Genomic DNA, 72,089 nt, shown 5'->3' with positions numbered 1-72,089 from the left:
GCATAACACAATCCTTTGTATAATCTTCACAGTCAGTCTCAAACTCAGTATCATGTATCAGTATCCTGCATCTTGTATCATAGTAGCTTAGGTTTACTTTTATTGCACTTTATTTTATTATCGCAACTTTATTTTATTGCACAATTTTACTTTATCGCAATTTAAATTCATGTACCAACCACACTCTCTTATTAATTGTAAAATCGGTCACATATATCATGAACGTAACGCATTAACTAAGCAATCCCTGTGTTCGACCGGATCATTCTGAGAAACCTGCATTAGAATTATACTTGGTTTGAATGCAAGGAAACTTGTGACAACGCGTAGCATACTACAAGCATTTCAATAACACATACATCTAGAAGTAGTATCGCATAAAGTATGAATAAGCATAACACAACATCCACATTCCATTTCCATCCCACGTCAACAAGTTTATGGCAACATGAGCTTATATGATCCATCATTCATCACTATCCATAGGCTTATTTAGAACATCAATACGTAGTGTGACATAATAAGAAGATAAATTTTATGTTTACAGTGCCCGCATTCAATTTACGGTAGTCCATATAGATGCGCCATCCAGTGATGGTCCTCTGCAGTATTAATTCATTGTTTTCACTAGGAACTACCGTCATTTCGCCCTTCTTCAGCACACATTGCACGGGGCTGAACCACGTGCTATTTACAATGGGATAGATAATGCCCGCATCCAGCCACTTGATAATCTCCTTCTTGACGACCTCCTTCATCGTAGGGTTAAGTTTGTGTTTATTTTCAATGGTTGCTTTGTGGTTGTCTTCAAGACAAATGTGGTGCATGCAGTACGCGGGGCTAATTCCTCTGACGTCACTGAGCGTCAAGCCGATTTTTTGCACATGCTTCTTGAGAATGCTTACAATGCATTCTTTTGTTCTGCGTTGAGCGCAGAGGAAATTATCACTGGCAACTTCTCATTTTGCCCCAGGAATATGTACTTCAAATGTGTTGGTAAGGTTTTTAATTCAAGGGTTTGTGGCTCCACGAGAGAAGGTTGCGTTATTTTTCTTTCTTCCTTCGGCTCTTCTTCTTGCATTGCGATCGATCCTTCTTCCTTGTTTGTTTTTGCCACGATCTCATTGCAGGCAACTACGGATGTGTTGGCATCTTCTTCTTCATACTCTTCATCAGACTTTTCTTCTTCAATCAAATTTAATTCATCTTCCGAATTTGGCAGGTCTTCCTCATCAGGAAATTTCATGTCACGAATTATGTTAAATCTGAGCTTCTGTCCGTTTATGCTCAAAGTGATCTCTCCCTTGTGCACATCAATTTGAGCACGACCTGTTGATAGGAAAGGTCGCCCCAAAATGATGGGCACATCTTTATCGGCCTCATAATCTAGGATGATGAAGTCAGCTGGCAAAATAAATTTATCAATTGTGATCAGCACGACCTTCACCTTACCCTCTGGGTGAACTAGAGATCTGTTAGCCAACTGAAGAGTCACGGATGTAGGTACAAGTTGCCCACATTTAATTGTCGAAAGATTAACAACAACATCAAATTTATGCTGGCCCCCAACTCACACAGGGCTTTCCCAATATAGAGTCCTCCTATGGAGCAAGGAATAATGAAGCTCCCAGGATCGCTCATCTTTGGTGGGATAATAGATTTGGAACTTTGCGTTAGTGCCACCGTGGCAAATTTTCCAGTGCCTCTTTTCTTGGTTACCATGTCCTTCAGAAACTTGGCATAGGCAGGCATTTCCTCAATCGCTTCACTGAAAGGGATATTAACATGTAATTGTTTCAGCATCGACATGAAGCGTTGGTACTGTACCTCTTCGTTTTTCTTCTTCTTTAGCCTCTAAGGGAAATGTGGTAACTTGACTTTCACGGTTCCCGTTTCATTTGACTTTGAGGTTGACGCAACCTCAAGTTCTACTGCTTCATTTTATTTTTCTCCTTCTTGCGTTGCCGCAATCTCAAGTTCAGCTAGGACGGAGGTTGATTTTTTCTGTTCCTTCTTTTCTCCTTCCACAGTCTTTCCACTGCGCAATGTCACAACCTAACATTTCTCCTTACCTGAACCTCCTGGGTTGCGTGGAAGCTCGGTTGAACTTGGCAGCGCCCCTTGCGGTCTACTTTTGAGCTCATTTGTAATCTTGCCCATTTGCAAATTAAGATTGCAGATGGGCGTAGCCTGACTTTGAAGCACTGTCTCACTTTTCTCTATATATTGCTTCAATAGGCTTTCTAGGGAAGAAGATTGCGGTTGTTGTTGTGAGCTACTTGCTTGGTTGCTCTGTTGACCGTTGCTACGTTGAAAGAACCCTGGTGGCCCTTCTTTTTGTGCCACAGATTGAAAATTTTGTTGTTGATTCTTCCAAGCAAAATTTGGGTGGTTTTTCTACCTGGGGTTGTAGGTGTTGGAAAAGGGGTTGTTCTTTACAAAATATATAGACTGTGGGTTTTTGGGCAATGCCCATCACCACAAGTCGCATACCTTGCGATGTTTTGACTTATTGCGTTGATTTGCCCACCTTGCGATGTTGGGCTGTTGATCGTCATTCCTTGAATCAAATTCATCATTGCGATCATTTGGTTTTGAAATGAAACAATAGCACCGTTATTTACGTCAGAATCTTTGAGTCTTAATCCTGGTCATTCTTCCTCTAGTCTTCATGATTCTTGGAGATGCGGTCCAGGATATTTTTTACCTCATCATAAGTCTTGTCATGCAGACCACCAGCTGCTACCGCATTGAGTGATCTGCGAAGTAGGTTCAAACCGTGGTAGAAAATTTCCATTTGAAGGCAGTCTCGTAGCCCATTATGCGGACAATCTCGAACCAACTTTTTAAACCTCACCCAAGCATTGTTGAGCGATTCGTCCATATCTTGTTCAAAATTAGTGATAAGCTTTCTTCATCTGGCATTCTCTTTAGGTGAGAAATACTTCTCCATAAATTTCTTCACCACCTGCTCCCAAGAAGTGATCTCTCCTGGTTCGAGTGAATAAGCCCATTTCCTCACCTGATCACTGAGACAAAATGGAAACAACATTAGTCGAACCTCCTCAGCAGAGATATCCGGGAACACAAAAGTATTGCAGACTTCAATGAAACTTCGGACGTGAGCGTGCAGATCTTCGCCACGCCTTCCTCCGAATTGTCCTGCAGCCTGGATCATCTGCAGCAACACTGGTTTCATTTCAAATCTACTTCCGTCTAAGGCAGACCTCATGATTCCCGGAGAGAAATCATAGAGGTTTGGCGATGCATAATCCCTAATGGGCCTATTGCGATCGTTTGCCAACAGAATGGGATTTGCCATGATATTGTTGTTGTTTGGTGCTTCATTCCTAGGATGCTCTGTCATTTCTTCTTTATCGGATTGTGGTTGCTATTGGCGTTCTCTCAGTCTCCTTTGAAATGTTCTCTCAATCTTCAGGTCGTAGTTCGCCAGAGGTTGAGAGTTCTGCAAAGAATTCACAAAAATTACCGTTAACAACTATTTTGCCGAAGTCCCAGCCAACGACGCCAAAAACTTGATGCTTGGTTTTATGAAGTGTGGAATTATAGATGATATATGTTGATGGATAACGTTGTGCACTCAAGTTTCCCCAGCGGAATCCAATATGGATAACGTTGTGCACTCAAGTTTCCCCAGCGGAATCCAAGTGTAAATTCCTCTAAGTTTCCTGGTAAGTCCAGGGTCGAACACAGGGACTTGTGAAAATAGTTGCGTTGGAGATTTTTATGAAAACTTGTGATAACCAGTTAAATCAATAAGTGTTGGGTTGTTGTTGCGTTAATGATAATAATAACGAATGCGGCAAAGTTCGAAAATAGTTGGTAAATGGGAAATATGATGAATATGCGATGAACGGGTTGAGAAGGGTTTCAGCTAACACTCCCTAAGATGCGTTCATGCTTTGCGATCATGCAACATACATACAATAGTAAACCACCTCTCGGTGTGAATGCCACGGCTTCTAAGGCTAGAACGCATGCAATAAATATGCGATAAGTCTACAGGGTTACACATAACCTCTATCTCTATTTATGTGATGACAACATGACATTCACACAAATATGCGACCACATAATATCATTCCTATTTCTAGGATGCACACGATGCAAGTTGACAAACAAAGCTTATCTCTAAGTCCCTATCTCTTGTTTATACAAGCCTAATCTTGCTCTTTCAAGCCATATTCTAACCTAGCTCTCTCGAGACATTAGGTTCTTTCTTTAGATTCTCTCTCGAGTAACTCTAAAGGGATGTTTCACACAGTATAAAACAAGACAATCGCAAGCAATGAACCTCCTAGATCATGTTAGCTTAGTTCTTCTCAACCTATTCAACTAGTTTAACTACTCATTGAATAGAACTTCCATTGAATAGATATAAGATGAAGTACAAAATAATAATGCAAGTATAGTAAAAAGTCTAGAGCAATTTCTTGCCACCAGGTGTTACACTGTTCTACTCGTGCTCTAAAGATATTCTTGCTTTCGCGAGAGTCAACCCGTTCTCTACTTTTACTCCCCCAAGGTTCTCTCTCGGGTCACCTTGGACGATCTTCGACGTCAGCACTCTTCTCTAGCTTCGCTATAAAATGAAAAAGAAAACTATGCACAGAGACGTGAACTTGTAAGTGATGAAGTAATCCACTGCTTAACCCCTTCTCTGAAGAATGCACTTGGTATTTATAAGGCATCAAAGGTGAAAGGCGGCTTCTTTCTCCTTGTTTTACAGATGGGATAGCTTTAATTCCTGACTGATGTGCCGGATAATTGTCACTGATAAAGCTGGATGTACTTTGTGACCATTATCGGCTGTCAACTTAATTTGGATTTGACTGTTGTCAGCTTTCTGTCCCATTGATCTTAATTGTCCTTTCGTCAGGATGCGCTCGCCACGTTGCGGTGATTCTTCTTGGGTGAATGTTTGCGAGCACAATCAACGCAAAGTCTTGCAATAAAGTTGTGCTCGACCAGTGTACTCCTATGATCACATTATTTTCATTGCGTTAACGCATTATTCTACGCAAAAATATAAAGATCAACTTTTCTAATGCATTAGACGCATGCGACCTCAATATTATAAAATTTATGCTTAATGGACACAATTTAACACATTCTATCAATGCATTCCAATATTGTTTAAGAACTTAGCACTATGATAGCGCGCATTTCTACCCGTTGTCACTCACCAAGTGGGTTTAATTCTCCTAACCTTGACAGCTGGCCAACTTAAGTCGGTGGTGCTGTGATCATCCCTTAAATTAACATATGGCTCATCATCATCATACCATCACATGGCACATTCGAAAGCACACCCTCTTGTCCAATGCATGCCTCGCGCCTCTTGTGCCAACGCCTTGTCCTTTAGTCACCGCATGGGTCCCTTGCATGCAATCTCACCTAGCCAACGTGCATTGCAACCCCATCACCTAAACATCCTTGCCATGTCGTGCACGTCCTTGCTTCTCTAACCTCAAAATGGGTTTGGTTGGCGTATTGCTCATGCCAATGTATGGCATCACTTCGACCAACACTTAGCCTTATGGCCAATGCCTTTCTTGTGCCTAAATAACATTAATGGACATGGTTGTCGCACAGTAGGCAACATCCTTCAATGCATGGGCAACATTTAGCTTCCACACTTAGCCAAATTTTTTCCTTACTAAAAGCCTACATACTTTGCTACCCGAGGGCATCATCCACAACACTTAGAAAATTTTCTTCTTCGTAATCATCCTCAAGCTTTTCCTACAAACATAACATTAACTTATACTTAAACATAATTAACATACTTAAGTAGGGAAAGTAGGATTAGGGTTTACAGTTTTCTTGTGTTACTACTACTTTGGATGTTAAGGAAATAAAACTTACATCAATTCAATTTTGAGGTGAAATGATGTGAAAATTCAATGAAAAAGGTTTGAATGAAGTTTAAATAAATATATATTATTTTTCTTTTAATTTTGTTTTCTTGAAAAATGAAACCTTTGGATGGTAAAGTATAAAAGAAACAAAACTCACATCAATTCGATTTTGAGGTGGAATGGTGTAAAAATTCAATGAAAAAAGTTTGAATGAAGTTAAAAATAAATATGTGGAAAACATTTTATGGTAAAAGGGAAAAAACTTCTATTGAGCTAGCAAAACTAAAAATAAATATAAATAAAAATAATCGATGGAAATTTTGAGCCGGGCGAAATCTCGAAATTTTGAGATGTCATCTGAAAATTTTCACTATGGTTTTAGTCCGTAGCTTAACTGAAGTGAATAGTTTTATTTATTTAATTTTTTTAGTTAAACAAATGCCAAACAATTAACAAGGGGAGTAAGAGGGTAATAAGGAAGAGAAGTGGAAAAAAAAGGAGAAATTAAGAAGATGACATCAATGGTTTTTGTTCATATACTAACCGAAAGGTTATTTTTAACTTTGTTTTTCAAGTTTAAGTATACTTTTGAAAGTTCAGAGATACTTTTGACAAATACACTAAGAGTTCTATGCAAAATTAATGGTAAAGGTATTTTTGAACTCATTTTGGAGTTTAAAAATATTTTCGAAACTTTTAAAATTTCAAAGGTATTTTTTACACAAAATCCAAAGTATAAAAGGGAAAAAAGGGAAAAGATACAATCTGTATTGTGAAATGTAATCAATGGATATTGTACTATTGTAGCGCTTCTTTTGCTGCTTTTAATATTAAATATTTATTTTAAAAAAATGTATTTATATATTTAAATATTTGTAACCCAAATCAATAAGATTTTATTCAAAGTTGCAGCAGAATATCTTATCGAGATTGACACATGTCCCAAGATCCACTAGAGGTGCATTCAATCAACCCAAAAAAGAAGTAAATAGAGTATAGCTCCATTAACAAAAGTAAGCAAGAAGTTGGAGAAAAGCTTTCTAATTCTAAGCAATAGTAAATGCATCAGAGTTAAGGAAAGAGAGGATGTAGTACTCCGAACGGCTGACACTTGACAGTGAGACGATCTCATCCCACAATATAATGATGAGATGGGCTGGTTTATGTTATGAAATGTACGTTTATTATGCTCAAGCTAAAGGCACCACAGGGAAGGCCACCATAAGATTACTCCAGAGAATTTTGAATTTTGTGCTGGGTGGAGATTCACCAGAGAGTTGATGAGGGAGTTCAACGAGGGTCGAAGGTCCTCAGAGGAAGCATCGAATAATTGACTAAAAAATGTTATGGCGAATGGGCAGGCAATAAATAGATGCTCCACCGTCTCAGATTGATTCCTGCATAGAACATACTAATTGGGATTAATATAAAGAGAGGGATTATGCACTTAGCATTTGTCCATAGTGCTTAAACCATTGTGTAAGATGGTCCATATATGAAGAATTTACACTTTTTAGGCATAGAAGAACACCATATATAGATAGACAATATTGATATTAATATCTTGAATTTTGGTGCTTGATAGGTGGATTTTGAGTGATTTGACACTAAACAAACCGTTATTAGCAAGTGACCACCTAACTGATTCATCAACCTGTTAAAATATAAACTTGATTTTGGGTTAAAAGTATTTGGACCTAGTCCAAAACAAATGTCCAATTTCTAGAAAGTCTAAGTATTAAAATATTCTAGAGATATTAATTGTAGGAGATACTTAGAGCAGATTGAAGAATTATCTAGAAAATATGAGAAAAAAGTGTAATTGTAAATAGTACTCTATAGACATATTTGTAACCATTAGATCATAATGTGTGACAAGATCCTAGCCATAGATTTAGGGTGCCAATTAATATAATAGGAGGGATGTCTTACCACTTGTACCAAGCTAAAAAATTAGAAGTGCTCAATAACATAAGGGCCCGTTTAATAATATTTTCATTTCATGTTTTCTATTTCTGTTTCAGTTTGTCATTTTTTAAGAAACTGATTTGTTTGATAACTATTCACATTTATAGTTTCTAGATTTTAAGAAGCATTTTTAAAAATGTGGTCAATTTTGATAAACAACCAAAAGTAGTTTTTCCCTGTTCCGTAGACTCTTTCTCAATTCTCTCTTCCAAATTTTCTCCAACCTCCAAAAGTTTCTTTCCAACACATCCAATAAGTTATCCGGGGAGAACAAAGCAGACATGTGAGCCCATGTCTCAACGTCAGAATTTAAAAAAAGTTTAAGAAATATGAATGTATTATAAATATTATAGAAAATAAATGTTCATTAGATGCTCATGCTTAGTATCCATTGACTATGTGTCATGCCCCCATTTTCCAAAGTATTATCCATGTGTCTTGTAAATACTCATTCTTAGTGTCTATGTAATCCACCTTTTACTTGTCAAATTTCCTATAAATAATGGCCATTGGTGGGTTTTGAAAGATACATATTGGGCAAATTCCATACAAATTGGATAAAGTGGAGAAATTTGAGAATTTTCTCATTTCTCATTTTGTTAATTTATTTTTATTTTATTTTATTTATATATTATGTTTTATTTATTTTATTATTATATTATATTTATTTTAATATTATATTTTATTACCACTCGTGTTCCTCTTGTGCTCCTCAAATTCACAACATGTTATCGGCACAAGCTCCTATTGTTTTTCTTGCTAAAGGTAGGTTCTAAAGGTATGTCGGTTTTTCCCTCTTCGTTATATTAACAAATTTAATGTTATTTTGCATATTTAATATCTATTAAATTTCCAACATAAGTACAATATTTTATGATAGTGCTGCATGACAAATCTCACAAAATTAGAATGTTTTGTCCTTAATATTAACAACAATAATTATTTTTCATGGGTACTTGATGCCGAAATCTACGTACATGCTATGAATCTTGGGGACACTATTATAGAAGAAAATACGATATCTAGTCAGGACAAAGCAAAAGCTATGATTTTCGTTTGTCATCATCTCCATGAGGGATTGAAAATGGAGTATCTTACTATAAAAGATCCCTGTATCTTGTGAAAAATTTTGAAAGAGAGATATAATCATAAAAAAAACAGTTATTTTTCCTAAAGCTCATTATGAGTAGATGCACTTGAGGCTACAAGATTTCAAATCAGTAAGTGATTACAACATCACATTATTTAAAATTAGTTTGAAATTTTTGTTATATGGAGAGAAAATTACTAATGTCGATATGTTAGAGAAGACATTTTCTACATTTCATGTCTCGAATATGCTCCTGTATGAGCAATATCGAGAGAGAGATTTTAAACAGTATTTTAAATTAATTTCATGTCTTCTCATGGCCAAACAAAATAACGAGTTATTGATGAAAAATCGTGAATCTCGACCAACTGCAATGACAACATTCCCTGAAGTGAATGCTTGAATGTTAATAATCATAGTCAAGTTCGTGGTCATGGTCATGGTTAAGGTATGACCATGGTAGAGGAAGAAATTATTATTATTTTCGTGGTGGTCGCTCTAATTATTCAAGTTTCAAAAGAACCATGCAAAATGATGATCACAAAGAAAAAACTCCACAAGATAAGAGTTCAAAGAGTGTTGAAATAAATGCTTCTGATGCGGAATGGCTGGCCATTGGTCACATACAAATTGTACATCAAAACACTTAGTTGACCTCTATCAAGCCTTCTTGGAGGAAAAAGGGAAAAATGTGGAAGAAAATTTTGTATACTAGGATAATAATATATTTGCCCATCCAGTATGAAAAATTTGGATGTGGCAGACTTCTTTGAATCTTCTCAAGAGAAGATTGGCATAGTTAATGGAATATCAAGCGTTTCTTTTGATCTTGAGAATATTTAGACTTATTGTTGTTTTTTTTTTTCTTTTTTTTTTATCTATCTTCATATTTTCTTAAGTAACTTTTGTATATTTTAAGTGTTGTTTTTCTTGTTATAATTATTTTCTTTTAATGAAGAAACCTGGATCATTTTCATATATTGGGTGACTAAAAAACGAGTAAAGAAGATTTGTGTCTAGTAGACAGTGCAACTACACATACAATATTTACAAGTGAAAAACATTCTTCTAAACTGACAATGTTGGAAGCAAAAGTCAATACGATATCAGGATCTGCAAACTTGACCGAAGATTTTGGAAAAGAAAATATTATTTTGCCTAGAGGAACAAAATTTACAATTGACAATGCATTGTTCTCTAGTCAATCAAAGAGAAATCTTCTAAGTTTTAAAGATATACTTTGCAATGGTTATCATATTGGGACTAATAGTAAGAATAATATGGAATATCTATATATCATATCCATTTTCTTAAATGAAAAACATATATTAGAAGAGTTTCCTTCTTTATTTTTTGGATTATATTATACTCATATACGAGTAATTGAAACATATGCAACAATTGACATAAAGTTCATGAATCCAGACATATTTATAATTTGGCATGACAATAGGTCATCCATGGTCTATAATGATGAGGAGAATTATTGAGAATTCAAATGAACATACATTGAAGAGCTAGAAGATTCTTCAATCTAATGAATTACCATGTGATGCTTGCTCTCAAAGAAAATTGATAATTAGACCATCACCATCTAAAGTTGGGATTGAATCACCTACGTTTTTAGAACAAATTCATGGTGATATATGTGGACCCATTTGAAGGATCCCTTTGAAGGGTCCTTAAGCGAAAATGGATCATCCCAAATCTCATTTTTACAAAAGAAAAGTTTACACAAAATCATAAACATATCATGCATTTAATACATAATTTTCAGCATGCTTGAGGAATTAGAAGAGGAAAAAGAAAAGACTTGCCCTTGAAGAATCCAAATCTTCACGTTTCCTCTTCTCTGTGAAAATCACGAATAGATTGAAATGCCAAATGGGCACCACAACTTGGAAACCTCAGTATTCTCAGGTGAGAACTGAAGAGTTTGTAGGGCTCTGACTATTTTGGTGAGAGAAGGGAGATTGAGAGGAGAGGAAAAAGACTTTGGAATTCCACAAAGCTGAGGGAAATCGGACACAAGGATTTCCATGAGCAGTGGAAGAATCTTTCCAAATTTCAATCGTAAATGAACCACAACAATTACAGTCACAAACAGAAACATATGGTTATGCATAAAATAGAAATTACAACATGTTTTACTACATGATCAAGGGAAGGAATTGACAAAACTTTGAAGACTCATCTTCAAGTTCCTTGATCACGAACGCTCGATCACAGCAACACAACAACACATGAATGTTTGTCCAACACGACTGCTGATAACTTATAGAAATACAAGTTATTTATGTTGCTTTATTTAGATATTGTGGGTAAAAGAGAGGAAATATGCGTCGATTGTATGGAAATTGGTTAAGAAATGCAACAATTATAAATTATCGCCAATACACATACTGACACCATCACGATGGTAGGAAAGGATATTTCAAGTCTGTTTTGCAGGAAATCAAGTCACTGCTTGTGATCAAGGCTCAAAGAGAAACTGAACAACGCATCACCGTCGCATTGCGCCCGTCAAACAATATTGAAGATACGATCAACGCAATGACGGCACATGCGACAATCGATCCAGAACTTAACTTCAACTGCATGCGGTAATAAAAGCAACATCGCATGCGAGCATACGATCGAGAGATGCAAATGAGCAACGCAATTGCGGAGGATTCAGACATGTGTACAGCTAATCGTTGTGCATTTTTTACGGTTTGATTGTATAATAGAATGAATATTTATTCCACCATTTCCGGAGCTGCCATAACAATAAAGTGGGGTCCACACTGCAAAGAGTCAAAGCTTTCATCTATAAATACCCTAAAAGAATTCACTGAAAAGATATACTTGATACGAGGCTATTTTGATATTTGTATATTGAGAGAGAGGCTGGTCTGAGTGCTGATCAGAGAAGATCCAGGAAGAGAAGAGACAAGGCCGAGAGGTGAGTCTCAGGGTAAATCATTTCAAATCCCCCCCGTGAAGCTCTGTACCTAGATCAATTCTATCGGACGAGCAAGCTTGAGAGGGAAGCTCTTCCTTCCATTCAAATCATATGCCGGCAAGCGATTTCTCCATCTAGATCTATGTCAAGACGTTGGCACTCTTCTGTATTTGTTTCTATCTCTATCATCAATTATATCTCATCTTCTTAGTCTAAATCATTCACATCATGTATCAGACGCTTGATTCTATAATTAAATTTCATGCTCATTTTCATTTCCATATTTCTGTCTACTTCCGTTCCTCCATGAGTTGTTTTCTCAACGATGTTTTCTTAATCCCTTGGTGATTAGAATGAATTAAACAAGTAAATTAATTTATGCTAAAGAAATAAATATGTTTAGCTAAAGCATGCTAGACGGCATCTTCACCTGTGAGAGCATAAGTGAAGATGTCATTTTGATCTGTCGAGAGAAGGTTAGAGGAATGCGTTAACTAAAGCGATAAGTACTTTCAGAGATGGAAGCAACCTTGTGTTCATTACATTCATCCTTGTTTCACCACAGAGATATGGAAAACGAGGTCGATCACCGAGAGGTGTACGCCAAGGAAAAGTAGAACCGTAGTTATGACTTTAACGCAATTAATAAACTTGCGATGTTTTTAATAATTATCTTTTTTCTTTCTGCTTCGTACACAAAGCCTTGCCACCGCATAACACAATTCTTTGTATAATCTTCACAGTCAGTCTCAATCTCGGTCTCATGTATCATGTAACCTGTATCTTGTATCATCATAGCTTAGGTTTACTTTTATCGCACTTTACTTTTATCGCATTTACTTTATTATCACAATTTATGTTTATTGCACAATTTTACTTTATTGCATTTTACATACCTGTACACATTACTTTTATTAATTGAAAAACCCCCAGTCATATATATCACAAACGTAATGCATCAACCTAAAACAATCCCCGTGTTCGACCTTGGATCACACTGAGAAACTTACGGTGGAATTATACTTGGTTCCAACGCAAGGAAACTTGTGACAGCGCATGGCATACTACAAGAACATTCACGAATAATGCATAACTAGAAATAGTATCGCATAAAGAAAGTATGTCTGAATAAAAATAACATAGCATCCACATTCCGTGTCCATCCCAAGTCATCAAGTTTATGGTAACATGAGCTTGTATGATCCATCATTCATCACCATCCATTTGCTTATTTAGAATCATCGCATTGTAAATCTTGTCAAATTTATATGCATCCATGCATTGTATGACATAAGATAAGACGATCAATTAATGCCCCAACAACCACTACACTACACGAACACAGCAAACTTGAACTAAATGATCACCATGGTCACAAACACCCTGAACACCACGAATGGCCTCCACAGAACCTCGACTGTGTCGAGTTGAGTATGACACCACCAAGAAGATTACCTTGGTATTCTTAGTGTGAGAATCAAGAGGGTGGGCTCTATATGGACTTGGTTAGAGGTAGAAAACCAAAGGAAAAACAATCGTGTAAACGATTGAGCAATTGGGAGAAGATATAGCCTATTGTATAGGTATCGATACCCAATCGTTTAGTAAAATCTATTTGATCATCTAGAAAAAGCTATGCGATCGTTTAGCTCATCGTCTATCTGAGTGTCTATCGTGTAAGAACACTCCACGATCGTTTAGCTAACTTCAAGATGTCGTTTAGTAAATCTGATTTACTTAACAACTATCCGTGAGTAATTTTTTAGAGTGAAAATCTTAAATCAACAACTTTGCAAATATTACTAAAATTAGGAAAACATTTTTCCTTTTATCTCACGGTTACTATGAAACCACCAATAACCTTCCACTCAATTGGTTACTAGAGAAAAAGAGATAATTATCTCATAATTAATATTATTATAAATATAAATGATAACTAACTTACCATAATATATTTATAACCTATAGTTTTAATCATCTCATGAAACATACAAACCATAACTCCTTTTCTATTCTATAGCACTTAATGTAAATCTCATTTACATTAACCCTCCACTTGATGTATCTCATACACCATACCAATCATATCATATATAATTTAATAACCTCTTGTCAATTTGAACATTTCAAATCACCACCAAGAACTGATCCTCAGCTTGAATCTATTGAGCTACCAAGGGGACCTTATGGACCTGTAGCTCGAAGCTCCAACGGTACGTGAATAACTGACTAAACTCTTTAGTCACGGGATCCACCATCCGTTAACTTCCAGGCACTCTAATAAAGATCGACGGTTGAACTCTCCTTACTACAAATATATTATGTGTTCATCTTAACCCATCAACAATGCAAAAACCCTTCACAGATCGCTCGTAAGTACAGCTCGGCCAATAACCATTATGCCCCTGTAGTTACATCTAACTTCTTAAGTACCACTGATCCCTCTAATGAACATAAGTCATAGTCCTGCTATGATTGAGTCCTCTCTTCCAAAGAGAAGCTGTGGCCACTATGTTCAAGACCCAGAATCAGCCCTTAAGAGAGCAATCTATCTACTTACCCCTGCTTCAGGGAAGGAGTGAATTTCATCTTGTGTAATTGAGTTCCCAACTCCTAAATCAGAAAAGTCCCCGAAAAGGTAGGCATGTTGAATTGGTAATTGATGCTTGATTTTTATGAAGTGGAAATATGGATGATATGCATTGATGGAATTGCGTTGTGCACTCAAGTTTTCCCAGCGAAATCCGAATGTAAATTCCTCTGAGTTTCCTGGTAAGTCCAAGGTTGAACATAGGGACTTGTGAAAATAGATTGCGTTGGTGATTTTTATGAAAACCTTTGCGGTAACCGGATAATTAAATAAAGTGTTGGGTTTGTTGTTTGCGTTGATGAAAAAGAAATGAATAAAGGCGACAGATTTGAGAAAAGACAATTGCGTTGATAGATGCAATGAGTATGCGATGAATGGGTTGAGAAGATCTTTAGCTATCGTTACTCGGGAATGCGCCAGACTATGCGATCATGTTACAACCATGCACAACAAATCATTTTCCAATGTAAATACGATGCTTCTAAGTCTCGGACGCATGCGTTGATAACAAATAATGCTCATTCCTAAGCGCCTATCTCTTGTTTATGCATTCTAATCTAGCTCTTCTGAGTCTAGATTCTAACCTGACCTTCCAAAGTCTAGATCCTGTCCTTAGACTACCATCCCGAGTATCTCTAATGTACGAACGAAGCATACATAAACAAGATAATCACAAGGAATGAAGATTCCCTAATTGTGCTAGCTAAATGTTTCTCAACCCATTCAACTAATTTAGCTACTCATGCGTGAATAACAGAGAGTGAACAGATATAGAGAAAGAAATTTCATTCTTATAAATGAGTTGAGTACAAAATGTCAATGGAAGTTAAAGGTAGAGAGCCTAGTAGAAATTCCTTACTGACCAAGGTTTTTTACACTGAAATCTCTATTCTGATCTAAAGATGTTCCCGCTTTCTGCAGGCGTCGCCCTCTCTCTGTCCTTAAAGCTTCCGGTGCCCTTCCAAGCTTACCAGAACGATTTACCGGCACAACTTTCTCCCTCGCGTCTGCCTTAAAATGAAAGAGAAACTATGGACAGAGGCGTGAACTTGTGGAACAAAAGATTGTTTAAATGGTGAACCCCTTTTCTAAAGAATGCACTTGGTATTTATAGAGCATCCATGGTGAAAGGCGGCTTCTCTCTCTTGGTTGTACAGATGGGAAAGTTTTAATTCCTGACTGATGCGTCGAATAATTGTTACCGATAAAGCTGAATGTATTTTGTGACCGTTATCGGCTATCAACTTAATTTGGATTCAACTGTCATTAGCTTTTCTGTCCCATTGCTCTTAATTATCCTTTCACCCGGATGTGCCCTTGCGCTGACCAAGTTGCAGTGATCCTTCTTGGGCGAATGTTTGCAAGCACGATCAATGCAAGCCTTGTGGTGAAGTAGCAATCAACCAATGATTTCTTATGATCGCAATCTTGCATTTTGTTAACGCATATTCTACACAAAAATACAAGATCAACTGTTTTAATGCGTTGAACGCATGCGACCGCAATATTATAGAATTTATGCTTAATGGACGCAATTTAACATATTTCATCAACGCAATCCAACATTGTTTAAGAACTTAGCACTATGATAATGTGCATTTCTGCCCATTATCAGTGATCTGGCCACTCTCACCCATACTAATCAAAAGACCACCCTCAAAGGCAGGAGTTCCCAAAACACTCAAGATTGAGGTCGTGTCACTTATGGTCGTTTAGGTGAGATGTAAGTCTCTAGTATCAACGACGTTATATACAGAGACGAATCATCTCGTGGTTCGATCTTATACAAACTCTTTGTATAGGACACCCCCGCTCGCATGTCTCAACATGAATGGTCAGGATCTACCATCTATAGTAGTTTATAACACTTACAAACCTCTACAAAGTGGGTCGTATCCGTAGTGTCACCACGATCAGGTATCCCATCTTAATCCTTATACTACAGACCTATTTAGATTATCACTTAAGGCATGATCTACTTGTATATCTCATATACATGCTTAAGTTTACATAAGATAACCATGGAGCTTTGTTTATTGGATATGAGTAAATGTCAGAATGAAATAACAATTATTTTATTCATAAAATAATGTGTATAATTACAAACAACGAGACTCCGGGAGAATTAGGACATCAATCCCAACAAGAACTGTTTTGTGTGTTAATTCTCACTTTTTCTTTTGCAGAAAGAAGAAGAAGCAACCCCACCCATTCACACAATCAAGAAAGGAGAGAGTTACAACTCGCTCCTATTAATTAATTCAAAATTAATTTAAAAAATTATTTATTTAATAAATAATTTAATATATATTAATATGATAACTACCTTATCATATAATATATATTAAACTATATGTTATATCAAATATAACATATACCTATAGTCTTAATATTGCATCATATATAATATAACCTATAACTTCTTTTCTTTCACTAATGACATTTAATAAATCACATGTACATTAAATTTAAGAATTTGTAAATAGTTAATATTATAATATATCAAATACACTATAGTAATTATATCACATATACTTAAAATTTAATTAATTATGTCATATATAATTAATTTCCTCAATTAATTTGAACAATTCAAATTAATCCAAAACTGATTCTCATTTGTTCTCGTTGAGCTACCGAGGCGACCTCATAGACCCATAACTTGAAGCTTCAACAGTACGTGAATAATTAATTAAACTCTTTAATTAAATTATTCGCCATCCGTTAATTGTCGAGCACTCCATTAAAGACCGACAGCTGCACTCTTCGCACCACAAATATATTTAAGTGTCTACTGGATATAACCAATCAACAATACGATGTCCCTTTACAAATTGCTTGTGAGTATAGCTGGGCCAAAATTACCGTTTTGTCCCTATAGTTACATCTAACTCCTTAAGTACTATTGATTCCTCTAATGAACAATAAATCATACTCCAACTATGATCATACCCGTCTCAGGCCAAAGGAGGGTGTGGCGTCACATTGTTCAAGCCTCAAAATAGCCTTTAAGGGAGAAATTTATCTACTTGCCCCGATATTGGGGAATGAGTGAATTCCTTCATGTGTAGTAGTATTCCTAGCTCCCCAATCAAATGAATCCCCAAAATGGTAGACATGTTGAGTCGGCGATCTAGTCACTCTCACCCATAAAAATCAATGGACCGCCCTCATGGGTAGGAATTCACAACTCACTCAAGATTAGGTCATGTTACCCATGGTCATCTTGGTGAAATATAGGTCTCTATTATGAACGATGTTATATAATGAGACTAAACATTTTGTGGTCTGGTCTTATACAAATTTCTTTGTATATAATATCCCTGCTCACATGTCTCCACATGAATAATCAGGATCATATTATTTTGTAGCACTTTACAACAATTGTAACATCTACAAAGCAGACCATACTCGTAGTGTCACCAGGATAAGGTATACAGCTTTATCCATCTACTATAGACCATTTAGGTTATCACTTAAATATGCACCCGTATGTCTCTACATGCATGTTTAAGCTACAAGATAACCTAGGATGTTAGTTTATTGGTTTGTGGTTAATGCAACTAATTTTGAAATAAAACATCATATATTTTATTACATAAATAAAATATTTGTACATTACAATTACAGACTATAGGACCCTACGAGATTTAGGGCATCAACCTCAACACCATTAACTCACCAAGTGAATCATTTAGATATTTTATGATATTAATAGATGCATTTAGCAGATGGTCACACACGTGCTTATTATAAATTTGAAATCTTGCATTTGCAATATTACTTGCTCAAATAATTAAGTTAAGAGCACAATTTTCTGATTATACAATTAAGACCATTCGTCTTGATAATGTTGATGAATTTACATCTCAAGCTTTTGATAATTATTGTATGTCAATTGGGATAAGTGTTGAACATCCTGTAGCTCATGTTCATATATAAAATGGTTTAGCAGAATCATTTATAAAACGTTTGCAATTAATTGCAAGACCATTGCTTATTAGAGCTAAGCTTCCTTCGTCTGTATGGAGACATTTTGCATGTAGTGTCACTTGTATGCATTAGGCCAGTAGCTTATCATTGTAGGAATGTATCAACAACAACAGAAGCTACAAGATCATTTAAGCACTCTAATTCATTAATTTTGGCAAAATATAAAGCATGCTCTTGCAGAAAACAAGTGAGTTTCATGACATACCTTTGTAGAACCTCTTCAAAGCATGATCTCTAGCTACAATCTTCTCCAACTCTTGTTGCAGACCACCTCAAGATCTTCCCCACAAATCTCTTGGTGCTCTAGATTGAGTTGTCGGACTCAAAACAAGCTTGAATCAAGGGATGATGAAGAATTGCTCACAGTAGTAATCTTGTTGAAAAACACTTTCTTCAACACAAATTTTCTCTAAAATTCTCTCTTGATTGCATGCCCGAAATTCACTCCAAACTCTTCAATATATTGCCGACCATCATGCAAGGAAGAGAGTTCCATGAGTTGCAGCTCATGCTTGGAGTAACATAAAGCAATGGTGATGGATTTTGTGTGAGCAAGTAGAAGATGGATAATAGAAAAAAAGGTTTTTCCATTTATGTATTGTTTTTCCTATTTTCCAATTTTATCTCAAAATCAAAACTTGTTTTTTAAAAAATCCATTTTGATTTTAAAACTAAAAAATTTAATTTTATAAAATTAATTTTAAATAAAACTTAATTAATTTAATATCAAATATTAAATTAATTTTTACACACTTCCATCTTTATATATTTAAATCATATTTAAATATAAATTCTCCTATTCCGTTTAATTCTTAAATTAAACACGTAATTATATCTCATATAATTATTAATTTCCTTAATTCTAATTTGAATGTTTCAAACTAACTTTTCACGTTATACTAGAGCTAGTCCAATTACGAGCTAGTAGGGGGACTTTGCAAACCTACAGATCATGGACCCCAACGATCCAAGATTAATTGGCTAAACTCATTAGACTAGATTAATCCCCATTCTTAACTAATGGGTCACTCCACTAAAGCCCAGAGTTGCACTTCTCTCACTGTAGATATATTATGTACACATGATTTAACCATAATCAGCAAGTCGACCCTTCACAAATTATTCGTAATAACGGCTGGGTCAAATATCTTTTTTACCCTTGAGATTACGTCTTATTCCTCAAGTTCCTATTGATCCTCTAATGAACAACTGGTTTGTGATCCAATCACTAAACCAAACTCTCTCAACCCAGTGAGAGGGTGTGGCCTCTTGTTCAAGACCTAGATTCAATACTTGAGAGAACAACCTTTTTCCTATCCTTAAATCAGATAGGTGTGAATTTCGTCTTGCACTCTATGTCCCCAGCTATTTATTAGGTCTTACCCCTGAAATGGAAAGCTTATTGAGTCGGCGCTGTTGAGCCAACCCTCACTATGCAAATCAAAGGATAATCCCGAATAAACAGGAGTTCATAGTTAGCTCAGGATTAAGATCGAGTTACCTAGGTCATCTAGGTGAAATAGTCAGCCTTATACAGTAAACAGTGTTATAAAGTAAGAGTGACTTATTTCTTGGTCCAATCTTATGCAAAATCATTGCATAGGATGCCTTCACTCCTCATGTCATAACATGTACGAATTAGGATCACATCATATGTAGCACTTTACAACTTTTTGTAACAACTATAGAGTAGGGCGCATCCAATAGTGTTACCAGAATAAAGTACCCAACCTTAGTTATGTACTATATATCATTTTAACTATTTACTCAAACCTGATCCACTCTTATGTCTCCACATAAAGTTCAAGTACTCATGTAATAGTCATAGGCCTTAGTTTATTGGATTTAGACTTTATACAATTTATAAAATCAATAATAAGTATATTGATAATAGAAAATGTTTATCATTTTACAAACTACGAATTTTCGGACATAAAACCCAACAATCACAAGTACTCGCCATTACAATTAGCTTATGGTCATAAGCCAAATATTTTCCATTCGAGAACTTTTGGATGTGCAGTATTGAAAGAACTCTTATACAAGAGTACCTCTTAGCAGAAACGGATCATTCCAAAAGCATTATGATAGAATTACCACATTTACATTCAAACATACAAATATGCATCAAACTATAAATTACCGGCATGCTTAGAGATAAACCAACAGGAGAACAAGGAAACTTACCAGTTGAAGACTCTTTATTCTCGACAAATCTCGCTCTCTCCACGAACGAAAGATCTCGCTCTCGTTGGAACATCAGGCTATCGTTCAGTAAAACTCCAGTCATCTAATATGAATGGACTCCACACGAACAAATGAAAAATGGGACGACACCACCACTTGGAACCCTTAGTATTCTCGGAGTTAGAATCCAAAGAGTCGGCTTTTTTCGGATTTGGTAGAGGGGAGGAGGAAAAGAGATCGTATACAACGATCAAGCAAGTGGGAGAAAACCAAGTCTATCGTATCGATAAGATGCTTGATCGTTTAGGTGAAGTACATAATCGTGTAGAAAAAATTCAGTGATCATCTATATGATCGTTTAATAAAAGCTAGGTGCTAAGTGATCGTTTAGAAAAAGGTAGGCGATTGTTTAGAAAGAAGCGCTCGCATGTAAGCGATCGTTTAGTAAACTCAAGCTATTGTATAGTCTCTGATTTACTAAGTGATAGGCAGCAAACACCTTTGTGAGCAATTAACTGTGTTCTTTGCAAAATGAAAACAATTTTCATTTTATTCTTCAGTTACGAAAACCGAATGGAACATCCCACTAACGCACAATTACGGAGAAATGGCGGCCAATTATCCCATAATGGCCAAATAAATAAATAATAAATATAATCATATTATATTCATTAACCTATAGTTTAATATCATATATGAAACCATAGTGTTGTCTCTTCCACTAGATATAAATCATATTTATATCCATTTTGCTCCAGTTAATGTATCTCATATATAAAGTCAATCATATCATATATAATTAACCAGTTCAATCATATCTTATATAATCGAACTCTCCTACTTAGTGCTTCGCCATACTTCAACTCCTCCATTAAGAGTAAAAACTGACCCTTAAGTGGACTTCTGAGAGTCCCTATTAGTCTGGAAGTCAGAATCCATGTATCCAGTAAGGATCAAATTCATACACGAGCATGTAGTCCCTCGTTTTCTGAAGATACTTGAAGATATTCTTAACTGCGGTCCAGTGAACCTGGCTTGGGTTAGATTGATACCTACTGACTATTCCTACAGCATAGCAGATGTCTGGCCTAGTATAGAGCATCGCATACATCAAACTACCAACAGCAGATGCATATAGGACCCGTCTTATCTCCTCAACCTCTTGAGGCGTCTTAGGACACATGTCCTTAGACAAAGTGACTCCATGCCTGAACACAGTAGGCCCTTTTTGGAGTCCTGCATCGAGTACTTGAGCAACATCTTGTCAATGTACGATGCCTGAGACAATGCTATCACATTATTCTTACGATCCCCAAAGATCTGTACTCCCAGAACAAACTGATCTTCTCCCAAATCTTTCATTTGGAATTGGGTCGTTAGCCAGTTCTTAACTATAGTTAGTAGACCTACATCATTTCCAATGAGTAGGATATTGTCTACATACAACACTAAGAAAAATACTAAACCGTTGACGATCTTCTTGTAGACACAAGGTTCATCAATGTTTTGGTCAAAGTCATATGATTTGATCGCAGTATCAAATCGAATGTTCCAAGATCGAGATGTCTGTTTTAGCCCATAAATGGACCGATTCAGTTTGCAAACTTTTTGCTCTTGACCTTGGGAAATGGATCCCTCAGGTTGCACCATGTAAATGGTCTTCTCAAGATTGCCATTCAGAAAGGCCGTCTTGACGTCCATTTGCCAGATCTCATAATTATAATAAGCAGTAATCGTCAGGAGGATGTGGATCGACTTTAACATGGCAACAGATGAGAAAGTCTCCTCATAGTCAACTTCCTTGACCTGGGTATAACCCTTTGCCACAAGTCTAGCCTTGAAGGTTTGCACCTTCCCCTCAACACCCCATTTCTGCTTGTAGATCCATTTACAACCTATAGGTCTCACCCCATGAGGTTAATCTATAAGGTCCTATACTGAGTTGAAGTACATCGACTCCATCTCGAGATCCATGGCTTTGATCGATTCTTCTACTCTATATCCTCCATTGCCTTTTGATAAGACAACGGATCCTCAATGTCGTCATCTGCTACCATTGCTAGGATTTCCATGAAACCCATATAGCAAACGGGCGGGTTCGCAACCCTCCCACTGTGTCGAGGTTCTCTCAACTCTTGAAGTGGAACAGACCTACTAGATGAACTATCATAAACAACTCTTGCTGATGAAGCAGACCATTCAACAACTCTTATTGAAGTTTCAGTAGTTTCGTTGGAAAGCTCATGTAACATGACTTTATTATGTAGACTGTATTCCCTAATATGATCCTCTTTCAGGAAAGTAGCGTTCGTAGAAACAAACATCCTATTTTCTAATGGATCATAAAAATAACCCCCTCGTGTACCTTTGGGTAGCCTACAAAGAGGCATAATCTCAACCGTGGTTCCAACTTCTTGGGATTTGCCTCGAGCACATGTGTTGGGCAACCCCATATGCGGAAATGACGTAAACTAGCTTTACGCCCGTTCCACAACTCCAGAACACTCTTGGAAGGAACACAGTCGAGTATGTATATCGTAGTCTCTACTGCGAAACCCCAAAACGAGTCCAGTAAGGAAGCGTAACTCATCATTGAACGAACCATGTCAAACAAGGTTCTGTTTCTCCTCTCCACTACACCATTCTGCTGAGGTGTACTTGGCGCTGAGAGTTGGGAAACGATTCATGTTCTATCAAATAGTCTTGGAACCCCGAATCCAAAAACTCTCCACCTTGATCCGATCGAAGTATCTTAATCTATCTATCTAATGAATTTTCAACATCGGGCATGAACTCTTTGAATTTTTCAAAGGATTAAGACTTCTATTGCATCAGATAAACATACCAATACCTAGAGTAATCATTAATAAAACTGATAAAATACTCATAGCCTCCTCAGACTCGCATATTCATAGGACCATAAAGGTCAGAATGTACTAACTCTAGAGGCTCTTTGGCTCGATAACCTTTTCCAGTAAAAGGTCTTTTAGTCATCTTACCCTCAAGGCAAGATTCGCACACCAGTAAAGAATTTTCTTCTATCTCACTTAGAAGGCCATTCTTCACCAATCTCTCAATCCTATTGAGATTGATGTGTCCTAATCGAAGGTGCGAAAGTTGGGCATTTTCTTTTAAAGAAATTCGTTGACATTTAGATTGAGTTACGGTAGATTTAAACATCTCTATGTTATGGAGGGAACTTAAGGCTAACGGTCTTAGCACATACAAGTTATTTTCTAGATTAGCTATATAAATCTGAACTCCATCATTAGGAATAAACACTCTATCCACATTAAACAAAAGAGTATATTTACATTGTAACAGACACTTTACAGAAATTAAGCTCCTTTGCAACTCAAGAACTACAAATACATCTTTTAAAACAAGAAATCTATTTTGTAAAGTTAACTGGATTCCTCCCACTACCACAGCTGAGACAACATGCCCGGTGCCTACTCGTATCATCATCTCACCAGTCTTCAGTTGTCGCTAGGATCTAATCCCCTGAAAAGAAGAACAAACATGATTAGTGGTGCCCGAATCAATTATCCAGGCTGAATCATCATTCTCCACTAAACAAGTTTCTAACATAAGTAAATCATATTTACCTTTGTCCGTCTTGGCCTTAGCCTTGGCTGTCTTCCTTTCCTTCAGCCAGCAAAGACAATTCCTCTTCCAGTATCCATTCTGGTTGTAGTGGAAACATTTTCCTTTTTCAATCGACGGTGGATGCCTCCTCGGGGTGACAGATGGCGGGTTGGCAGGCGCTTTCCCTTTCCCCTTACTACCCTTCTTCTTCTTCCCCTTTCCAGAGTTAGAAGTAGAAGGTGCGGACTTTGTCCCTGAGGTCGAACCTTAATGGAATGTTTTAGAAGACGAGGCAACATTTGCCTCACCTCTTTTCCTCTCCTTACTTTTCAGTAATGATTGGATGTCTGCAACTTGTTGAGGAGAGTTGTAAGGCTATATTCCACTTTGTTAAGAATTGCATTGCTAACAAAGTGGAGGAAGCTCTCTAGCAATGAATACAGGATTATGCTAACCTGACTGCCCTTATCGATTCTAGACCCATTCATCTCCACCACATTGAAGTGGACCATCATGTTAAGTACGTGTTCACGAACAGAGGTGCCTTCCTCCATTTTGGAGTTGTAGATGTATTTCAGAGCCTCGTGCTTGAGCTGCCCAAAAGGTTGTCCAAACATCCCCCGCAGGGACTCCATGATCTCACGTGCTGAGACCATGGGCTCATGCTTCTTAGCCAACACGTCACTCAGACTGGCCAAGATATAGGCTCAAGCTTTCTCGTTTTCCTGTGTCCATCGCTCGTACGCCTCCTGAACATTTCGAGTGGTGTTTGGTGCAGGAATAGAAGGACAGACCTCCGTAAGGGCGAACATGAGATCCTCGATGATGAGTATCGTCATGATCATATGTTTCCAACTTGAATAGTTGTCGTCAGTAAGTTTTTCGGTGCTTAACAAAGAAATCGTGGCTGCAAATATTTTTAAAACCATTGCTGAAAAACAAACAAACTTGTATAAGACGTTGCTAAACCACATTTTAACCAATTAATTTTAGCAAAATAGTTTCTAAGTACCCTAAGTGATTACGACTTGTATTTTGCAATGATAACCCAGCAAGGCAGAACAAACATCACTGGTGAGGTGATCAAATGCCCCTTTACTGGGATGAGACATTCTCAACTATTAGGCAGAACTAACTCTTGGAACTGAACCTAACAGCCACCATTTATTTGGTTCAGAACTGTTAAACCTTAACAATTTCGCGTAAGTGTGTCCCCTCGTTTTCAGCCCCATAGTCCCCCCCTAATGAGCTCACCGTAGGGAAGAAGAAGATTAGGACAAAAGACTAAGTAACCTTATCCTCTTACAGGAGATCAAATAAAGAAACGCGCAAAACTGTCATCCTATAGAGGGACACTCCCAGGGTGCCTCGAGGCGATGCGCAAAAACTTTATTCAACCTAATGAGAGAGACCATGGGATATGCTGTCACACTTCCCACTCCCACTTACTATGAACATTCTCTCCATCCACCTTGATATTGACCTACCCAAACACCATCCTTTAGGGGGACACTCCCAGGGTGTCACGAGGCTGAGGATATGTCTCACAGTGTGGACAATAAAGGGAGAAACATAAGAGGTTTAAATGAAGCATCAAATGCCCCAAGTACCTCCCACTGAAGTTCTACCTAGGGGTTCATTAACCTATACAATCCGACTACTGATTTTAGTCTAAGTCATTTTTAAGTTCGCTAAAAAACAACTTTTGTCTTTGAAATAAAACAAGTTTAAGTAGTCACATTAAACTCTTTAATGGATTGTCCTTAACCTTGCATGCATGCATCAAATCTATCTAATTCACCTTTCCAGGTAGGTTTCCATGTTGGGGTGTTACGTTTCCGTCACCTTAAATACCCCAGCCTAGACAGAACCCGCCTTAGACAAAAGGTCCTTTATAGATAGAATTGCTACACTTCAACCTTTTATTAGTCAATTTAATCCTATTAAACTGATTAAAATATTAAGGCCTAAGGTTGCTAATCATATTAGAACTGTGATCTTAGGTCTATCTCATCCAAGTTTTAAACAATTTAAAACAATGAATTAAACCTAAGTTGGCATGCATGTCTTTCTAATTGATTTTAGTTCTAATTTCTTTTTATAACCATTATAAAAGAAACAACTAAAACATACATTGTCACACAACAAGGTATTTATAACGCTTATAAATTTAATCTATGTGTCATGCTTCATGCAATGTTCGGTTATTACTAAACATAACTTTTATATACAAGTAACAACCAAGCACACATGCTTTCCATACACCCTTATACTATAACAATTATAATATAAAGATGATGCATGTTAATGCTTTATGCATGCATAAACATAACTCTTATATTATATGATGCATAAGCATGCTCTTATGTAATTTAAATCATAATTTTCTAAATCATAACACTTATAATAAAGAGATGATGCATGACCAATGCATAACTTAAGGTGGGATTTTTCTATATGGCATACCATATGACATATATATAAAACATACATCTCATGTATATTAACACAGATTATTGGACCGGGATGAATTACCTCAAAAACCGGAATGAAAATTTCTATCTATTATATTTTTCCATCGAGCAAACCGATTAACAGACGAACCGGGTCTTGAACCGCCAGGTGAAGCTCCCATTATTTAGTAAACGCCTCCAGGTAAACGATCGTGTAGCGCACAAGATGAAAACGCGAGGATGCTAAACGATCGTTTACACAACAACGAAGCCGCGAAGCCCAATCGTCTAGACGATCACTTAAAACGCAAAAGATAAATGATTTACTCTGCAATAGTATAGTCAGTAACTAAGCAATGAAGCTTGCTGAGCTATACGATCGTCTAGTGACGTGCATAAAAATAGCTCCTGAGTATCCGATACTCAGCAATTGTCTACCCCATCGTCCACATGACCCGACCAATGCTTGGTTATCTTCTTCCTCGAAGAATAACAACCCTTGCTACAAAGTTTCTTCATGAACGATTCACAGACTAAAACAACTTTGAAATTACAGACTCGATAGCTCTTGATATGCCCAAAAACACAGGGGCATTTACAATTAACTTGAAATGTAAAAATTTTAACAAACCTAGGCTTCATCCCATGAACTTCATTAAACCACACATCAAAAAACGAATTAACACTTAAAACAGAGAGTAGATATGCTTTTACCCACCAAGAATATAAATGAAATTCTTTACATCAATGAATTTGGAATATAAAAAACCTGGCTCTGATACCAATTGAAAGAACTCTTATATAAGAGTATCTCTAAGCAGAAGCGGATCTTTCCAAAAGCATTGTTACAGAGTTACCACATTTACATTCAAACATACAGTTATGCATCAAGCTATAAATTAGTGGCATGCTTAGAGATAAACCAACAGGAGAACAAGGAAACTTACCAGTTGAGGACTCTTTCGTCTCGGCAAATATCGCTCTCACCACGAACGGAAGCTCTCATTCTCGCTAGAACTGTCAAGCTATCGTTTAGCAAAACTCCATCGTTTAACACGAACAGACTCCACATGAACAGATGAAAAATGGGGACGACACTACCACTTGGAACCCTTAGTATTCTCGGAGTGAGAATCCAAAGAGTGGGCTCTATTCGGATTTGGTAGAGGGGAGGAGAAAAAGAGATCATATACAACGATTAAGCAAGTGGGAGAAAGCCAAGTCTATCGTATAGACAAGATGCTTGATCGTTTAGGTGAAGTACATGATCATGTAGGAAAAGGTCAGTGATTGTCTATACGATCGTTTAGTAAAAGCTGGACGCTAAGCAATCGTTTAGCAAAAGGTAGGTGATCGCTTAGAAAGAAGTGTGCGTATGTAAGCGATCGTCTAGTAAATTCAAGCTATCGTATAGTCTCTGATTTACTAAGCGATAGGTAATAAACATCTTTGTGAGCAATTAATGTGTTCTTTGCAAAATGAAAACAATTTTCATTTTATTCTTTAGTTACAAAAATCGAATGGAACTTCCCACTAACGCACAGTTACGGAGAAAACGGCGGCCAATTATCCCATAATTGCAAAATTAATAAATAATAAATATAATCATATTATATTCATTAACCTATAGTTTAATATCATATATCAACCATAGTGTTTTCTCCTCCACTAGATATAAATCATATTTATATCCATTTTCCTTCAATTAATGTATCTCATACATAAAGTCAATCATATCACATATAATTAACCAGTTCAATCATATCATATATAATCGAACTCCGTCTTGTTAATTTTAACATTTCAAACTGACCCAAAAACTGATTCTCAACTTGGATCTATTAAGCTACCAAGGGGACTTTATGGACTTATGGCTTGAAGCTCCAACGGTACGTGAATAACTGACTAAACTCTTTAGCCACAAGATCCACCATTCGTTAACTGCCAGGCATTCCACTAAAGACTGACAACTGAACTCTTCTTACCACAGATGTATTTCTGTGTCCATCGGATATAACCAATCATCAGTACGATAACCCTTCACAAATGCTTGTAAGTACACTGGGCCAATTTATCGTTTTGCCCCCTATAGTTACATCTTACTCCTTAAGTACCACTGATCCATTTAATGAACAATACAACATAGTCATACTATGTGTGGACACCTCTCGGGTCATGAGAAGGGGTGTGGCGCCACATCGTTCAAGCCCCGGGATCAACCCTTAAAAGATTAACCTATCTACTCACCCCTGCTTCAGGGAAGGAGTGAATTTCATCTTGTGTAACTGAGTTCCCAGTTCCCAAATTAGACGAATCGCCAAAGTGGTAGGTTTGAGTCGGCGACCTGGCCATTCGCACCCATGCAAATCAAAGGACGACCCTCAAAGGCAGAAGTTTCCAACTCATTTAGGATTGAGTTCATGTTACCTATGGTCATGCTAGTAGAGTGAAGTTTCTGTCATGAACGGTGTTATATAATGAGACGTTAACACTTCGTGGTCAGGTCTTATACAATCTCTTTGTATAGGACGCCCCCGCTCACATATCCCCACACGAATGATTAGGATCAGACCATCTGTAGCAAGTCACAACACTTGTAGCTATTCTACAAAGCGTGCCGCATCCGTAGCGTTACCAGGATAAGGTCTCCCTCCTATTTCCATATACTACAGACCATTTTGGTTATCATTTAAAACATGATCCACTTATATGTCACCACATACATGTTTAAGTTGCATAATGACAACTAGGGATTTTAGTTTTTTGGTTTGTGGTAAAGCAAATAAAATATCCAATATGCAAAGTCAAGTAGTGAAGAAAATATCATATATTATACATCACATGCATTCATACAAAATGTGTTTACAAACTACAGGGCACGAGACTTTAGGGCATCCAAATAAACCATCCAATGTGCAAAATCAAGTAGTGAAGAAAATATCATATATTATACATCACAAGCGTTCGTACAAAATGTGTTTGCAAATTACAGGACATGAGACTTTAGGGCATCATCCCCAACAAGTATATGTTCCAATTGCTCCACCACAATGCACTAATATGGGTCCTCAAAGGAGGTTAGGAATATATGTTGGATATGATTCCCCATCAATTATTAAATATCTTGAACCCCTGACGAGTGATGTATTTATTACACGATTTGCTGATTGTCATTTTAATGAGACAAATTTTCCAACATTAGAGGGGAGGAATTAAGAAATTAGAAAAAGAAATTACATGGAATGCATCATTATTGTCTCATTTAGATCCTCGTACGGATCATTGTGAACTTGAAGTTCAGAAAATAATTCATTTGTAAAATATAGAAAATCAATTACTAGATGCATTTATATATGCAAAGAAAGTAACTAAATCACATAAACCAGCTGCAAATGTTCCATAAAAAATTGATATCCCAACACAACAAGTTGTCACTAATGAGTCTGAAGCACGCCAGAAGCGGTGGTAGACCAGTAGATTCAACGATAAAAATTCTCGAAAATGAAAAATAATTAATAGTGAAAAAGACATGGTTGATGATGTAAATACCCATGAAGAAACCTTGACATGACTAGTAAGGAAGATGAAATATCTAAAGATAATAATGAGATTTTAATAAACTATGTCATGTTAGGAAAAAGATGGAATCGAACTAATGTAAATTTTTGTGTATAATATTTCTCTTGATATTATATCTGGTAATGAGGATCCAAAACCAAAATTTGTTGAAGAATGTCGACATAGAAAATATTGACTTCAGTAGAAAGAAGGCATCGAGACAGAATTAAACTCACTTTCAAAACATTAGGTTTTTAGATCAATAGTCTGAACACCAGAAGGTGTTAACCTGTGGGATACAAATGAGTAATTTTGAGGGAAAATAAATGAAAATAATGAAATCACAAGATATAAAGCAAGACTAGTTGCACAAGGTTTTTCACAAAGACCTGGTATTGATTTTGTTGAGACGTATTCTCCGGTGGTGGATGCAATTATATTAAGATATTTAATTAGCCTGACTATGTATGAAAGTCTGGATATGCATCTTATGGATGTAGCACAACATATTTATATGGATCTCTTGATAATGATATTTATATGAGAATCCCTAAAGGATTTAAGGTACCTGAAATAATACATCAAATTATCGGGAATGGTATTCAATAAAGTTACAAAGATCACTATATGGATTGAAAATAATCAGGATGAATGTGGTACAATTGTCTGAGTGGATATTTATTGAAAGAAGCATATCCAAATAATCCAATAGGTCTATTTGTTTGTATAAAGAAATCACAATCAGGATTTGCTATTATAATTCTATATATTGATGACTTGAATATAATTGAAACTCCTGAAGAGCTTTCAAAGGCAGTAGAATATCTTAAGAAAGAATTTGAGATGAAAGATTTTTGAAAAACAAAATTTTGCCTTGGTTTTCAAATTAAGCATTTAGCAGATGGAATATTTGTTCATCAGTCAACTTATACAGGAAAAAATTTGAAAAGATTTTATATAGACAAAACACATCTATTAAATATTCCAATAGAAGTCTGTTCATTGAATATAAAGAAAGATATATTTCGACCTCAAGAAGATAATGGAGAACTTCTTGGTCCTGAAGTACCATATCTTAGTACAATTTGTGCACTTATGTATCTTGCTAAAAATACAAGACTAGATATCGCATTTCAGTAAATTTATTAGCAAGATATAGTTCCTTCCAACAAAAAGACATTGGAACAGAATCAAGCGTATACTTCGTTATGTTCGAGGAAGGTGTGGCTTTGTTTCATTCAAATAAATCAAAATTTGATCTAGTTGGTTATGCAGATTCTGGATATTTATCTGATCTCCACAAAGCAAGATCTCAAATAGATTATCTGTTCACATATGAAGAAACTGCTAGATCATGGAGATCGGTGATATAGACCACAACGGCCACTTCCACAAATCATGCTAAAATTCTTGCAATTCACGAGGCTAGTCGAGAATGTGTATGGCTAAGGTTAATGACTAAGCACATTCATGAAACGTGTGGCTTGTCTTCTAATAAAAATCTCCCAACAATATTATACGAAAAAAAATATAGCTTGTATAGCCTAAATTAAAGGAGGATATATTAGAGGAGATAGAACAAAACATATTTCACAAAAGTTTTTCTATAATCATGATCTTGAAGAAAATGAGGACATCACTGTACAACAAATTTGTTCGAAGGATAACTTGACAGACTTATTTACAAAGGCATTACCAACCACAACTTTTGAAAAATTTGTGCACAACATTGGAATGTGGCGACTCAAAGATCTTAAGTGATATGTTCGTCAGGGGGAGCAAATATATTGTATTTTTTTATGAGTATGTATTATACGAAATATGTACTCTTTTTCCTTCACTAGGGCTTTTTTCCATTGGGTTTTTCTTAGTAGGGTTTTAACGAGACATATTTCATATATATATATATATATATATAATGGGCATCTAAGGGAGAGTATTATAAATATTATAGAAAATAGATGCCCATTAGATACTCATGCTTAGTGTCCATTGACCATGTGTCATGCCCCTATTTTCGAAAGTATTATCTATGTGTCTTGTAAATACTCATTCTTAGTGTCCATGCAATTCACTTCCTACTTGCCAAATTGCATATAAATAGTATCATTTGGTGAGTTTTGAAAGATACACATTGAGCAAATTCCATACAAATTGGAGAAAGTAGAGAAATTTGAGAACTTTCTCATTTCTTATTTTGTTGATTTAATTTAATTAATTAATTTATATATTATATTTTAATATTTATTTATTTTATTATTATATTATATTTACTTTAATATTATATTTTATTACCATCCATGTTCCCGTTCTGCACCTCGAATTCACAACAAAATGATTTTTTTCATTTATTTTTTTTTAAAAAAAAGAAATTAGTTTTTTTTTTCCTATTAAACTGAAAACTTTTTAGTTTTTTACGGTTTTAAAATTTGGTTGTTTTTAAATATAGAAAAATAAACCAAAATATTTACAAGATATAGTAAAATTTTAGAACTATCAATGATAGACGTGATAGACACTGATAGACTTCTATCAGTGTCTATCAATATCACTGATAGATACTGATAGAAGTCTATCAGTGTCTATCAACGTTTATCATTGATAATTATAATTGCTATATTTTGTAAATATGTTAAACAATTTTACCATTTGAAATAATTTCCCTTTAAAATTATGTAAGCATTAAAAATATTTTAAAGATGAGTGGATTAGAAAAGACACAAAACTTTTAGTAAAGAGACATATGTTTAAAAAAAACATGATGTTAGTAAAATTTATGTTATTCTTAATTTCGGATGGATATAATGGTTTATAAATGAGGTTGAAGCAATAAAGATGTAAAAAGAAATGAGAATTTTTTTCTACAGGGATCTAATCCCTAAAAAGAGATTCCTCGACCCCAACTCCCCAACACAGGAAATGAGGTTGGAACAAGGATGAAAGATCTCTATGGGAGTGCATCATCGACTCCAACACGCCTTGTTTCCATCTTTACTGATAAACAACATCAAACGCAATTAAATGTGACCCACTTTTCATATTACATTTACAGTGGAGTAAACGTGAGTGATATTTTACAATCTTGAGCCATTTCACCCTTGTTTCCTCGTCGAAATCGAAGGAAAATTAATAAAACAAATGAAAAACACCTTGTTCTATGTTCACTTTCATCTTTGTATGCTTAAGGTCTAATATACTGTTTTCATCTCTATCATTCATAGATTAAAACATATCCAATCTTGAGGATTTGATCTATTACCAACTGAGACGCAAGTCAACTAATTAAGATGTAATGGTAATCTCTTTGAAAGTGAATTTACATTAACAAACTTTTGTTATTCAGATTTAAATTTTAATATTTAATTTTAAAAATCGATCTATAGAAGTGGGATGTATATCTTTGAAATTAGGACAAACACTCTGCGGTTATAAGCATAAACTTCCCTTTCAATTGATAAATTAAATTAAAATTTCAAACCGAAACAAAGAAAGAAAATAAAAGGATTACCCCAAAAACAATTAACATCATCAATATTACTTGCAAATTGGTTTAACAATGGTTCATTTAAATAAAAATACTTGATAAGTACATTTGTAAAATATATCAGATGGAAAAATAGTTTTTTCATCAGAAAAATTATCATATCTTATCTCTTGATGGGGTGTAGGATATTGTCTTAAGAAATTTAACCGGAACGTATTAATCAAGGTAAAAGTAAATTTTAAAACTTTTGAGGAGCAAATTAAAATCAACCCATAACAGAATACAAAGTCGAGGATTCTCAACAGCAACTTGAAAGTATCTTGGAATGTGATGAGGATGTTAAGGATGTATCGAAACCTAGATGAGATATTCTAGTGGATCCTCTGTTTCTGTTCCATGGTATCCTTTTTCCAAAAAAAAAAAAAAAGAAAAGAAAATGGTTGTTAGTAAAATGTACGATATTGTTAACTTGGGATGGATATAATAGTTTATAAATGAGGTTGAAGCAATAAAGATGCATACCTGATACAAGTATCTGATGCTTCTCACAATTTCATCATTCCACATGTCTTCAATAATGACATTTAATCCTTGTGCTAGCGATACTGAGACCTTATTTCCTTCTCCCTCCACATGTGACAACTTGGGCGTGCTTATTATTCCATATGAAAATGTCTTCATTTCAGGGCATCCACTTATTTTCAATTTCTCTAAACTTGGAAACTTAAGCACGCATTTTTCAGAGTGAAAACTGGCCAGTCTTGTTAAATTAGACAACTTCAATTCATTCAGTTTATCGAAAATAATTTCTTCACCCTCTTCTTTTCCTTTTGGCTGTACAACTATAGACCTCATTTCTGTACATTCATTTATCCACATTTCCCGGAGATTCACTAGATTTTTTGCCACTGAAGAGCCAAACAAATTCATCATTCCATTGCATCTTTCAACATCCAGAAATGTCAAGTTGGAGAATGTGATTGATGATGGCAGTAAACACTTCAAATTATCACATCTATCCACAACGATAGATTCCAAGATATCAACGAAGCAGCTTGTGGCCGTCATTTGATCAATGCTGTCCTCCCAAATGTGTGTAAGCTTAGGAAGATTATACAAACATAAATGCTTCAATTTCGCACCACCACTACTACTAGCATGATAGTTCTGGTTGTTTTCTTCTCCATTTCGGAATATTTTTACCCATTCAAAGGCATTTTCAATTTGTAAATGTCTAACAACTGATCTCCATACTGCAGATTCACTCATTTCGAATGGCAAACTAACCATGTCGTCATCTTCCGAACCAATCAAACGGAGAGTTAGGAGTTCGGAAAATGACTCTGGCCTAAACCAAAAGCTTCTTCTTTTCATCAATGTGTAGTGTACTGTCAAATATCTTAAGCTTGGGAAAATCTGAAAAACAAAATTAAATTTCGTAACTATGTTTTATTTAATTAACTGACTAAATAAGAAGAAAGATGCATTACCTGAGGGGACACCAGCTGTGAGGCTTCGTCGGTCTCTCCAAATATTTCAGTTTCCCCAACACAGTCTAATTCTTCAAATTCCTTCATATGATTGATGAAAGAAACTGGAAATAGAGTTTTAAGCTGAGGACACTCCTCAACCTTGACTTTCTTTAGATTTGGAAATGTTAGAAGTTCAAGGGCTGGATCGTTATTCCACACATACTTTAAGTTCGGGAGAGAGGATAACTCTAAAATTGTCAATGGCACATCTTGGTTGACAATAATACTGGTGGATTCTTCAATCTCAAAGATCCTTTCTACTAACTCACAATAACGGACTACTAATCTATTTAAGAAAACAAGTGATCTTACCATACGTGAAGGAAATACATATGTAAATTTGTTGCAACCTTCAATAAATATGCGTTCGAGTTTGCTAAAATAATTTTCAGTTAGCCCATTATTACGCCACAATGTCTCAAAATTGTTTCTTCCTCCAATATATAAGCTTTTCAATTGAGGAAATGCAACCTGCAATTATATTCTAATTTTAGTAAATAATGTTGGAAAGAAATTTTGGAAGTTGAAGAAATTTGAAAGAGAGAACGGAGAAAGAGGTTTCGTTCTACTTTTTTAGCTTGATTCAAACGATAAGATATCCATTCTGTTTGTACTAGTTGGCACCTCTAAATCTATAGATACGATTTTGCCAACACATTCATGATCTAATGGTTATAAACATCTCTTTAAAATATTCTCTACAACTATACTTCTTTTAAGTATTTCCTACAAGTAATTTTTTTAGGATATTCTAATAATTAATTATTGATCTAGAAATCGAGCTTTTGTTTTGGACTAGCCCCAAATACTTATAACTCAAAATCAAGTTTATTTCAACAAATAATTGTAACACCATATAATTTTGTGTGTGTGTGTGTGTGTTTAAAAACATAGAATTAATGTGGGGGGTTTTGTTGGTTACCTGAAGATCAAAATTAAGTGGACTGATATTTCCAATAATTGCAGGAGGATAATCAATTTCAAGATGCTTTAAAAGGGGATAACAAGAATTTGCATATGTATTGCAAAGAAGCATTGTAAAACCCACTGAATCTCGTAAAACCAATTTCTCACATTTTTGCAATAGTATTTGGAACACTCCACCAATTGAATCAATGGGTGAGTCTATATAAAGATTCAAGGCTGTTGTGTATCTCTTGTCCTTCCTGTTGTAGGGGTTATTCCTGTCGTTGTAGTGGATGTTCCAACGTTCATCACCAACAAAAATCCGACATGTTTCTAATTTCTGTGTACTTTCTAAACTCAACTCATTTGACAAAATCTCAACATTCTTCAGATTACATAACTCTAAATGGACAAGATGCGTAAGACAATTCAATTCTGAAAGTTTGGCATTTCTAATCAATTTTTGCTTGTACCATACTTCCTCTCCCCATCCATCGAAGCTATGGGAAAAACTCAAATCTTCCAATCTTGTCATCTTTGAAATAATGTTGGGATGAATCACTTTCAAGTTCATACAATGAGAAACTTGTAGCACCTTAAGTTGTGTTAATTTACTCGTACACTCAGGAAACTCTTGGATCCCTCTGCAGAAATGAATCTCCAAAATTTTCAATCTCTTTAGCTCACCAATTGCATCAATATCATTAGAATCACAATGTGACAAGCATAATACTCGAAGGTTCTTTAACGAGTAGATTAATGACGGTTCAAAATACCACATTCTCACATCTAAAACTCGAAGCTCTTTCATTCCTTCAAAAACAGTCTCCAAATTTTGAATAGTGGGTCGTGGACCCAGTCCATTGCTAATTAATATAAACAATTGGAGGTTTGGAAACTCCAACTTTGGGGGAAGGTTGAGAAATGTCGTGGGATCTACATAGATTGCATTATAGGATCCATGTCTATTATCTTCTTCCCATGCTCTTTGTCCATTTCCATAGGTAAATGACGTCATCTTATCTATCTTTGATGCAATATATTTCGCAAAATCGTGGACCACATCATGCATTTTAACATAATTATCATCCCATTCAGGGGGCGCTAGAAGTAAATAAGAAGATTTAAGATCATCAACCAACTTAATTACCCTATTCTTAGCATCTTCCCAAGTATTTGTTTGATTTAGCAATCCCATACCCATAGCATACTTTTGCAAATCGTCCACATAAATCCTGTGATCATCTGGAAATACACTACATAGTAGCAATAGTAACTTAGCTTCATTTTCTATCGAATCGTAGCTGAATTGGAGACAAGAATACAACTGGTCGCTCACTCCGTGAATATCCACTACAACAGGATTTTTCAATTTCTTCAAAGCATCCTTCCATATCTCTACTCTCCTTCCCTTCAGTGTTTTCCCTAGAATTTTAAGTGCAATTGGTAACCCTCCACATTCATTTATCACATACTTCGCTATTTGTTTCATGTATCCATCTTCGACAAACTCATCACCAATTATATTGCTAAAAAACTTCCAAGACTCTTCTTTAGTTAGAGAATTCACCTCAAACAATTTTTCTATATTCATTTGATTTGTAAATAAATCTCGACGTCGACTTGTCATAAGTATCTTACACCCTTCTATCCTTGAGTCTGAACGGTAAGGAATTCCAAACTCTTTTTCAACATCATATTCCTTCCACAAATCATCCAACATAAACAAGATATTCTCTTTCTTCTCAGCAATATGAGTTTGTAGGCGAGATGTTCTTACCTCCTCAAACTCCATATTTAAATATTCCATATTTAGTTTAGCTCTAATTTCTTCTTGAATATGGATTACACTCTTGGATTGACCTACTTCCACCTGAATCACTCGATCAAACAATTTGTTTTCCAACACTAACTTCTTAACTTCCTTCAACAACGTAGTTTTTCCAACACCTCCCATGCCACATACTCCAACCTTGTTGACATTAGGATTTGCAAGTGCATCCTTTATTTTTTCAGCCATTGAAGTTCTTGACTCAAAAAATTCATAATCTGCAGGGAGAGTAGAAGAACTAGTATCTGGAGAAGGTACAGGATAACCCACATTATCTTTGTTAAACTGCCTTCCTTCATTTATGAGTTCATTAATATCTTCCAACCTCTTCTTTGCTTTTCTCGATAACTGATGTCGTTGGACACAATTAAAGCAGGAGGGATTAGGTGCTTCATTTTGTTGTGCCATGTCCAATACATTTTTCACATTGTCCAACCAGTTGGTAACTCCATCAAAGATTGCATTCCCTTTGCCTTTATCCTGATTAACCAAAATTTGTACGGTACGTTCAGTAGTCCGAAGAATTCCAAGTTTCTTTTCAACTTCCTTAATATTTCCTTTGTAGTGAAAGAGGTAATCTAGTTGATGTAAAATGGGTTTAATTGTGTAATCTGCTAATACTCCAACTACAGCATCCATTTCTTTTAATGGATCTTCGTTGTCCCTGCAGAATTGGACATGGTAAAGTTATACACAAGAAAGGTGACCAAACTATATGGTTCTATGTTGAAAAAATAAATAAATTTTTGTGTATAATATTTCTTGACCAAACTATACATAATGGATTAAACTTGACCAAACTATATGCACAAAACAAAAGGGAATGAGCTATGTTGAAAAAATAAATAAATAAATAAAGGAATGAGCCATTTTTTTTTTTTTTTATGATATTTGAAAATTTAGAGAAAGAATATTAGAGGGTAAATTTAGTCTCCAAGGTTTGGAGTTCGTATCTATTTGGTTTCTAGATTTTAAAAGGTGCATTTTAGCTAGTCTCTAAAATTTGTAAAATGGTTCTAAAAGATCGTTGACGTAATTTGACCGTTAGTTGACTAATGAAAAGTTGATGTCTAATTGAACAACAAAATTTAAACGAGATTAAAAACTTTACTTAATTTATATTATTTCAAATAGTTTACATGGCATTTTTTAAAATTATCTTTTATTATTTCCATTCGTTACTCTTTCCCACTCAATTTCTGTTCTTCTGCTCCAATCTCCCTCCTCATCTTCTCCCATGGGCTACTCTCTCTTACCCTTCCTTCTCTCTCATTTTTTATTTTTCTCTTGTCAACCTCATTAACTGCCCCCGTCTTTGTCATACCCATTTGCCTTGGTTGTAGCCTGAATCCTAAACACCATTCCACCGTCATTGCCTCTACTTTCAACGTCTACAATGGCTTTGTTGCCAACACCGCCGACTGTAGTTGCCTCAAAAACGACAAGAAGAATAAAGACTCGGTGAAATAAAGCTCCGGTGTTGTTGTAGTTTTTGTTAGCCTAATACATTTAGGCCCTTTATTATATTTAGTAGGTCTGTCTTATTTTCAGCACATTAATTTAGCTTCTTATATTGGGCTTGATATACTCTTTGTAGTCTGAAAGAGTATTATTATTATTTCTCTTAGGCCCATCTTAAAGCTTTTTGTGAATGAGCTAGAAGAAGGAATATTCCTCCACTAAATGTTGGGTTTTATGTCCTAAAACTCATGGTTTATAAATAATAAAACTTATTCTGAAAACTCAATAAGTTGCTATTGAATATATGAATTTCTTATTTCGATTTAGAAATAAATCCAATAAAATAAACTAAAAGATCCATGACTATTACATGAGTATTTGAACTTTATGTTGAGACATAAAAGTGTATCAAATTCGAGTAAATAGTAAAAATGATCTGTAATATATGGATAAAGTTTGGTACTTTATTCTGGTAACACTATCGGATGCGGCTCATTTGTAGTTGTTAACTAAGTTGTAAAGTCTTGCAGATGATGTGATCCTCATTCGTACATGTGTCATGTGCAATGGGTTTGTACAAGATCGGACCACAAAATCAGTCACTCTTACTTTAATTTTTATTGTTTAAGATTGACTATTTCAAAGCGATGATCTAGGTAGCTTGACCTTATTCCTATGCTAACTATGAATTCCTATTTATTCGGGATTATTCTTAGATTTGCATAAGTGAGGATTGGCTCAACAACGCCAGTTCAATAAACAATGGGTAAGAACGGGTAGATAGCTGGGGACATAAGGTGCAAGATGGAATTCACTCTTATCCACTTTCAGGGATAGTAGAGAGGTTGTTCTCTTAAGTGTTGACTCCGAGTCTTGAACAAGGAGCCTCATCCTCTCATTGGCTTGAGAAGGACTCAGTTTATTGATTGGATCACAAATCAATTGTTCATTAGAGGATCAGTGGGACTTAAGGAACAAGAGGTAATCTCGGGGGTAAAATAGAAATATGACCCAGCAGTTATTACAAACAACCTGTGAAGGGTTAACTTACTAATCATGGTTATATCGAGCCGACATAATATATCTACAGTGAGGGGAGTGCAACTATGGGCTTTACTGGAGTGACCCAGTAGTTAACGAATGGGGGTTAATTCGGTGTAAAGATTTTAGCCAATTAATCTCGGATCGTTGGAGTCCATGATCTGTAAGTCCACGAGGTCCCCCTACTAGCTCCTAAATGGATTAGTCTTAGAGTAGCATGATAAGTTAATTTGAAACGTTCAAATTAGAAATAAGGGAATTAGTAATTATATATGATATAATTACACGTTTAATTTTGGAACTAAATAGAATTGGAGAATTAATTAATATTTAAATATGATTTAAATATTAAATTCACGAATAGGGATTCATGATGGTGGAATTAGTGTTAAAATTAATTAAATTATTTAATTATTTATTTATTATTAATTTTATTAGAAAATTAATTAATGAGTTAATTTTGTAAAATTAATAAAGTTTTTCAATTTTGAAAACAAAATTGATTTTGGAAATCAATTTGAAAATTCAAAAATTGGAAAAGATGGAAAAGGAAAAAGCGGGAGATCTCCACTTTGATTTCCATGTAGCTCACTCATTAATCTTCAAGCATGAGTTGCTCCTTATGCAGAAATCTTCATTGCATGATAGTCTTGCAATAAATAGAGAAGATTGATGTACAAATCAGGCATGCCAACTAAAGCACTTGAAAAGTTTTTGCTGAAAAGCTTGAGGTTGAAGAAAGTGTTCTTCCATGGTGCATTAGTGAGCTTCTTCTCCAAATTTTCTTTATTCAAGTTTATTTTGAGTCCCACAACTCAAACTAAAGAACCAAGAGAATAGTAAATGAAGGCCTTGAGGTGGTTCACAAGTAGTTTTGGAGAAGATTTGCAGTTGAATTCGAGATTCAAATGGTTCTACAAAGGTATGTTATGAAACTCTTTTATTAGTTTATAAGCATGCTTAATTTATAGCCAAAATTAATGAATTAGAATGCTTATTGATCCTTGTTACTTCCGTTGCTTGCTGGTATTTTCTAACACTAAATCTGTTATAAAAGGTTGCATGGGATTGGTTGATTGGTTGAGGTATATCACCTAAATTCGTTTCTCTTTCCAGGGATTTTATCGTGCGTAAAGTGGTCCCAGCTGAAGCGTTTTTCCTGATGTAATTAAATGGTCAGTTGAGCGAGTATTCAGGGGAGCATTAAGGAAGCGAGTAAGCATGCATCGAGGAAGCGAGTACGAATGCATCGAGTAATTGAGTAAGCTTGTAAGCGAGCAAGCTTTCAGGTGAGCAGTGAGCAACGAGTAGGCGAATAAGCGAGTGATCACGCATCGAGTGAGGTACTAGCAAGGATCGAGTATGAGTTTACAAACTTTGAAGCATTGGTTATTTAAGTGTTTTCTTCTTGTTTATGTGATACGAACTTTGTATTTCCTCTTTCAGAAAGAATTCCTATGTATTCCTGTTATGAATATCAGTAACGAAGATTGAGAGACCTTTCACAGTGGATGTAAATCTTACCCTAAGATTGAACCACTATAATTTCTATGTTCTTTGTTCTTTCTCCTCTTCTTCTTTTATTTTCATTCAAGTACTTCTATTGTATTACAACACTAAGCTGAAAGGTTAGTAAGTCTAGCTTAGGTCAACAGTTTAGTATCAAAGCTTTCGGTACTTGGACACCTGGAGAGAAGTTGAAACTGGAGCCCATGGCAGTTAAGTTTTCGATCGAGAGATTCGATGGAAAGGGCGATTTCGCTCTATGGAAGAAGAAGATGAATGCCCTGCTTGTTCAATAGAAAGTTGCAAAAGATCTAGATGAGCAGATAAACTTGTCGACAACCATGAAGCCAGAACAAATTATTGAGATTAAGGAAATAGCTTATAGCACTATCATTTTGTATCATGCAGACAACGTTTTGAGACAAGTGAATTATGCAAATACTGCAGTCGAGGTATGGAAACAACTTGATGCAATTTATTTGATACAATCATTCACTAATAAATTGTATATCAAGGAAAAGTTCTTTGGTTGTAAAATGGATCCCACTAAAGATCTAGAATATAATCTAGATGTGTATAATGGGGTTTTGTTGGATCTTAGCAATATTGGTGAAACTATGTCTGATGAAAATAGGGTCATAATATTGTTGAATTCTCTGTCTAATTCTTATAATGAAATTAAAATGGCTATTAAGTATAATGGGGATAGTCTCACTATGGAAAATGTTTTAAATACCTTAAGATCAAGAGACTTAGAACTAATGAAGGCTAAAAGGAAAGAACCTGAAGCCTTAATGACAAAGGGAAGGTCAGAGAAGAAATCCAACAAAAATTCGAACCGTGGTAGATCAAAGTCTCAAGGAAAAATGAAGTAGTGTTTCTATTTCCATAAGGAAGGTCACATTAGGAGGACTTATTTTGATCTGGAAAATAAAAGGAAAAATGAAAATAGAAAAGAGGATGATACTCAAAATGTCAATTTGACAGAGAACTACCAAGAAGATGAAATCCTCACTATTTCGGATGGCAAGTTTAAATCAGAATGGATCCTTGACTCTAGATGTTCTTTTCATATGAGTCCAAACCGAGATTGGTTTCAACAGTTCAAGGAGATCAATGGGGGAAAAGTTCTTCTAAGAAATCATCAAGAATGCAGTGTTGAAGGAATTGGAACAGTGCTGGTGAAAATGTTTGATTGAAAGATCAGAGAGCTCACCTCAATAAGGTATGTTCCTGATTTGAAGAGAAATCTTATTTCTCTTGGAGTTTTTGCCACTGCAGGATACTCTTGTAGAATTGAGAATGGTACCTTAAAAGTCATAAAAAAAGTGATGATGAAACTTAGAGGAAAACTTCGACATAGACTGTGTCTTAGAATATGTGCATGCTGATTTATGGGGTCCTGAATAAAATCCTACTATGGGTGGAGCACGTTTTTTCCTCTCCATTGTTGATGACTATTCAAGAAGGGTTTGGACCTATTTGTTGAAAAGCAAAGCTGAAAACTACATGAAATTTATTGAATGGAAGAATTTAGTTGAAATTAAACAGACAAGAAGTTAAAGTCATTGAGGACTAACAATGGCTTTGAATTTTTTAGCAACGAATTCAAGCTCTTGTGTGAGAGAGATGGAATTCAGAGACACCTTACAGTGAAAGGAATACCTTAGCAAAATGGCCTTGCCAAAAGGATGAATCGTACACTGCTGGAAAAGGTAAGATGTCTCATGTCAAATGCTAACCTACCAAGAAATTTTTAGGGGGAAGCATTGGAAACAGCTACTTACCATGTTAATAGAAGTTCTTCTTCAGCTATACAGTTTAAAACTCTCATGGAAAAATGGATAGGACATCCACTAAACTTATCTAACTTAAGGATTTTTTGGTGTGTTGCATATGAACATTCCAAAGAGGGAAAGTTAGAAAATCCTGCTAAGAAGTGTCTTTTTTGGGGTTACCCTAAAGGTGTAAAAGGATATAAATTATGGTGTGTAGAAAAAGAACAAGAGAAATGCATCATTAATAGGGATGTAACCTTTGATGAGACCAAGATGGCATTAACCAACAAAGAGAATAAGGTTGTACAAGAGCCAGAGGCAGCATCTGAAACTTATATTGAGTTTGAAGTACCAAGCCACACTTCAAATGAATTTGAGAATCAGGAAAATGTAGAAGATAACTCTCAGGTGGAAACGGTTCAAGCGGAAACTTCTTAAGGATATAATCTTCAGTCAAACACTCTGGCTAGAGACAGACTGAGAAGGCCGATTAAGCCACCTTCCAGGTAGACAGATGCTGATATAGTTCACTATGCATTCTGAACTAAGCTGAAAGATGCTTATAATGAACCACTGGCCTTGGAAGAAGCAGCAAATTCTAAAGAAAAACTCAAATGGCAACGAGCTATGCAAGAAGAAATAGATTCTTTGATCAAGAATAACTTAGGAATTAGTGGATAAACCACTTAAGCAGACGATGTTTGGATGTAAGTGGATATACAAGCTCAAACATGACATTCAAAATAAAGATTCACCAAGGTATAAAGCAAGGTTTGTTGCTAAAGGATTCAATCAGAAAGAAGAGGTAGACTACAATGAAATATTTTCACTTGTAGTGAGACACACCTCCATCAGAATGCTATTTTCACTGGTTACTAGAGCTGGACCAGCTGGATGTCAAAATAGAATTCTTACATGGAGACTTGTCTGAAACGATCTATATGCATCAACCACTTAGATTTATAAAAGCAGGAACTGAAAATAAGGTATGTCTTAAAGAAATCCTTATATGGTCTAAAACAAGAATCTAGGCAATGGTATCTTAAGTTTGATTCTTTTATGTTGTCATGTGGTTTTAAAAGATGTATGCCCGATCATTGTGTGTACTTTAGACATGAATTAAGAAGACATTCCGTTTTCTTATTGTTATATGTTGATGATATGCTAGTAGCAAGCATAGATAGACAAGAGGTGAATAAGCTAAAAACTTATTTAAAAGGGGTCTTTGACATGAAAGATCTTGGATTAGCAAAGAAAATACTAGGCATAACAATTAATAGAGATAGAGATGTTGGTACTATGAGACTTTCTCAAGAAGCATACTACCATAAGATGCTTACAAGATTTAGAATGAATGAATTTAAATCTGTTACAACACCTCTTGCATCTCATTTTAAGTTATCCCTTGAGCATGCCCCAAAATCTGAGGATGAAAGAAATAAAATGCAAGTTATACCACATGCTAATACTGTTGGAAGTCTCATGTAACTTATGGTCTATACCAGACCAGATTTAGCTCATTGTTTAAGTGTTGTCAGTAGATATATGGTTGATCTAGTGAGTTATCATTGGCAAGCAATCAAGTGGATTCTGAGATATGTTAAAGGAATCATATCATATGGGCTGTTATATACTAAACCCTTAAGTAATCAAGAGGTTCTCACAGGTTTTGTGGATACAGATTATGCAACTGATAAAGACAAGAAAAGATCATTGTCTGGTTTAGTTTTCAAGTTATTTGGAAACAAAGTGAGCTGGAAATCATCCTTACAATCAATGGTTGCTTTATCAACCATAGAAGTTGAATATATGGCTCTAACTGAAGCTTTTAAAGAAGCTATCTGGCTTAATGAGTTAGTAGAAGAATTTCAGATTTCCTTAAAGGATGATTTGGTGATTTTTTGTGATAGTCAAAGTGCAGATTTTTGTCAAAGGAATCAGACCTACCATGAAAGAACAAAGTATATAGATGTTAGGTTCCATTTCATAATAGATGTAATTGCAGAAGGGAGAGTAAGGATTGAGAAAATTTCATCCTCTGAAAATGCAGTTGATGTCTTAAGAAAGACTCTACCTGTAAATAAACTTAAGAGTTGTTTGAAGGCTCTCAAGGTTGGTTCTTTATGAACACTGTTATTAGGAAAGGTCATAAATTTTTCTTACTGATGTATTATGTAGCAAGGTGGAGAATTGTTGTAGTTTTTGATAGCCTAATACATTTGGGCCCTTTTATTATATTCAGTGGACCTGTCTTCTTTTCAGCACATTAATTTGCTTCTAATTGGGCTTGATATACTCTTTGTAGTCTGTAGGAAAAGAGTATTGTTATTGTTTCTTTTAGGCCTGTTGGGATCGGTGTTTTAAATCTCCTGGTAGTCTTGTAGTTTGTAAACACTTTGTAAACATATTTCTATTAATAAAATAAGTGTTATTTTATAAGCATTTACTCAATCCAATAAACTAAGATCCGAGGTTATTTTATGTAACTTAAGCATGTATGTGGAGACATACAAGTGGATCATGCCTTAAGTAATAACCTAAATGGTCTATAGTATATGGATAAAAGAGGGATATCTTATCCGTGTGACACTACGAATAAGGCTCACTTTGTAGATTTTACAAGTTTTGTAAAGTGCTACAAATAGTCTGATCCTGACCATTCATGTGGAGACATGCAAGCGGGGCTATCCTATACAAAGAGTTTGTATAAGACCGGACCACGAAATGATTAGTCTCTTTATATAACGCCATTCATAATTGAGACTTACATTTCACTAAGATGACCATAGGTGACATGACCTTAATTCTGAGTGAGTTGGGATCTCTTGCTCATGAGAACGATCCTTTGATTTGTATGGGTGAGAGTGACCAGATTGTCATCTTAACAAGCCTACCATTTTGGGAATTCGTCTGATTAGGGAGTTGGGAACTCAGCTACATAAGACGAAATTCACTCCTTTCCCAAAACAGGGGTAAGTAGATAAATTGCTCCCTTAAGGACTGATTCCGAGTCTTGAACATAGTGGTCACACCCTCTATTGGGAAGAGAGGACTTAGTCATAGTAGGACTATGACTTATTGTTCATTAGAAGAATCAGTGGTATTTAAGAAGTTAGATGTAACTATAGGGGAAAAAGGGTAAATTGGCCCAGCTGTACTTACGAGCAATTTGTGATGGGTCGTCCCATTGTTGATTGGTTATATGGACACAGAAATATATCTGTAGTGCGAAGAGTGTAGTTGTCGGTCTTTAGTAGAGTGACCAACAGTTAACGAATGGTAGATCTCATGATTAACGAGTTTAGTTAATTATTCACGTACCGTTGGAGCTTCAAGCTACAGGTCCCTAAGGTCCCTTTGGTAGCTCAATGGGTTCAAGTTGAGAATCAAATTTTGGTTTGAAATGTTCAAATTAACAAGAGGAAAATTGATTATGTATGATATAATTAAATTTATTCAATTATATGTGGTATAATTGATATGATGTATTTGATACATTATTAATTGGAGAAACTAATATAAATATGATTTATATTAAATAACATAAAATAGAAAAAGAACTATGGTTTATATGTTTCATATGATGAAATATTAAAACTATAGGTTATAAATATAATATGATAAGTTGGTTATTATATTTATTTATAATATATTAATTATATGATAATTAATTATTCTTTTTCTTTAATAACCGAGTTGGGTGGGAGATTATACACGGTTATGGTAACTGTGAGATAAAAAGAAAATTGATTTTCAAAAGTCATAGTTGATGATTCCTTGAATCGGTTTTCACAAAAGAAAGAATATTTAGTAAAAGAGTTTTACTAAATGATAGCAACTCACAGACTAGACAATCAAGTATCGAGTCTACTATATGATAGTTACTCGTTACTACACGATCGAGTAGCAAGTTTATACGATAGGCTTCTTCTTACTACACGATCGAGTATCAAGTCTATACGATAGTCTTCTTCTTTCTCCCACTTACTCGATCGTCTACTTGATTGTTTGCCTCCTTCATTCCTCTATCCAAAGTCACACAGAGCCCACAACTCCTGGATTTTCACACCTAGAATACCAAGGTAACTCTTATGGTGGTGTTCTTTTCCGTTCGAGGGTCGAGGATCGAGTTACATTCAATAGTGATTGAGGATTCTTCAGTTCGTGCTGTTGGTTGTTTTGATCGTTGCGTTCAAGTTCATGATGTTGAACGAGTAACGATCAAGGGATGCTTGAAGAAAGAGTTCTTCAAAGGTTTGCATACTCTATCCCTTGTTTAATTAAAAAAGCATGCTTGCAATTTATTGTTTGTATATAATCTGTTCTTTTAGACGTAATTGTTTGTGTTCTTTCTCAATGAAATTTGGAACGATCCGCTTCCACTCACTGGTTCTCTATTTAGAGTTCCTTCAAAGCCCACCTTAAATTTGTTTGTGAATGAGCTGGAAGAAGGAATATTCCTCCACTAAATCTATTACAGAAGGCTGCATGGGATTGGTTGATTGGTTGAGGTATGTCACTTGAATTTGTTTTTCCTTCCAGTGATTTTGTCGTATGTAAAATGGTCCCAGCTGAAATGTTTCCCCTAATGTAATTAAATGGTCGGTTAAGCGAGCATTCAGGGGAGTATCAAGGAAGTGAGTAAGCATGCATTGAGGAAGCGAGTAAACGTGCATCGAAGAAGTGAGTAAGTGTGCATCAAGTAATCAAGTAAGCTTGTAAGCGAGCAAGCTTTCAGGTGAGCTGTGAGCAACAAGTAAGCGAGTAAGTGAGCAGTCGAGCGTTTAGTAAGGTGCTAGCGAGGATCGAGTATGAGTTTGCAAACTTTGAAGCACTAGCTATTTAAATGTTTTCTTCTTGTTGCTGTGATGATGAACTTTGTATTTCCTCTTCCAAAAAGAATTCGTCTGTATTCCTATTATGAATATCAGTAAAGAAGATTGAGAGACCTTTTATAGTAGATGTAAATCTCACCTTGAGATTGAACCATTATAATTTATGTGTTGTTCGCTATTTCCCCTCTTCTTCTTTTATTTTCGTTCGAGTACTTCTATTGCATTACAACACTGAGCTGAAAGATTAGTAAGTATAACTCTGGTCAACAGATATAGTAGAAAGGAGAAATGTCCACAAAGCGGGAAGAGGCGGAGAAGGCCTTCCCCTCCATCCCCACCCCTTTATTTCAATCCTATCCCTAAAAAATTCCACTCATTCATGGGGATAATATTCCCCGCAGGAAAAAATTCTTTATTTGTATTTAATTATTCATTTTTTAAACTTGTATTTTTATTCTCAATCTTGATAAAATTTTATATATTAAATGAGTCGTTTTTAATACATTTTTTAATTGATAATGATACTATAAAATTTTCTAATAAAACAATAATATTTTATATATAAACATATAACTAAAATATTTAATTTCAAATTTTCAAAATTTTAAATTTTAAATATTATAAGTTTAAATTTTCAATTTAAATGTTACAATATTTATGATCCTAAAAATAATGTCTTGATACAAAATAAACTAATTGTTGAAACGCTTTAAAATAAACTAATTACTATTAATAAGAAAAAAACTAATTGAAATAAAACTCACTATGGGTTTTATGAACTCACAGAATATGTTTATGTCTGAACATATATATATATATATATATATATGCTTTATGATAAGAAAATAATATTTATGCATATAATTTTTTCCAACAGGGCGGAATGGGAAATCAGGATGAGTGTAGAGGTGGGAACGGGGAATTAAATCCCATCCTCGATTAGTCAACGAGCAGAAATTTCTCCTTACTCCCTCCTCTATTCCCTGTCCAATTGGGGATTCGGGAATGTAATCCCGTCTTCATTTAGTCAATGGGTAGAAATTTCTTCCCGCTCCTTCCTCTATTCCATGCCTCTTTCAGAGCGGGTTCTCATGGGCCTGACCCCGCGAAATAAATTGACATCTCTATGGATAGGTGGAACACATGGTCTATCAAATAATGTTGAAAATGATATTCCAAAATTGCAATTGAAATCCCCAAATCAAAGAACCCTAATAGTTTATTTCGTTATGAAATTCAAATTTATCTTCATAATTTCACAAGTTCAAACAATATCGATGGCCAATTTTACAATTTGAAGACAGAATTTGAGAAAAATACCTAATTTTTCTTCCTATTTCTGACAATTGGCAAGGAAGGATTTGTTTCTGGATAACTAATACTACCAAAAGTAAATTTACAGACCAAATCGCCAATGACAAAAGCTTCATGGTGGAGAAGAATAAGGATAACAATGGAAGAATTTAACTTATTATGTGTGTCAAATTTGTTGGGGGTGATGCCCTAAATCTCTTAAGGTCCTGTAGTCTGTAAACATCTGAATGGACAAACGTTTGTGATGTAATAATATGAGATTTTTTCTTCGTCGTTGTCTATGAAATATGAGATATTTTATTTACATTAACCACAAACCAATAAACTAAGATCCCTGGTTGTCGTTGTAACTTAAGCATGTATGTGGAGACATACAAGTGGATCATGCCTTAAGTGATAACCTAAATGGTCTGTAGTATATGGATATATGAGGGGAACCTTATTCTCATGACACTACGGATACACCCCGCTTTGTAGATAGTTACAAGTGTTGTGACGTGCTGCAGATGGTCTAATCCTGATCATTCACGTGGAGAACTGCGAGTGGGGGTGTCCTATACAAAAGAGTTTGTATAAGGCCACGAAATCTTTAGTCTCGTAATATAATGTTGTTCATGACAGATACTTTCATTTCATTAGGATGACCATAGGTAACATGACCTTAATCCTGAGCGAGTTGGGAACTCCTGTATATGAGGGTGGTCCTTTGATTTGCATGGGTGGAGTGGCTAGATTGTCGACTCAAACCTACTACTTTTGGGATTTGTCTGATTGAGAAGCTGGGAACTCAACTACACAAGATGGAATTCACTCCTTCTCTGAAGTAAGGATAAGTAGATAGATTGCTCCCTAAAGGGCTGATTTCGAGACTTGAACGATGTGGCGCCACACACCTTCTCATGACCTAAGAGATGTCCACTTATAGTAGGACTATGATATATTGTTCATTAGAGGGATCAGTGGTACTTAAGGAGTTAGGTGTATCTACAGGGGCAAAACGGCAAATTGTACGTACCATTGTACGTACGAGCGATCTGTAAAGAGTTATCGTACTGTTGATTAGTTAAATCTGATGAACATAGAAATATATCTGTAGTGAGAAGAGTGCAGCTGTCGGTCTTTAATGGAGTGTCGATAGTTAACGAATGGTGGATCTCGTGATTAAAGAGTTTAGTCAGCTATTCACGTACCATTGGAGCTTCAAGCTACAGGTCCATAAGGTCCCTTTGGTAGCTTAATGGATTCATATTGAGAATTAGTTTTTGGGTCAGTTTGAAGTGTTCAAATTGACAAGAGGAATTTTAATTATATATATGATTAAACTGGTTCAGTTATATGTGATGTAATTGATATGATGTATGAGATACATTAATTGGAGGAATTTGATATAAATATGATTTATATCAAGTAAAGGAGAAAAGGACTATGGTTTAAACATTACATATGATGTGATTTATATCCAATAGAGTCCACATCTCCTAGATTCTCACTTCGAGAATACCAAGGTTACTGAGTGGTGGTATCCGATAGGTTACTTGTTCGTGGAGAAGAGTGTTCGTGATCTAAGCGACAACGAGAGCGAGATCGGGTAGGCGTTCTCAGCGAGAGTGAGAGGTTGTTGTTCCAATCTTCACGAGAGTGAGAGATCAATGGAAAAAAAGTTCTTCAAAGGTAAGTATGTAGTTCCTTTTATATTTAATTTTGAAAGCATGATGTAATTTATTAGAAAATATATAACTGTTCTGTATGTTTGTGAATGCCTTTAATTATATCACAATGAATTTGGATCGATCGTGCTTCCACTGATGAGTTTTCTTTGATAGGAGTACCTTCAAAATTGATGACATTGGAATTTATTGGATGTTATATGTTTATTCTTACAATGATGATGGAGTCTCGTGCATTTCCACCATTTTTAAGACAAAAAAGGAGGTAAAATAAATCAAGAAGAAGGAGAAGAGAAAAGTCAATAAGAGAAAATGAGGAAGAAGTTGGAGAACGAGAAGAAGGAAAGGAAAACGGAAATGAATAGAAATCATAAAAGGAAGTTATTTCAAATGACAAACCTGCTGAAAATATGTACAAAATATAGTAAAGTTTCATAATCTATCAATGACATAGTCATTAATAGAAGTTAATGTCACTAATAGAAACCAATCAGTGTCTATTATTGATAGATTATGAAATTTTGTTCTATTCTGTAAATATTTTTATTCATTTTTCTATATTTGAAAACAACCCAAGAATAAAGGATAATTAGAAGAAAAAAAAAAGGCCACGTAATCTACTAAGATAATATAAATTAAGTAAAGTTTTTCATCCCATTTAAATTTTGCACATCAATTAGCCACATCAACTTTCTGTTAGTGTGAAATTAATTCAAGGACCTTCTAGAATCATCTTTTAAATCTTAGAGACTAAAATGTACATTTTGAAATCTCAGAAACTTATAAATAGACACAAATCTAAAACTCATGAACTAAAAATGTATTTTATCCCAAAAAGACTTGAGAGCAAAGGTTTCTTCGTACCTCACATATTGGTTAAAGAAAAAAAAAATTGCAGAGAGGTTGTGAACGTAAATTATATTGATTATGATCTAATTAGGGGAAATTGGATCCCACATTATGACTTTCCTTGTTTGTATCTTCTCATGGTGTATTTATTCCCCTATGTCTTTATTGTAAAATACATAGTAATCTCAGTAAAATATTCTTAAATTTTCAGAGAGAGATAATGGTTACCGAGAAGTAAATAGAAAGAGAAATATTAGGAAGAAAAGAATCTAGATTTGTGAGAAATTGACAAATTTTAGAGAGTGAACAAAGGAGAGAAATAGGACATTAGAAAGATTATTCGTTTATAAGAAAAAAAATATTTGTTAGAGAGAGATGAGAGGAAAAAATTGAAACTTGAAAATACATTTGATCATTTATTTTCTTTTTGAAAAAATATTTTTCAAAAATTGAAAACTTTGAATAAGTTATCCAACAAATTTTTTTTTTCAAATATGAAAAAAAAAACATACAGGCAACAACAAAATACAACAGTTCTAAAACAATACTACATTATATAAATAATGTTATGTTTTCTTACGGTTCAAATCATTTGATCTCAAAATATTCTTTTTCGTTAGATATATATTTAATTAAGGCTATGAATTCCTAATTAAGTATAAACTCAATGGATAGAAACCCTCAATTAGTATTTAATGGGAATCCTAATTGAAATATATATAAAGGAACCTTAGGGCTTCTCCAATATACCACAATCATACGCATTCGGTCTTTATTGAATCCCATATAGAGAGAGATTCATTAAGGGCATTAAGATAATAGTCATATTAAAAGCTATCATCATCTTGAAACTATCAATAATCTCAATAGAATCCTGTATATTATTTATTATTGGCAATCTAGTAGGGTTAGTCTATTTCAACATATTATTGGCAATCTAGTAGGGTTAGTCTATTTCAACATAGATTTAAAGTAATTATGCTGACATTTTCCTTTGATGATGGGCTAAACCAAGCAAAAATTTTAAGTATAATCACGATTATTAGTGAAATCATGGATGATCAATCATAAAAAGAAAAAAAAAATCTTTTATATCAATTAAACTATGCTCATGTTGAACATATAAATTCACTAACAGCCCAAGGTAGTCAACACATCATTTGAAATCTTACTCAATCAGTCTAAAGCTAGTTTAAAATTATAATCGGAATGATTTAAAAGGTTAGAGCCTGATTTAATTTATGATACTTGGTTTCAAAGGAGTTTAAAAGCAAAAGTTACCTGTTGATTCTTACTAAAAAGATCCAAGTTCTAGTTATAGTTTGAAATGGTTCAAACTCACTGCAGATCTGATGATCATGGGTTATGGATATTTAGTCTAAGTTCAGCAAATGTGTAGATCTCAAAACTAAAGTGTTTATGGTATTGTTATCATTGATATCAATTATTGTACCAATATTTACTTTTCTTAGTAGTCCCAACTTCACCAGTAGCACACTAATTCTCTTTGTCCCCAATGACTAAAATATCCTAGTCAACCATAATATTCTTGTAAATTTAATTTCCAACTTTTACATTTGTGTATAATTGAAAAAAAAAAAAAAAAAAAACTTTCGATTCATGCGATTTAGTTTAAGCAACATTTGAATGTTTAAGTTAAATTCGTCCATTTTACTCTAAAATTTACAAGCATTCGTACAACCATGAAAAAATAAAGTAAAGGTTTTAGATATTTTGATTTTGTTCTTGTTTTTCTTTTGTTACATTTTCTTTTTCTCATCACAATCTATTGCTTTAGATCTTTTGTGTTAAGAGTTTGTTGGTATCCCTGTTGTTTATCTTCCTATTAATTTTTTCATAAATTTTTTAAGAGAGAAAAACAGAAAAAAAGAAGGCTTGAAATGGGAAAAAAAAAAAGAGAGAGAGTAAAAAAAAATTACCTTAAAGCAGAAAGACTTTACTCCTCCTTTGATTGAAGAGAATTAGAGAGAAAAAAGAGTATAAGGAAGGGGAAAGAAAGAACCTAATTATTAATGCAATGGACTACTCTTTTATTATTATTCTCAATGGGCTATTGGCTATTTTTATATGTTTGTGTGAAAGTTGACTTTGGATTTTTTTTTTAAAATAATGTTATTTTAATAATTATTAATAAAAATAGGGTTGGACAAATAATATTGACAAAAATAGGTTTTTTAATCGTGTACTCGGTACACGATTAGAACTAAATTATGTACCCGGTACACAAGTGCCTATGATCTGGCATATGCAGACTGCTAATGTGGCAATCATGCAGCATTGACCGAGGTAATCGTGTACTCGATACACGATTACCTTAAGTCGTGTACCAGGTACATGACTTAGTGATTCCTTAAACGCCTCAATACCTTATTCTTCCTCCATTTGAAGCGTTTTCTTTGTTGCAGCCTCTGTTCTTCCTCCCCATTACCGTCGTAGCTTCTTTTCTTCCTCCATCCGGCCATGAGCTTTTTCTCTTGTTGCTGCCACCGTGAGCTGATCTACCATCCGTTGTCTCCAATCTTTGTCGCCGTCCACCTTAGGTAAAAAAAATTTCTGTAATTTTTCCCAATATATGTAATTGTTTATAAAATTGAGGATCAAGTTCGAAAATGTATAGTTTATGGATCCATGATTTAAATGTATAATTTTGTTTGCATTTGGGCTGAATTAAATGTATAGTTTATGAATCCATGATTTAAATCTATAATTTTTTTATATATATTGAACTTAGAAATTGGATTTTGTTGGGCTATTTTTTTGGATGATTATGTTGCCCTATTTGTTGGGTTAATTTAAGAAATATATGTATTTGTTTATAAAAATGAAGATCTTCATATATATATATATATATATATATCATTTTGTTTGCATTTGGGCTATGTATGATTCATGGATATACTATTTTGTTTTTATTTGGGCTAATTTAAATATATAGTTTATGGATCTTAGATTTGAGTTGATTTAATGTATAATATTTTTAAATCTTATATGTTGAACTTAGAAATTAGATTTTGTTGGGATGATTTTCTTGGGCTATTTGTTGGGTTGGCATATTAACAATTTTTTTTTGTCAACTATAACAGTTGAAAACATCATATCGATGCGTCCTGAAGATTTAGTTATTCTTGAACCTGGAAATGATGGAAACAGTGATATTGATGTTGAAGTTGATGAATTATTTGCAAACGATAGTAGAACATGATCTTGAGTTGGTACCGTCGGATATGTTCACCCAAAAAGATTGGGAAATTACTAATTTAACATGTGAACGAGGGTCAACTTTTGAGAAAAGAAGTATATGTGTAGATAATTCTAGTTTAATACAGAAAGGAATGTTATTTAATACTAAAGAAAATTTACAACTTGCTGTAAAAAAATATTGTTTGACAGAACATTATGAGATTATTGTAGTGAAATCAAATCAAGATATTTGGTATATCAGATGCAAACAGTGAAAGGATGGTTGTGAGTGGAGGTTACGGGCATGTCGGCGTAAAACTCATGGGATGTTCGAAATCACCAAACTTGAAGGGGAACACTCATGTTTGTTTTCAAAATTGACATAAGATCATTATTCAAATTTTATGAGTATCGAAATCCAAAATTTGGTTAGAGCTAATCCGATCCTGAGGTACCTGTGGCCCTACTCCAAGAAGCAATTAAAAAACAAATGATTATAATGTTAATTATAGACGACTGTGGCAAGCAAGAGAAAAGCGTTGATTGCTGTGTTTGGTGATTGGGAGAAATCATATTGGTCGAGTGCTCTTGTTCTATAAAGTAAGGTGATATTTAGATGTATATTGTAAATGTATGTGTAAACATCGATGGGAGAGTATGAGCTAAAAAATAATGAAGAAATAATTATAAAATAATATTAAGTTGACAGGTATTTTAAAGTAAAATGATGTGAAAATGAAAGTTCTACATGATAAAAGAAAAAAAAAAAACTTTGAGAGGAGATAATGAAAAAATTTAATGGAAAAAGTTTGCATAAGGTTAAACAAGTATATATTATTTTTTGTGGTTTTTCCAAATTCATTTTCTTTAGAAATGAATGCTTCAAATTGAAAATAAAGCTAAAAATTGAAAAAAAAAATTGGATATTGGAAACAATAGCTGAAAAACTTATGATTCATCAGAAATGATATTGGCATGTGAAACTATATAATTGTGTGTAATCAAGACCATAAAAATGAAAATTTTGAATAGACTTTTCTCGAAAATTTAAAATTTCTCAAAATTTGCTTAATCTCAAAATTTCAAATTTCAAGATTTCGATAGAAATTTTAGATTTCCAAGTAATATGTTAAAAAGGAAAATTATAGTTGGTAGCACTTCTTGCTTCTCTAAGTCAAAACATTATTCATTCATTCTGAAGAGATAAAAGTATAGCAAGTTTGGCATTCCGATTACCACAATTCATATTTTTCAAATAGGAATGTTTTACGTCTACAAAACCATCAACTAAATTAAATCAACTTCAAATTTTCATGAACTACACCATTCTTAAGCTTTTAGTTAAGATGATGATCATGTTTGAATTATTTTGATTGTATGTGTTGCTCGTGCTATAGAAGTTTTACTTATGCAACATAATTCTCTATGCCCATTCAAATTTTGAAATTTTTGGCCAGGTAATCTACCTATCATTTTACTATCGTAATCGTCTCTCATATGCATCACCTTCTCACCTTTTTCAGTATTTCTTTTTAAGGTACAAATCAAAATCAATTACCGTGCAATTAACTACACAATGAGAAGAAGCACAAATCTGAGACTTATACGAGTGAATTGAAATAATAAGTTTACCATATTGTCAATCGCAGAGAGAGCAGATTTGGGATCACGGTAAATGAGATGAGCATCAACAAGAAATGTATAAGGTGTTGCATTTGGTTTGGTGCCCAAACCTACCCAGTGTTCAAACACCCTTGCAGCTATTTTTCCTGTACTAGCTAGTAATTTCATAGATACACCTCTCTGTGAAAAGATGGGTAGCATTGATGTTGGCACCTAAAAAGTTTGTAACTCAAAGATCCTAAAGAGGGAATTGAATAAATCAAACAAAGGAAAGTTTCAAAAAGAGGTCCCTTCAATATTTTTAAGTCCATAGAAATATGTAATTCCGCCTCTCTCAAGTAGTTTCATCAACTTCTTGTATTCAAGCATTAGCTCGAAAAGAGGTCTCAAGGTGAATACAACTCTGATTACTTGAACTTCCACTTGAACGCTAGTCGCCAGCAATCTAACATTAGAAGTGACATGATAATAAAGCACACACATCCTAGCCGTGAAGTAAGATATTAATAAGAAACGTATGTAGCCAATAGTTAGGATAGGTAAGTTAAAAGAAGGGTCATTGCATTGTACAAAGAATGTATGAGGATTGAAGACCTTAAGTTTCCAGTCCAACAATATGAGCATCCTAAGACACACCCAATGATGAAGAGCTGTAAGGAATTTTCGACAGACAAGTGAGCTCCGCTGAAGACTGCAGAACTAACAATAACTGCTTGCTGCCATTGCATCTCAGATGAGATTGATGCTAATAGAAAGCCTCTGAATACAGTCTCTTCTAAGAAAGGAGTTACAACACAGTATGCTATGAAGCATGCTGCTCTTGAAATGTTGCTGCTGTCAAGAATTTCCTTCAGCACATGGTTGTTTACAACCTGCTATCGAGAGGAATCGTAATCTTTTAAACATAAAATCACCTCTTTTGAATACTAAAGTCCATGAAATTTGGAAGTCTCATGAAAATCTATGTTTGAAGATTCTTCAAAGATCGGCAGTGATGTATATGGTTTGATATGGATGCAATAATAACCACCCAATGATAATCCTATGTATGTGATCAATAGATAGAACAAGGCCTTGTAGTCATATAAACATTAAACTTTTGATACAGAACAATGCCATTACCAAGCAATAAGAAGCGATGTTAGAAAAGCAAAAGATGAAAGAAATTCATCATGCTAACCTTTGGTCCAATCAATCTTTCTGCAAGAAGTGATGTAAGGAAAGCTAATGAGAAAAGGAACCCAATTCCAAAAGCTGATGCAAATACCCAATTCCTTTTGCTGCATAACTCATTATCTCTAAAGAAATTTCTAAATCTGTAGTTTGGCTTAGCAGTGAGCTTTAGTAGAAGAAGGGTCACAAAGAACTCTAGAGTTTGAATTGTAAGCCTTGATAGTGCCTGCATTGCAAATGAACAAACTAGAAATAAGCCAACAAAGGTGACTGTCACTGCAATCAGAAACAGACCAAACTAACATCAAGATAATCACAAAAATGCTTATCAAATGACATAAACCTCAATTTTTTTAAAATTCAAGCCAAACCCTTCTGCCAAAATGCACTTAAGATTGTTATGTGAATTTCAGTACAGAGTCATGGTTCAAAACATATAATCCAAAGAAGCACAAACCTTAGTTTGAGGATCAAGAACAGGCATATGCATTAATTGGGAAACTAAAGACAAGCTTCCAAAACTCAAAGGAATATGCAGACTGAAAATGTAAAGAGCCATTGTGCTCCAAGCAGTATCATTATCCCAAGGGGCATCCCGTGGCAGAGCAGAAAATCCCTAATTCAAAATAGAAAATTGCAGTCGAACTTTGGAATAAGAAGCAGCACCAGAGATGTTGGAACAACAAAATTGAACATTTCAATAAGAAATTCTTGAGATTGAGAGATACCCAAAAGAAGAAACATAAAGAAATTCTAGGAATTCACCTGAAGAGCTTCATGGGTAGTTTCGTTTTTGCTGCAAAAGCACTTCAACGAAGCTTTAGAATTGAATTTGAAATTATAAAGATGGGGAATGTGGCGTAACTTTGAATCAAATTTGTCATAGAATTCTTCCCGCTTGGCGACTGTACAATGAAGATGAGGTCGTTGCTGTATCAATAATACCATTGCTCTAAAAAGTATCGACTGTAGAATGAAGATGAGGTCGTTGCTGTATCAATAATACCATTGCTCTAAAAAGTATCGACTGTAGAATGAAGATGAGGTCGTTTCCAACTTACGTTTTTAGATCCATTTTACAAACTTTGGGAAATTGGCCTTTTTGTCACAAGATAAATACTAAATAGTAAATTTGAGTTTTATTTGTAAACATAGCCAAACGATTGTTTTAAATAAAGACATTAATTAGCAAATTTCCAGACTATTTCTGAAAAAAAAAAATCAAACTAGCCTAAATTAAATGTTCTGTACTAAAAGATATTAATCAAACTATCCTGAATTAAACGTATGATGTACTAAAAAAAATTAAATGTTTACCAAGTCAACTTCTCTTTTCCCTTTAAATTTCAAATATCCCATCATCTTCTCCATAGCTTTTATAAAATAATTATCATATCCAATAAACCAAAAATTTTTTGCTCAAAAAATCCAAAACTAAATATATTAGGCTTATAAAATTATGAATTCGAGACTTCCATTAAAAATCTCTAATAAAAAAATTTGAAAACTAAAATATTTTAGTTAATAATTTAAACACCTATTCGAAAGTCACATTAAGCAAAATTTTGATTCTCTCAACTTCACAACTTATTCCCAAAATAAGTAACAAAAAAACAAAATCCATAATTAAACTTAAATCAATGGAAAATAACTATTTATGAAAAAGTCACACTTAAATTTATGGAAAATAACTATTTCTGAAAAATCGAGGCGTTATATAAAATTTCATAATTTCACATTAAAATTATATTGTATGTGTAAAGGTAAGATTAGTTTAATCTCACAACTCCGTATTGCTATTAGGTATGTGTAAATACATATTAGTTTATTAATAAAAAATATCAATATTGATAAAGAAAAATCGAGAAGATGCGATATTCTGCGATCATCAAGAATCACAAAAAATTATGGTTAAAATTTCGTAACTTCACATTACAATAACACTATATGTGCAAACATTTAACAATCTATAATAATGATATAATATGACACAAATGTAATAAGAATATACAAGAAAAACTTGGAAAAATTATGAAAACAAATCGAAAAAGAGTTGGATAAATCCAAATATGATAATAAAAGATTTCGTTGGTTAGCTATTTGTGAAATCTTTTTTTTTTTAATTTTAATTACTGGAACAAACAATGAAGAAATTAATTGTAAAAGTTAGAAACATGTATACGGAAGCAATTGGGAGTATAAGCACTCTAATTTCATTAATTTGATGGATTAAGTATGCATGTTTATAAAAAGAGAAAAATAGGATTTCACATATAACTTTTAAGCAACCCAAAATTGATTCAATCCTTTTAATAATTCTAACCACAAACATTTTGTGGACTACCGCTATAGTCTTCTCCACTATTCTCCAATTTTAGAACAGATTGTTGGATACAATTTGTGGTGAGAGTCAAGGAAATTTTGAGAGTATATGAGTTTTGGTTCAATAAATTTTGAGAAAAAAAAAACTTCAAAATCCCAAACTACATGAATTTCTTTACAATTAATTTTTCTCTTATTAAAGAGAAATACATACAATCAAATCGCATAAGAAGTTGACACCAGATCACAAAGTATAGAGTGGAATTTTAGGTATAATGAATTTCATCAATTCTATTTTCTAATGAATTTTTATTTTAAATTTGAATTTCATAAACTTAAAGTTTAATTTTAAATAAAATTAATCAAAATAATTAATTTTAAATAAAATTATTTTCTTTTAAAACATTTTTAAATAGTTAATTAAACAATTTAATTAATATAATTAATTTATTATCAAATATTAAATTAATAATAAACACCAATTCCAAACATGAATTTCTATTTATGTGTAATATTTAAATCATATTTAAACATTTTCAACTCTCCTTATTGTTTAATTCAACAATTAAACTTTTAATTATATCGTATATAATTAATACTTTATTCCCTAATATGAATTTGAACATTCCAAATTCTCTCATCAGACTGCCCTAAGATTTAGTCCGATATGAGCTAGCAGGAGCACCTAATAGACATACAGAACATGAGCTCCAACAATTCAAGATTAGTTGGCTAAACTCTTTAACCTAATTAACCAACATTTGTTAACTACCAGGACACTTCATTAAAGCCTAGTACCTGCACTCTCCTCACGGTGAATATATTTCTATTCACTTAATACAACCACGATTAGGAAGTTGATCCTTCATAGGTTGTTCATAATCACAGTTGGGTAAAAAATCATCGTTTTACCCCTGTAAATACATCTTGCTCCTTAAGTCCCATTGATCCTCTAATGAACAATTGGTTTATGATCTAACCACCAAATCGAGTCTCTCGAGCCAATAAGGGGGTGGAGCCCCTTGTTCAAGACCCGAAGTCAGCCCTTAAGAGAACAATCTATCTACTATCCCTAGAATCGGTAAAAAGTGAATTCCATCTTACAGAATTATTTCTCCAGCTATTTACCCCGTCTTACCCCTAAAATGAGAGGCTTATTGAGTCGGTGATGATGAACTGCTCTCACCCATGCAGGCTAAAGGATAATCTCAAATAAATAGGAGTTCACAGTTAGCTCAGGATTAAGATCAAGTTACCTAGGTCACCGAATTGAAATAGTCAATCTTAACAGTAAATGGCATTATAAAGTAAAAGTGACTAGTTTGTAGTCCGTTCTTATGCAAACTCATTACACACGATGCCCCCACTCACATATCACCACATGAACGATTTAGGATCACATAGTTTGTATCAAATACAAAGTGGGCCACATTCATAGTGTTCCCAGGATAAGGTACCCAGCCTTATCCTTATACTATAGATCATTTTAGCTATATACTTAAACTTGATCCACTTTTATGTCTCAACATATAGTTCAAGAATTCATGCTATAGCCAAGGGTTCTTAGTTTATTGGATTTAGGGTTCTTAAAGTGTAATTCACATATTCAATAACAATTTTATTGAATAAACCTTAATAACATCTTTATTGAAATATAAAATATTTTTAATGTTTACAAACCACGAGTTTTAGGACATAAAACCCAAAAAAACTCCGACTAGGACTAAAACTCCAGTAGAGTCACATACTACAATGTTGAATGTGAGAAAAATAACATAAATACAATAAACTAGGGCATCAGATACCCATGACTTCTCTCACTTACCCTAGATTTATATAACTCGTAGTCCTAGACTCACTAGGTGATCCTCAAACACTTTAGCCGTGAGTGTCTTTGTAAACGGATAAAAAATGTTGTTTTTGAGGCTATCTGATGGACGACTATATCTCTTTGATGCACTATCTCCCTGATGAGATGATATTCGCGCTCAATGTGCTTTCTTCTCTTATGGCTTCTAGATTCTTTGGAATTTGGAACTACTTCACTATTATCACAACAGAAGGTGATATGCAGATGCATATTTGGAACCATTTCCAAATCGATTAAGAACTTCCTAAGCCATACAACCTCATTCGTCGTTTCACATACAGCTACGTACTTGGCTTTCATGGTGGCATCAGTAATACAACTTGGCTTAATACTCCTCCAAACTATAGCTCATCTGTTTAGAGTGAACACTGATCCCATTGTTGATTTCCTTGAATCTATATCGATTTAAAAATCAAAGTCAGTGTATCCTATAAGGATCAGATCCTTAGCGCCATCTTTTCATTCTTCTAAGATACTTGAGGATATTTTTAACGGCAATCTAATGATCATATCCTGGGTTGGACTGAAACCTGCTGACAATTCCCATTGCATAGTATATGTCAGGTAATGTACACAACATGACATACATTAGATTGCCAACAACTTATGTATAGGGAATACGTTTCATATCCTCAACTTCTTAAGGTGTCTTAGGATACTATTCCTTTGACAGATGAATTTCATGCTTGAAAGGTAACAAACCCCTCTTGAAACTCTGCATCTTATACCTAGAAAACAATTTGTCTATATTGATGCTTGAGATAAGACTAACGTTATGTTCTTGCAATTCTGAACTATTTGGATTCCTAAAACATACTGAACTTCTCCCAAATCTTTCATTTGGAAATAGGTTGCTAGCTATTGCTTGACGTCAGTTATGTATCCTACATCATTCCTAATGAGTACGATGTCATCAACATACAATACTAGGAAAGCTACAGTTTTGTTGATAATATTCTTGTAGACAAAAAGTTCATCAACATTTTTTTCAAAGCCATAAGATCTAATCACAGTATTAAACCTTATATTCTAGGATCTTGATACTTGTTTCAACCCATAAAGGGATCATTTTATTTGCAAAATTTTTCTCTTTATCTTGTTCTATGAACCCCTCTAGCTAAGCCATATAGATACCCTCTTCAAGATTGTCATTTAGAAAGGTATTGACATCCATTTACCAAATTTCATAATCATAAAAAGCAACTATAGATAAGAGTATTCTTATCAACTTTAACATGGTAACAGGAGAGGACGTTTTTTCATAGTCAAGGTTTCTTCATAGTCCACTCCCTCTCTTTGAGTATAACCTTTTGCCACCAGTCGAGCTTTAAAGTTTTGTACCTTACCGACTTGGTATCATTTCCTCCTGTAGATCCATTTACAATCAATAGGTTTTATCCCACTCAGCTGATCTACAAGTTCCCAAATGGAATTGAAGTACATAGACTCCATTTCGAGGTCCAAGACTTTTATCCATTAGTCTTGGTCTACATCATTCATTGCCTGTCTGTAGGTCAGTGGATCCTTAATGCCATCATCAGGTATGGCAATTTGAGTTTCTGTTAAACTCATGTAACAGTCGAGCTGTTGAACAACCCTCCCACTACATCAAGGCACTCTCAACTTTTATGAATGATATGACTGACCAGTTCTATCAACAACTCTTGTTGAAGAACCAGTCTGATCAACAACTCTTGTTGATTTATCTGTAGCTTCTTTGAAAATTTCATTCCATACCTCACATCACTCATCATGTTCATAAACCGAATTAACATAACTCAAGAACCGTCTCGATCCCCAGGCAACAGGTGTTCCGTAAACCGTCAACTTAAGTACCTCTATCCTTAGATAGGATCTTGCAGGTGAGTTTGTAACCGAAGTTTTACAAGATAACAACCTATTTTAACTATTAAACAAGTTGTGATTGTTAACCCTAGGTGAGCATGCAATTATCTTTGTTATAGATTTTAAATGTCTAATTCATTTCAGAACAATTATAACTTAGACAAAATCTCTATCATACATCATACATTTCATAATTTAATATAACAACTTATATTAAATCTCATGAAATCCTACACATGCATACTATATATTATAACACTTATAACAAACATTCAATGCATGCAATATACTTTTCTATGGTGAGATTTCAAATCTACATGGCATACTTTATGTACAAGCAAGATTCAATTTAATTACAACATACATTCATAATGCATAATTAATTAAACACACACTAAAATGGACTGATTTTGACATCCTAAGCAAGTAAACATCTAAGTTATCAAAAAAAAAAGAAAAAAAATTGAGACAGCTCTAAACCACTCTCGAACACTTCGAACTAGCCCAAACCTACTGAAAAATCCTTGAATGGGACCTCTAAGGCACCAAAAGGGGTTGAAACAGACCAAAATGACCCGAACTGGTTGTTTGCAAGGCCGAATAAAAAAAAAAAACAACTTTCATTTTCTGCTAGCATCTTACTTCAAATCTTCAAATTACAACCTAATTTTACCTCTAATGACTCTAGCAAATTTACATGCTCTTCTTCACACATTAAAGTCTATAAACAAGTGGGCAATTACAACAATTACAACAAAATTGAAGATTAAACAAGATGCCAAAATCTTAATCTACCAACTTAAGCCACCACAACATTCATCACATTAATTAACACCCAACAAGCTAAAATTAATGTAAATTAAATGCATAAAATATGCTCTAATACCAATTATAAAACTTAAAAACATGTATGTAAAAGCAATTGGTAACATAAGTACTCTTATTTCATTAATTTGATGGATTAAGCATCCATTTTCGTAAAAAGGGAAAAATAGGGTTTGAGATACAACCTTTATAGCAACCCAAAATTGATCCAATCCTTTCAATAATTCTAATCACGAGCACTACATGGACTATTGCTAGATTCTTTCCTGCTATTCTACGATCTTAGAACGAATTGAGAGTATGTGAGTTTTGGTTCAAGAAATTTTGAGAGATCAAAACAAAGCTTCAAAATCCTAAACTCCATAAATTTTCTTACAATTAATTTTTCTTTTATTTAAAGAGAAATACATGCAATCAAATTGCATAAGAAATTGACAAATAAAAAATATTAAGTGAAATGTTAGGTGTTTAAGTAAGTGAAAAAACTGAGATTTTCCCACTAATTTAATTTCATTTTAAATCATGAATTTCATAAATTCTATTGTCTAATGGATTTTAAATTTAAATTTGAATTTCATAAACTCAAATTTTAATTTTAAATAAAATTAATTTCTTTTTAAATAGTTAATTAAATAATTTACAGTAAAATTAATTTAATATCAAGTATTGAATTAATAATAAACACCAATTCCGAACACGAATCCCTATTCATATGTAATATTTAAATCATATTTAAATATTTTTCAACTCTCCTTATTGTTTAATTATATTGTATATAATTAATACTTTATTCCGTAATCCGAATTTGAACATTTCAAATTCTTTCATCACATTGTCCTAAGGTTTAGTGTGATATGAGCTAGTAAGAGTGAAGGGATGAAAATCGTAAGGCACAACGAAAGCCAAAATATAGAACCATTTCATTTTTTTTAAATTAGCATTTAAAATAAAAACAATTTTGCATTGGAATAAAAGATAATATCGATTAAGCATGCAACTCCCAAAAGGACTAATTATACAATGGAAGAAACCCTACCATGCAAATCTTTTGACAATTCTATAGATTTTTTATGTTGAATTGGGATTGGACACCACCACTTGGAAACCTCCCTATTCTTGCAGGGAATTGAGGCTATGAAAAATTGTGGGATTCTCTCTATTAGGATTTGGGAATATCATAGAATGATTTTCTTTCTTTTTTCAAGAAGAAGAAAACACACAGAGAGCATGAGAGCCATTTTTTTTTACCTCCCTCTACAAAATAAAACCCTTTTGTTAGATTGGGGGATGGTGAGAGAGAGAAAAAACGTGAGATTGATCCCACGTTTTCTCATAACTTCCCCAAAATGGGGAGTTAATTTGTCTAAATTAAATTAAATTAAATTAAATTTATAAATTAAATGATCATTTAAATCATATTTAAATGATTTTCTCTCACAAAACCTATAATTTCAATGTGCATCTAATGTACACTAAATTTAACCTATAATTTTGATTTAATCAATTTAATTAAATTTAGAATTAAATTAATTAATTTATTAATCAATTCTTCAATTAATTAATTATCCAATTAAATATCACATATTTAATTTAACCTCCCATTTGAATCATATTAAAAAAAAATATATTTTCCTCATTTAACCTATAGTTTTAATGTGCATCCAATATCTGGTTTATACTTTTTATGTCACCTCGAAAGGTCCACCTTTGACTTAGGAGTAACCACACTTGTTTTAGAGCAAAACTAGACAAAAGTTGATAAAATAGGGTCTACCTTGAGCTAAAAAAAAAGGAGAAAAGAAAAAGAAAGAAAAACAAACTAGTTGCAATTCCAAAAAAAAAAATAAATAAATAAAAAAGGAGGCATTTTTTGACGTGCCTGAAAAAAAAAAGTGTGTGTATGCATGAATGGAGGAGAAAAGAGCTACCTCCGTTGTGTTTAATTAGGGCCCACGAAAAAAGATTGATAGGTACCCGGCGGTGGAGTGTGAAAGCTAGCCCTCTAGGTAAAATAAATGCCCTTTATGTTTTTTTTTTTTTTGTGTGTGTGTGTTTAGGCACTCTTGTCTTAGTATTGCCCTCTTTTTTATAAATGTGGTATGTTCGGGGTCGATAATCGAATCATAACAGGGGGAAAACAGGATGAGGACCTTTAAAAACTTTTCCAGGCTATGCAAGCTTAACTAGCAAAACTCTAGGCTCACTCATGCACGAATATATTAATAACTATTCTTAAACTTGTGCTTCATTGATCGATCATAATTGAATTTCATTCTTGATTTCAAAATTCATTCAATTTGATTGTTGAGACTGGAGTAAAAACCTTGTGAATTAAGCTAGCATGTTCTTTTATATGCTATTTGACCGTGTGTTTCTACCTTGCTTAGGACAAGCAAGAATTAAGTTGGGGTTATTTGATAGCTCTCAAAAAGAGCTATTATTCTTCGCTTAATTCAGGCTCGTTATTGGATTTTACATGTTTATTTCCCTATTTTGTAGGTACTGAGCAACCAAGAGGTAAAATTGGCAATTTGGAGCTAATCGGGGTTAATATGAAGCAATTTGGAGGTGATTTGAGCATCCAGGCTTCAAAGGAGTCAAAAAGACCAAAATGTCCTTGCTTCAGCGTCGCAACGCTCATGGGTTGGCTTGGGCTGATGCTCGTCGAGCGCTGTGAGATTGAATGGCTAGCGTTGCAACGCTACCCATCAGTGTTGCAACGCTATGATCTTTGACGGACGAGGAGCCACACGTGCGTGCAAGTGAGTGTTAGGGCAGCATTGAACTTCTTCACCCAGACGCTCTTGATCAGCTGCCTCAGTGTTGCAACACTAGTTCTAGTGTTGCGACGTTGTCCCATTTTCTATAAATAATCTCCTTTATAGAGGTCGAGGAGAGACCGAAACTTCTCAATCGAATAGTTGAGAGATTCAGGTGTTGCTAATCATATTTGTACTTTCTCTCAGGAAACTAGTTCCTAAAGATAGTTTACAGATGGAAAAGCACCTTTAAGGTAGGGATCGAGGGGGTTGTTTCAGCTAAAGCAGTGGGAGATATGAAGTTATTTATAGGAGATAAATACATTTTACTTGAAAATGTTTATTACATTCCTTCTATGAAAAAAAAATCTAATATTTGTCTCATGTTTGCTAGAACAAAATTACAAAGTTTCTTTTGAAAATAATGAAGTATTCATTACTTCGGAAGATATCAAAATTTATTTTGCAAAACTAGAAAATAACATGTACATATTAAAATCAATTGAGGTAAAAGCCATCTTAAACATAAAGATGTTTAAAACAACTTAAACGGAAAATTTCTCCAAATGCCTATCTTTGGCACTTGAGACTTGGTCATATAAATCTCAATATGATTGAGAGACTGGTTAAGAATGGTCATCTAAATCAGTTAGAAGACAGTTCATTACCGCCATGTAAATCTTACCTTGAGGGTAAAATGACTAAAAGATCTTTTTCAGAAAAAGGTCTTAGAGCCAAAGAACCCTTAGAGCTGGTACGTCTAAACCTTTGCGGTCTGATGAATGTTAAAATTAGAGGAGGGTATGAATATTTTATCAGTTTCATTGATGATCATTCAAGGTATGGTTATATTTACCTAATGCATCATAAGTCTGAAATACTTGAAAAGTTCAAGGAATTTAAGACTGAGGTTGAGAACCAATTAGATAAAAATCTTAAAACACTTCGATCAGATCGAGGTGGTGAGTAGAAGGACTTAAATTCCAAGGCTCTTTGATAAAACATGGAATTCAGTTGCAACTCACAGCACCTGGCACACCTCAACAAAATGGTGTTGCAGAAAGGAGAAATAGAACTTTGTTAGACATGGTTCGTTCTATGATGAGTTATGAGTTACCAAATTCTTTTTTGGGATATGCAGTTCAGACTGTAGTATATAATTTGAACATGGTTTCCTCAAAAAGTGTTCTAGAAATACCTTACAAGCTATGGAGAGGACGTAAAGGTAATTTACGTCACTTCAAGATCTGGGGATGCCCAACACATGTGTTGGTGCAAAATCCTAAGAAACTGGAACGTCGTTCAAAAGTATGCCTATTTGTAGGCTATCCTAAAGAGACAAAAGGTGGTTTCTTTTATGATCTTCAAGAGGATAAAGTATTTGTATCGACAAATGCATCTTTTCTAGAAGAAGACCACATTAAAAATCATCAACCTCATAGTAGGCTAGTAATAAATGAAATGACCAGAGAAACTACAGATAAATCAACAATAATTGTTGATGAAAATTGTACTTCATATCCTTCTCAAGAGTTGAGAATACCTCGACGTAGTGAGAGAATTATGCAACAGCCTGATTGGTACATGGGTTGAACTAAAACTCAAGTAATTATACCAGATGATGGCCTAGAGGATCCATTAACTTTTAAAAAAGCAATGGAAGATGTGGATAAGAACTAGTGGATTAAAGCCATGGACCTTGAAATGGAGTCAATGCACTTCAATCCAGTTTAGGATCTTGTAGATCAACCAGAAGGGGTAAAACCCATCAATTGCAAGTGGATCTACAAAAGAAAATAAGACCAAGTTGGTAAGGTATAGACCTACAAGGCTACGTTTGTGGCAAAAGGGCTTACCCAAAGTGAAGGGGTAAACTATGAAGAAACCTTTTCTCCGGTTGCCATGATAAAGTCTATTAGGATACTCTTGTCCATAGCTTCCTTTTATGATTATGAAATCAGGGAAATGGATGTCAAGATAACCTTTCTAAATGGCTATCTTGAAGAGAATATCTATATGTCTCAACCTGAAGGGTTTATAGAACAGTGTCAAGAGCAAAAGGTTTTCAAGCTTAATAGATCCATTTATAAGTTGAAACAAGCATCTCGACCCTGGAATATGAAATTCGACATTATGATAAAATCTTATAGGTTTGAACAGAATGTTGATGAATCTTATGTTTACAAGAAGATTGTCAACAAAACTGTAGCTTTTCTGGTTTTGTATGTTGATGATATTTTACTTATAGGAAATGAGGTAGAATTTAAGGTTGATATCAATAGATGGCTTACTACACAATTCCAAATGAATGATTTGGGAGAAGCGCAATATGTTATTGGGATTCAAATAGATCAGAACCGTAAGAACAAAATTTGAGTATTATCTCAGGCTTCTTATATAGACAAGATGTTGTCTAGATATAACATGTGAATTCAAAGAAAGGTATGTTACCATTCAGACATGGAATTCGTCTATCTAAAGAACAACATCCTAAGACACCTCAAGAGGTTGGGGTTATGAAATGAATTCCATATATATCAACAATAGGGAGTTTAATGTATGCCATGTTGTGTTCTCATCCCGATATATGCTAGGATGTTCTAGATATAACACCTCAAGAGGTTGGAATTGTCAGTAGATATCAGTCCAATCCTAGATATGATCATTAGACTGTCGTTAAAAACATCCTCAGGTATCTTCGGAGAACGACTATATACTCGTGCATGGTGCTAAGGATCTAATCTTTACTGAAGACACTGATTATGACTTCCAGACTGATGTGAATTCAAGGAAATCAACTTCGGGGTCCGTTTTCACTCTAAACAGAGGAGCAATAGTATAAAGAAGAATCAAGAAAAGTTATATTGTTGACTCCACCATGGAAGTTGAGTATGTTGCTGCCTGTGAAGAAGCAGTAAACGAAGTAGTACGGCTTAGAAAGTACCTAACTGATTTGAAAGTAGTTCCAAATATACACTTTTCGATCACCCTATATTGTGATAACAGTGGAATGGTTGCTAACTCAAAGGAACCTAGAAGACATAAGTCACCACATGCATTCATGGCTCAAGATAAAAAAGAACAACGCATCTACGTCGCATTGCGCCCATCATTCAGGAATGAATAGATGATCAAAGCAATGACGGCGCATGCAAAAATTGATCAAGAGCTAAGCGATCAACGCAATCTCAACCGCATGTGGTAATAAAAAAAAAACACCGCATGCAGGCAAACGATCGAAGATGTAAAAAGCAACACAATTACGGAGGATTCTGATGCGTGTACAGTTGACCGTTGTGCATTTCTGACGGGATTGATTGCGTAATAGAAGGAATATTCAATCCACCATTTTAGGAATTGCCATAACAATAAAGTGGGGACCACAAGTCAAAGAGTCAAGCTCGCCTATAAATAGCTTCTGAAATTTCACTAAAAAATATGCTTGAATACATAGAGACTTGATATACTAATCTGAGAGAGAGACTGGTTGAGCGACTAATCAGAGTAGATCCAGGAAGAATTAAGAGACAAGGCCGAGAGTGAGTCTCCGGGAAAAGAATCCTTTCGATCACCGCCGTTGAAGCTCTATACGAAGGTCACTTTTACCAGAAGAGCAAGCCTGAGAGGGAAGCTCTGCTCTTCATTCATTCCACACACCGGTAAATAGAACCACCGTCCAAATCTGTGTCAAGACGTTGCCACTCTTCGGTATTTGTTTCTATCTCTTTATCATCACTTGTGTTCATCTTCTTAGTCTATTCACACCATGTATCAGACGCTTAATCTTACTATTAATTGTTATGATCATTTCCATATCCATCTCTCTGCCTATTTCCGTTCATCCATAATTCACTTTCTCCACGATGTTTTCTTTATCTCTTGGATAATTAGCAAGAATTAAACAAGTAAATAGATCTGTGTTAAGGAAATAATTAAGTTTAGTCAACGTATGCTCGATGGAATTTTCACCTGTGAGAGTAGAAGTGAAGATGTCATTCCATCTATCGAGAGAGG

The 72,089-nt window shown here is 34.5% G+C and overlaps 2 protein-coding genes across 3 annotated transcripts; both read right to left on the bottom strand.

The window, feature by feature from the left end:
* Positions 1-33,918: 33,918 nt before the first annotated feature.
* LOC120077420 (disease resistance protein At4g27190-like) lies at positions 33,919-39,379 on the bottom strand. Its single transcript, XM_090313639.1, has 5 exons — positions 39,189-39,379; positions 36,192-38,670; positions 35,228-35,740; positions 34,260-35,153; positions 33,919-34,141 (listed from the first exon to the last, which is right to left on the bottom strand). The coding sequence occupies exons 1-5, from the start codon at positions 39,377-39,379 to the stop codon at positions 34,109-34,111; spliced, it is 4,110 nt and encodes a 1,369-aa protein (XP_090169765.1). The 3' UTR covers positions 33,919-34,108.
* An 18,176-nt stretch (positions 39,380-57,555) lies between these two features.
* Positions 57,556-59,535, bottom strand: LOC120078184 (CAAX amino terminal protease family protein). 2 transcript variants are annotated; one of them, XM_039032410.2, is made up of 4 exons: positions 59,220-59,535; positions 58,912-59,070; positions 58,462-58,680; positions 57,556-58,153 (listed from the first exon to the last, which is right to left on the bottom strand). In XM_039032410.2, exons 1-4 carry the CDS (start codon positions 59,400-59,402, stop codon positions 57,812-57,814), a joined length of 903 nt encoding a protein of 300 aa, XP_038888338.1. In that variant the 5' UTR covers positions 59,403-59,535; the 3' UTR covers positions 57,556-57,811. The 2 variants fall into 2 exon arrangements, with proteins under 2 accessions (XP_038888338.1, XP_038888337.1); XM_039032409.2 differs by having other exon boundaries at positions 57,556-58,156; positions 59,220-59,524.
* Positions 59,536-72,089: the final 12,554 nt, after the last annotated feature.

The sequence above is a fragment of the Benincasa hispida genome, chromosome 5, assembly GCF_027475165.1.
Source record: "Benincasa hispida cultivar pf3 chromosome 5, pf3_genome.v1.1, whole genome shotgun sequence".
NCBI lineage: Eukaryota > Viridiplantae > Streptophyta > Magnoliopsida > Cucurbitales > Cucurbitaceae > Benincasa > Benincasa hispida.
Note: the sequence above shows the minus strand (reverse complement) of the source record. Positions and strands in the feature narration are given on the sequence as shown.

Coding starts and splice junctions, on each gene's coding strand:
- LOC120077420 (XM_090313639.1), bottom strand. CDS start 39,379: ATGACGGTGGAATGGTGTTTAGGATTCAGGCTACAACCAAGGCAAATG. Junction 35,741..36,191: donor CACTTAATTTTGATCTTCAG/GTAACCAACAAA, acceptor ATATAATTGCAG/GTTGCATTTCCTCAATTGAA. Junction 34,142..34,259: donor GCATCAGATACTTGTATCAG/GTATGCATCTTT, acceptor TTTTGGAAAAAG/GATACCATGGAACAGAAACA.
- LOC120078184 (XM_039032409.2), bottom strand. CDS start 59,402: ATGGTATTATTGATACAGCAACGACCTCATCTTCATTGTACAGTCGCC. Junction 58,681..58,911: donor TTCTTGATCCTCAAACTAAG/GTTTGTGCTTCT, acceptor TTTGCAATGCAG/GCACTATCAAGGCTTACAAT. Junction 58,157..58,461: donor AAAGATTGATTGGACCAAAG/GTTAGCATGATG, acceptor TCCTCTCGATAG/CAGGTTGTAAACAACCATGT.